We start from the raw sequence: 72,089 nt of genomic DNA on the forward strand, positions 1-72,089 counted from the left end.
CTCAAAGACATGAATTATTAATTCTGAGCTAGATCCATCCTTAAACTGGAGTCTTTGCTTTGATCCAACATAATCTAAAAGTCATTTAACAAAAGGAAAACCATCAAGAGTTATTTGAAAAGGATTTCTTTTTACACTGGAATGCTAACTTTACAGACAAAACATCTTAATTAAAAACAAAATTCATATATTCCTTAAACTAAATGTAGTATATATTCTATCTGCTCTCTATCCTATGAACGTTAAAAACCTATGAGGCTGAGGCTGGGGCTGGGGCTGGGGCTGGGGCTCAGAAGCAGAGTGCTCACCTAGCACATATGAGACACTGGGTTCAATCCTCAGCACCACATAAAAATAAATAAAATAAAGGTATTGTGTCCAACTACAACTAAAAAATAAAAATATAAAAAAAAACTATGAGGCTGGATGCGGTGGCACATGCCTGTAATCTCAGTAACTTAGAGAGTTGAGGCAAGAGGACTGCAAGTTAAAGGCCAGGGTCAGCAACTTAGCCATATTTGAAATACTATTCAAGATACATCTCCTTTTAGCCCTGAAGGTTAAATTCTTGCCAGATCCTAAGAAATGTGAACCTATAAGAATATTACTAGCCTCATAGTTTTAATCACTTCACCATATTATCAAGTGTATTCTAATCTCTAACTTTAAAATATTTTAGAAAATAATCTGTTCCAATGTTGAATAACCAAGTTAGTGATAATCAACATCTCTCAGTTCTAGATTTAATTTTCATGTTGGCATCCTAATCCCTTTATTTTCCTTTTGTTTGGATTTTTTGGTTTCTGTGACGTGGTAGAAAGAGAGTAAGTCGTATGAACAATCTTAAGTAAATTACATTCTATTTTTATAAGGCAACAGATTCATGTCTTTTAAAATAGATTTTATTAAATAACTACTTGGATAATAATTACAAAGGCTTTAAATAGAAATTCCAAGTAGTGAAAGACAATTTCCTTAAAAAAAAAAAAGACAAAATATCCATATTGTTTTGCTGCTTTATACACAGGAATGATTTATTTTACACATTAGTCACAACATTTAGCCTGTAAAAATTAAAAACATTTCTTAATATGTCTCAAAGGCAGAATGAATTCCATAATGATGTTTTCACATTAACCAGTATGACAAAGCAGAAGAAATTTAAGACTATGATAACAATTCAAAATAAAATTTACAAAACAGGCACTTGGAAGTCAGCTACTGTGTAATTTTCACAGTTGATGTTATCTGTACACATTTCATCAAAGGTTATCAATCAGTGAAGCCAATGTTCCTTTGATGCAGACTCACAAACAGGTTTAGGTTCCAAACACTGTGTTCTGGTTGTGATACATGCAAGACAGACCCTAAATAAGAAAAGTCTTCTGAAAGAAAAAGAAGAAAAACAAAAAGCAGCCAGGAATGAAAGCATTTACAAGCATTTGAATAAGGCCTTTAAATATTAAGTCAGTGTTTTAAACCCCTTCATTCTCAGGTAAGGGATTAAGAGGCCGAGAGAGAGATCGTCTGCGAGGGTGAGGATACTGGAGGTTGGCAGTGTCAGCATCGCAAGAGGGCTCTAGCAGAGGAGGAGGAGGAGGAGGAGGAGGAAGGAGCTGGGCATAACTGGACCATCTCGATCCAGCCCGTGGGGAATCCAGAGGGGGAAAGAAATACCTGAAACAACGGAGACAGGAACAAAACACCAAAACAAAACAAAACAAAACAGGAAAAAAAAAAAGAAAAGAAAAAACAAAACAGAAGAAAAAGAGAAAAGTAGTAAATACAAAGAGAACCAAAGAGGAGAAAACACATGCTGGAAAAAAAAGCTTTAGTATATTCATGCCAAACTAACAGAACATAATAGCACAAACCAAGACCCTTACTCAAATCAAGACTGCTTAAGCAATTATAGAAACTTGAAGGAAAGAAATACAATCTGTTAAAATATCAAAGAAATTATCAGTATGAATGTTACAAAGACATTAATTTTCTAAATTTAAAACGTTGTCTAACCTCTCAGAAATATGTCTGATGCCATTCTGTAAACTGGCAATCTAATGTGCTTTCTCGCTGAGAGCAGTGCTCCATCTGTAGCAGCAGCAGGCACACGTTTTTTTAGTGCATACATGATACTGAAAACCAATTTGAATACACTTTCACATTGTATTTCTGGCTATTGCAACATACTTTTGAAGAAATACAATCATTAAATATACTTATTTTTCTGCAAAAACCTTAAAATAGCTACAGAATTTTGATATGTAAAAGGACTCAAAGAATTATTATGCCCTATTATCATTATTGCGCCACTGTATAACTTACCCGTAATACTTATGCATTTTAGCAAATGTAAAGATTTATAGCTATGTCATCAAGATCAGAGCCTTAGAGGACATGAACAAACTGAAACAGCAAACTAAAGGAAGTCCTGAGACATGGGATTTGTAAGTTAATTTGCATGCACACTTTTAGCAAAACTGTAACTGATTATATTTCCAAATTGTGTCTTGAAGGAAACTTTAAGCCATGAAATCACATCACAAAAATATACATGCACATATCAGAAACATTTAAGTCTTTAGTGAATATGAATTGGAAACATATAAAGCTGTTTCCATTTCCCACCAAATTATGAATGAAACAATACCAAACACTCCACTTGGCTACAAACTGTACAGTCAAATTACTTTCATCTTACTAATACTACTTTGCTAATTTCCTCATTTACTACTACTTTTTAAATATTACAAAGGAATGACAGTTGTATGAAATAATATCATTTATAAAACAATTCTACAAAAGGTAAACAAATTAGCACTCAAAACAATCTTTATGAAAAATATTTATTCAATCTTCGAATTAAAATTATAAAAATTCATCATGTTTAGCTTATTTAGAAAACAAAAGAAATATATCTATATTCTCCAAATGGAATAAAATGGTATCTTCCCTCCTCCCAACCAGTTATAAGGATTTAACAATCCTTTTAATTTTCAAATCCAACTGAGTTTCAGCAACATTTCAAAAAATTGTTTTGGTGACAATGTCTCAACAAAAAGCCTCTCCATTTAAATCTCAAGAGTTTCAAATAGTGTCAATAAACTGACTATACAAAAAAAAATGATATCAACTGCATTTCTAAAGGCCTTTGGGGCTGCGTTTAGTAGTAAGCAGGCTGCTGGTGTGTCCTGGGAGAGGTCAAACGGCGCTGGGGAAGGGGGAAAGGAGCTGGCGTCCCATTCCTGTGTGCATGCAACAAGCAGCAAAACAGCAGAGTTACTCCAGTTAGCTTGTACTCAGCTGTGCTTTCTGTTAAAGGACATAATGCAAATGGAGAAGGGAAAATGCATCACAGATCTAACACAGATGGGTATTGGCACAATAAGAACACAGATCAAACACGTCAAATCTATGTACGAAAGAAAACGGGCAGTACAGGCAGCCTCCTAAAGCCAGATTTAAAATATACACTCTAGTATTCTTTGCTTCATGAACTCATCTTTATAATCTGCCATCTTATGTGGCAACCTAAAATTGTTTTAATAGATGTAAAACTAAAAATCTCAGAATGAAGTAGCAAGACTTTCTTTTTCCTGTTTTTTATTTGTTTGTTTTGTTGTTGTTTTGTTTTGTTTCCTTTTTCTTCTGCAGTGCTGGGGATCAAACCAGGGCCTCATACTCATGACTTTTTTATAAAAATATAACAACATAATAATACTTGAAGAAACTTTAAATACACTTTTCTTCTTTTATTTAGGATCTAGGATGACAATAAGGGTAATGTGCAGAACCAAGATACAGCACAATGACAGCACAAATCAGTTTGTGAAGACGTAGTTTTGACATTTCCTAAACTCCATTTCAAATTATCCAAAAGGGTATATTTAAAATAACTTTCTTATAAAGTCACATATTTGAAATTTGAATATGAAAACAAAATGATTCTTAGGGTTACATCAAGTTTTCTTTTGTTCTAAAGGTTCTTTATTACAAGAAGCAAGAATCTAATAATATGCTAAATATTCTAAAAACTCAAGACCTGGGGTGTTATCATTTCCTCTTATAATCTACTTTAAAGTTTTAAACACAAAAGCCAAATCATTTAACTCACTCTCTTTTACAAAGCCTTAATGCATTTTATTCAAAATTTGTTTGACCTAATGCGAAAGCAGAAACTATATGCTCTAAGCACTAAAAAAACAGTGCTTATCCAGAACTAAAACCCTCACTATTAAACTATTTATTCTTCCTCTCACTGCTGCAGAGGCAAGGTAGAATATGAAAGCTGCAAACATTTCTCCTAACAGACCATTCAATTCAGAATATAGTTTAGTTCAATGGCCTCCCAACCTACCTATAAAAATTATGACCAAGTAAGCCAAATTCAGAGCTAACAACGTCAATTTTTAAATTCTAACACTAATAATTTGTACATTTTCTCATTCATCCTAAAATTCATAAAACAGCATGCCTTTAGTATGATGACCAGAATGATTTAAAAAAGAAGACAACTTCTGTTTTTCCCACAGAATAGCCTACCTGCTAGCAGAAGATCCATTTAATGAGTTTTGAAGACTTGGAATATTTGAACCTAGGGAAGGGTTTGAGTTTCCTTGCTGAGAACTCCCATTGACTGGGCTCCCATTACCTTTCAAGATGCCAGTGCACTTCCAGTTGTCCATATAATTAGCTAAAAGAAAAACGGTCAAAGACATCAACATGAGTGATACCTGTGCACAGTAGCATAAATCCAGATTCATGTCCTCAAACGGTAATTAAAGAAATGAGACAGAAACTGTGGGCTACATTTCTTTCCAGGAAAGTATTAAAGACCTTTTGTTTTAGGTTCTGGGAATGGAACCCAGGGCCTCAAGCATGCCAAGCAAGTGCTCTACCACTGAGTTACACCCCAGCCCATTTTCTATTTTGTTTTGTTTTTTTTTTTTACCACATTATCATGTTATGAAGTTAATATTACAATAAAATCTCCATCTCTGCTATAACGAATCTGCATAAGGTAATGAAGATATCTTCTTGGTTATGTGGGGACCTGCTTTCTTCACAGATGGATGTGAGCAGCAAAACCTTTGTAGGTTGGACTGGCTTATCCAACATGGCCCTATAGTCAAAGAGCCCAGAAAATTCAAGTGAGGCTGCAGAGTCCTGACTGAGGCCCAGAGGAAAAATGACAGCACAGTTCTTTTAAAATCAAATGACACTGAGGAAAGGAAAATCTGGGCTATTTCTGCCACGGGAGGCCCAAGGTTTAGCCAGACTGCACTTCGAGAAATAATAGCCACTCAGTGTAGTGACACAATATGGCTATGCCAAGTACAGCATGCTGCCCACCATCGTGGTGTACAAACCACAGACTTTCCTCCTGCTGGATAAACAATCGTGGAAAAGTGCAGAACCAAGCTACAGAGACAAGTCTTGTCAACCACCCAGACCTAGCTCCCTCTCAGAATGCTACATGTAAGAAACTAAGAATCAGAGCCCTAGGACTGGGGTTGTAGCTCAGTGGTAGAGTGCTTGCCTAGCATGAGTGTTAGGCACTGGGTTGGATTCTCAGCACTACATATAAATAAATAAAAGTCCATTGACAACGAAAAAAAAAAAATCAGAGTCCCAAGAAGTCCCAAGAAAGGAGGTGGAGAGGACACTAGATTTAAGGACTGGTTGTCTAATGTAATTATGCAGTAAGATATGACTTCAGTCCTATCCCAAGTTTGTAGAAGAGCCACACAAGTTACATATGTAGTAAATGGTATCTGTTTATTGATGATACTACATACTGTTACCATTATTTTTAAAAGTTGCCATGTTATATAAAGAAACAATTCCATCAGTCATTAAGTACTGTGAACTAAGTAATAAGATACTGATTTTAAAGTTGCTATAAAAGGTAATTCTTTTCAAAATATTTCAGAATTTACATTCCTCAATGAAAATTCTAAAAGCAAAATATAAAGCAATAATTACCCCTCCATGGAACTCTTCCTACCTTTCCACAGTCTTACACAGCCATCATCTCCTGAAGAGGCCAGCACTGTTCCAGTTATATTCCAACTCACTCGCCAGACCTGAGAATTATGATTATCAAACTGAGCCACTATATGGATTTCAAATTTTGTTGGCCCACCAGAGGAAGTAAGTTCTTTCCTGTTAATTAGGGGAAAAAATTTTTTTCTGAGGAATTCTGAAGGAAATTTTTAAATTTAATGATAAATTATATGTACTGTCCTAAATAAGAAAGACAAATGATCTCATGTACTTTATTTACCACATAATTTTATAGTAATTTGCCTATCTGTATACTCCCCTACCCCAAGCCCTTGAGCTGGTCAAGTGTGGCCATCTTTTTTTTGGTACTTGGATTGAATCCATGACACTTTATTACTGAGCCACAGCCCGAAGCCCTTGTTATTTCCTGTTTTGAGAAAGGGACTCACTAAGATGCTTGGGGCCTCACTAAGTTACTAAGGCTAGCAGCAAACTTTCAATCATCTTGCCTCAGTCTCCCAATTTCTGGAATTATATACCACACTCACTGTACCAGGCTGCTAGTGCCATTTTCATTTGATTCCCCCACAGGACCCAGAGTGATCCCAGCCCATAAATATTACTCAGAAACAAATAAGGATATTATTACCCCAAATAAGGCTGAGGAATCAAATGCTTGATAATAATTAGCTGAAAAAGGAAGAAAAGCAAGAAGGGAAGAATGAAAAGAAAAAGAACTAAAACTCACATTTCAAAATTAAAACTAGAGAGATTATTTGCAAAATGTCTCAATCTCAATGCTAATTTAGTTTTTCCTAAGTAAATGGCCACTTCTCATCTTTGGAACATTTTGTAGAGTACCAATTATATTTAGAGTACCAATTCATTGTACCAATTCATTGTTAGTATTAGCCTAAATAAAACAGTTAAGAGAATGTAAGTCTCCTCTCTTTACTCAATTCCCCATCCCAACGAGTGACATAGTTACATATACAATGTTCATTAAAGAACCATTCTTCAGATCATAGTTACCAATTCTCTCTTCCAAAGACAATTAGGGGGTAAGAGTATTTTCAAATGCATAATTGTTTCTAAAACTCACCTCACAGGCTTTAATGTAAAAATTCTGACATCTTTGGTTGCTATTGCTAGAATATGAAAAGATCTTCCCAAGTTTGGAGCAAACGCAATATCATGTACAGGATCAGTGACTGTCATGAGAGTTTCGGCTTTTGCATATTTCCTAATGAAAAAAACAATTTACATTAAAATTTCTGAAAATAAAATTTGCAAAACTCCACATCAAAGTACCTCAATTTTTTTCATTCTGCTCATAATCAAGGCATGTTCACCTCTGCAGTGGGCTGAATAGTGGTCCCCAAAAAGGGACCAAATCCTAACCCCCCAAACCTGTGAACTGGCCTTATTCAGAAAAAGGGTCTGTGTCTAAAGATCTCAGGATGAGTTCATCCTGAATTTAAGGTGGACCCTGAATCCAGTATTCACTGTCCTTTCCTAAGACAAGAGAAGAAACAGAGATGCAAAGAAGGCTCTAGTGAACAGAGGCAGAAACTGGAGTTACACCACCACAAGCCAAGAACTCCTGGAGCCGCAAGAAATGCCAAGGAGAACAGATTTCAGGCAACGTACAGCCCTGCCAATGGCTTGATTTCAGATGTCTGGCCTCCAAAACTATAAGCAAACAATTCTGCTGGGCTGTTACTCAGTTTGGGGTAATTTGTTATGGCAGCCCCAGGAAACCAATGTAACCTCCCAGGTTTACTCCTTTGATAATTTAACTTAAAACAGTTTAATAAAAATTTAACTAAAGGGGCTGGGGATGTGGCTCAAGCGGTAGTGCGCTCGCCTGGCATGCGTGCGGCCCGGGTTCGATCCTCAGCACCACATACAAACAAAGATGTTGTGTCCGCTGATAACTGAAAAATAAATATTAAAAAAATTCTCTCCCCCCCCCTCTATCTCCCTCTCTCCCTTTCCCTCTCCCTCTCTCTCTCTCTCTCTCTCTCTCTCCCTCCCTCCCTCTCTCTCTCCCCCTCTCTCCCCCTCAAAAAAAAAAAAATTAACTAAAATTAAGTCTTGATTTAGGAACCATTGATATAGTTTTTAAGAAACAGGCCAGGAATTAGCTACATGCGTAAGTGTAAATTTAAAAAAAATAATAATAAAGCTGGGAGCAATGGGAATTTTTCACAAGGTGACTAAAGGAAACTGCCCAAGTCTAGTTCACTCTTACAAATCTATTTATCTACAGATAAAGGAGAACAGTGAGGAGCTGGCAGGTCAGTTTTCTACATACCCTCCGAAACAGCGGTGCTTCCCTGCCTTCTATACTTAAACCTTCTCACCCTGACACCTTTCAGAATACCTACCAAGCTAAAAAAACTCTAGTTCCTCTCTTTGAGCTCCTCTTTTTATAGTCACAATCCCCTAAGCAGTCTCCACCATATGCTTGCCTCTACTGTGTGAGCCAATCATCAGCTGGCAGCTGGAAGTTTGCTGGGGCCCCTTCGGCTGTGGCTCTCAACAATCACCTAAGCAGTCTTCCACCATATGCTTGCCTCTACTGTGTGGTCTGCAGCTGCCTGGAAGCTTCTGAGAGATGTACACTCAGCACCACCACAAGCCCAAGCAATCAAGAACATGCATTTTAACAATATCCACAGATGACCTACCTGGACAGCAAAGTTTCTATGCTCATAGCTTCACTACCTATATACCAATCAATTCCCATATACACATATATGTGAATGAACATATGTGTGTATACATGTTTTCATATTCAAATTTACACACACACACACACACACACACACACACACACACACACACGTGCATCTCACCTCCAATCCAGTCCCTTCTCCCAAAGACCAGATAAGAGGGAAGGATAGCACTAAAGAGCACACACATTAAGTCAAGAGTGCCCATGTCCAAATCCCTGCCTGTTCAATCATGGCTATACTGTGACCTTTAGTAAGTCCTAAGGTAGGAGTGACACCAGCTTTGTGGCAGATTCTAAGGAGCCCAGGACCCCACTTTCAGGTGGTCTGGCTTTTGGAGCCTCCTCCCGACAAGTGCAGGCAAAACCAGCCCATGACTTGTGTTTAACCAAGGGAAGGAATGTGGAAAATTAACAGGATTACACTTGTGTGATCACATACACAAGCTAACAGTGCCCGTCTTGTGAGAAGACTCCCCTTGCCGCCTTGAAGAAGCATCTGCCATGCTGTGAGCTACCCCAGAAATGGTCCATGAGGGAGAAACAGTGACACTGTCAACAGCAAGTGAGCTCCCAAGTGTAGCCTCCCTGAACTGGGCCAAAGCAACCATGAGCTCATAAACACTACTAAGAGTGTGAAATTGCTGTGTAGCAACAGGTAACTATCTTAGCTTTCATGCCCATTTGTTCTTTAGATACTCCCACCTGGATGTCCCAAAGACACCTCAAACTAAGTACTTCCAAAGTGAATGGCCTCTCCCCTCATGTCGCATCCCATAGGCCCATCTCAGCAGGTGGCACTACTATCAGCCACATCAGAAGAACTCATTGGAGCTCAAAGGGACTCAGTAATATCACTACACATCTTGGATGGGTCTCCTTAGGCCCTCCTCTCCACCACTGCCTTGGTACACACTCTCATGCTTTAACACAATGGAGCTATTTCATTAATTCCTCAATTTCCCTGGCTCCTGGTCTCTCTTCTAAACAGCTCCCAAGATCATCTTCCTAAAAGGTAAACACATGTGACTCTTCAGGACCCTTCAGAACTGAAAGGAAAGAGGCCAAGCTTGCCCTGGCCTGCTGGCATGCCTCTTCCACCCTGAACTTGCAGTATAATCTCTCACCGTGTTGTGCCATGCTCCTGATCTTTGCTCCTACTTCCCTTCCTTCTCTGTCTGCAGATCACCTTCCATCTTTCAAAACTGAGGCTTCAACATCAATTCCTCCCACTTTACCTCTCTCAGGCTCACAAGACCTTCTTTTCTGCTCTCCCTGGCACATGCTTCAACCATCACAGCATCTTCAGCACTACACTATGTTCATCTGTATGCTAAAGGCTCTGAGCCCCACACATACAGGACTGTACTGTATTTTCTTTGGCTTAGTACAGTCCCTGGTACTTGTAAAATGTTCTTGCAAAAATCTGACTTTTGATGATTCTGTTGTTGTTTAATGGACCTGAAATAAGCTATACTTCATTAATGGTTATCTAATATTTTTCCTATCTAAAGAAACCAAATGAGGGGCTGAGATTGTGGCTCAGCAGTAGAACACTTGCCTAGCACAAGCAGGACCCGAGTTTGATCCTCAGCACCATATAAAAATAAAGACATTGTGTTGTGTCTACTCCTAAAAAATAAATGTTAATTAAAAAAAAAAAAAGAAAGAAAGAAACCAAATGAGTCTCAGTGGGAGTGAACAAAGTAATGAACAAAAAAAGACCTTGTTTCTGGTCTGACTCCCTATAAACTGGTTGTTTTACACTGTTGGTCTCTGTTTCTTCATTTGCAAAACAGTGCTAATAGAAAAGATGCCAACACTACTCATAGTATTCAAATTTCATAATGTACATTAAAGTATCCTGATCCTTTCCCCTTCTCCCTGACTACATTCAATCAGCCACCTGATCCTCTTGATACCACTAATCTCACACAGGCCATTTCTTTCTGTCCCAGGGCCACTACTGTACTACAAAGCCACTATAAATCCCCGCCCTGGACTACTGAATCCATTCATATTGCCCTCACCTATGCAGAGGTACACCACACTCCAATGCTGATACTCCCATTCACATGACCACAAGATTCTGGAAACCTAGACAGCAGGTCCTACAGACCTGTGTCCTGCCTCCTCCTCCTCCTTACCACCTCTCCCTTGTGCCTTTGTGATATGTTGGCTCATATGTTGGTTCCTGGGCCTTCCTACCTGCACTCTTCTCCACATGGAGGGATTCTGCCCTTCTTTACGGTTTTGTTTTTTTTTTTAAGAGAGAGGGAGGGAGAGAGAGAGAGAGAGAGAGAGAGAGAATTTTTTTTTTAATATTTATTTTTTAGTTATCGGCAGACACAACATCTTTGTTGGTATGTGGTGCTGAGGATCGAACCCGGGCCGCACGCATGCCAGGCGAGCACGCTACCACTGAGCCACATCCCCAGTCCGGGATTCTGCCCTTCTTGTCTGACAGACTATACTCAGCCTGCAGATGACCCTTCCTGGACTCCAAACTGGATTAGGGCTCCCCAGGTATAAACTGCTCAAACTCTAATTCTCTTAGGTCATAAAATTCGCCCTCTTTCTCAGTATTATTTCTGTTTTCCCTGCAAGATGCTAAATACTGAGAGAACAATTATCTTCCCCTCATGAACCCCAGATCATCAAATCCTGGACAGAAGTTGACCTAATTCAGTTAATGAATAAAGGAAACATACTCTTAAATATTAAAGGCAACTCTGAACAGTAATTAACATCAAAGCAGTACTGACCTGGTGTTTTCGTTGTACTCAAAAATCTGAACCTTGGCCATTGCATTTGGACTACTGTCATCGCTGCCTACAGCAATCATTGGGGAATGAGCACGGGAGCTGAAATGAAGAGTAAAAACACTTCACATCATCATCAGGACAGTGGATTCAAGAATCACAAACTCAAGACCAGCTGAGCATCTGCACCTCAGTCTGGCCCTACTGACTTCCAGCTCCCTGCCACTCACCTCACAGCCACACCTTGCAATATGTGTGTTTAAAGATGTCACACAGGGGACTGATGGGTCAAGCTGTACTGAATTATTTCTAAAAACACATTTTCTATGGCTTAGAAAGGAGCTTTTTTCCCCAAAAGAGAAAGTTTCAAACATTCAACAGATTAAAAAAAGATAGCTGAGATGCCTCAGCAGTCTGTCCTCCTGCAGACATGCAATGAAGAGGTACCTACTGTGGAGAACCTGACAACACAAAGTTCCAAATGCTTTGTACAAAAGGAAGAAACTCAGGCAGAAGGAGGAAGAGTAGGAAAGACTACCTCCTGGAAATCATGCTCCCATATCAGGCTCCCCTCAAAATTTGTGTGTAGGCAACTTCATTTTAAAAAAAAGCAGATGATGAGTAATCAGAATGGCTCTACTAAACTGAACTATAAACACTCTTCATTTTTATACCAAATTATAGTAAGGTATCAATTTCTTTTGCCTCCCTCAACCAAATTAAACAATATCTCAGTAATACTCTTGCTTAACCTCTAGCCTCACTATTGTGATGGTTAACCTCTTCAAGCCAAAAGCAAAATGTGGTCATTAGGGGAAAAAAAAACAAAAAACATAGTTCTTCATTACTAAAGCTTCAGGTAATTAGATCAAGTCTTCTAATGTAAGAAAATTAACAGTATACTACAAAGTGTTATGGTAGGAATTTAGAGTATTCCTGAGAACCTAACATGAGATTATTTTGCATAAACAACAAAGTTTTCAAGAAACAGATTATTACATCTGTATCTATACTGAATATATTACATTTGCATCTACAATGAATATTTACATAACCTAACGAAGAAAATCTAGCTACTACTTAATTTTTAGAATCAACTAGTAGTCCAAGAAAAAAATAATCATACATATATTAAATGTTTACATAATATGTTAGAATATCATAAATCTTGTCAGTTATAAATAATATAATAAATATTAGAAAATAAACGATCATGTGAGGTAGAAGCAAAATAAACTAACTTCTTTTTTAAGAAAAAAACCAATAATGTATATCTAAAAAGAACAAATAATCTGGGCATGGTAGCACACGCCTGTAATCTCAACGGCTCAGGGGGGTAAGCTGAGACAGGAGGATCAGGAGTTCAAAGCCAGCCTCAGCAATGGCCAGGCACTAATCAACTCAGTGAGGCCCTGTCTCTAAATAAAATACAAAATAGGGATGGGGATATGGCTCAGTAGTTGAGTGTCCCTGAGTTCAATCCCTGGTACCAAAAAAAAAAAAAAAGAACAAATTTTTAAAAAGTGAAAACAATATATAACCTAAAAACTCACGTATCAGTAAGGAAAGACACAAATTTGAGATAATAATTACCAATATAACTAAAACAACTACCAACGTTACCACAAATAAAACATCTAATATTTACTAGTCTTATCGTGGGAGGTAGAAGGTTTTATGAAGGTGCTACATTCATCTTTCACAAGTGAGCATGAATACTGTCGCAAGACTACAGAGCAGGAGCCTGGGTAGAAGTAAATCATTTATAATGTAATATGACCACCAAGATTAAAGTCTAAAAACATAACTTCAACAATTTATTTTTAGAGGCCAAAGGAACTTTTGTACTCCTCTACATTACTAAAAATTTTTTTACCAAGTGATTCTTACAATTTTTTAAAAGGTTACACACTACATAGCAGTTAAAAAGAAATAATATAAAAGAGCTTAATATACTTGTAGATGGGAAAATGCCCATGATGTATTTATCGTGTTGTGTGCCTACTACATCAGTGCATCTGGATGCATCTGCACATCTGTGTGTTTATCAATACACCAAATATTTAAATGCCCAGAAAGTTCAGAATATTTACAATGGCTAGCATCCTCTGTGGGGTAAAAACACAGGGATGAAAGACATGGCAGGGAAGAAAAGGGAAAATTTTAATTCAAGATCACATAGTTAAAAAAAGCATTTTTGAAAAAAATAAATCATCAAATCATTAGCTTAAAAATTATTAGCCTGGGCTGAGGCTGTGGCTCACTGGTAGAGCATGTGCCTAGCACATGTGAGCTGGGTTCACTCCTCAGAACCACATAAAAATGAAGAAATATAAATAAGTAAAAAGGTATTGTATCCATCTACAACTAAAAAATATTTTTTAAAAATTACTATCCTGTTTTACTAGGATTATATTATCAGAGGTTTGATGGAGAAGCTTACCTTGAAGGGTTCCAAGAAATACAACTACAGCTTAGCTTACATGAGATCTCATGCTGCAGCGACCACTGGCTGAGATTCATAACGTCTGGTGCCTCGTATATTCTTACTATACCATCTGCTGAACAGGTCGCTAACATAAGACCCATATGTTTAGGAGCAAACTTCACATCAGTAACCGATGTTCTGCTGTCCACTAGAGTTGTCCTCTTCACCTGAAAAACAGTAATTATCAACCTAAATTATACACAAAAACAAAACATGGTACAGTGGAAAGAACATAGGCTTTAGAATCACATACAAAGTCCTTTGCAATTTACTAGCAATATAAACTTGAATAAGTTAGTAAAAGCTACCTGGGCCTCAATTTCCTACAAAGCACTTTGCAAAATACAACACACAAAAATCACTAACAAATTAATTACTACCTTTAAGGCAAAAGAAAGTCTGCCTTAGAAAGCCTAATTTTAGCCAAGGACACTAATGTATGCCTGTCACCCCAGCTATTCTAGAGGCTGAGGCAGGAGGATCACAAGTCAGAGGAAGAGCAGCCCGAGCAACTTAGCAAGATCAATTTTAAATAAAACTTAAATGAGGGACGTAGTTCAACACCAGAGCACGTACCACACTCTGGGTTAACTGACCCAGTGCCACAAAAAGACAAAAAATGCCTAACTTTATTATGTAAGCAATCTCTCTTAAGCACATTGTTCACAAAACTAGAAACTGTTAGAATTTACTATAGGTCATTTTTTCATGCAAAGCATGCTGCAAACAGTAATTAAATGAATTAATATCCTTAAACTATAGTAAATAGAAGGTTACAACGTCTCTCAAGCATAAAGGGCAGGTAACCCCACTGGACCAACCTCATCTACTTTTAAGTGAAAGTATTTAAAAAACTAAGAAAATGAAGATGACATCATGATAATTACAGAATTCCAACATCACATTTTAAAAGCTATTTTCTGGAACCTAGATTACACAATATTTGCCCAAAACCATCAATAAAATTTAGAAAACAGTTTATTGTCTGTGATTATCAAAATACTTCTTAAAGACTCCCAATACTAAAAATTTCTAAAAAACAGTATCACATAGAAATCAAAGATAACCTCTTAGCAAATTCTTGTCTACATATTACTAAATAATTCATATTGAGACAAATAAAAAAAACTAAGTATACTAATTATAGTTACTTTAAATACAAATAAATACTCTGAAATTAAAAGAAAAATCCTTCATATGCTAAAACTCCTAAAATTCCTTCTCTCCTCCTCAGTAGGCAGTCATTTGCCTTAGGAAGGCCCTAGTGCAAAAGCAATCAGAACAACCCCTGTCCCTATAGGAACAGTTGTAAAAAGAATATTGTTCAAGCAACAAAGTGACAGTAATTAAAATAGAGTGGTAAGAGCATAAGGAGACATACAAACCAAGAAAACAAAATATAGTTCAAAAACAAATCGTCCTTATAGGGTCAACTGATTTTACAAGAAAACTGCCAAGACAATGTAAAAAGAAGAAAGGCCAGTCTGTTTAAAAAATGGTGTTGGGGAAACTGAATATTCACATCCAAAAGAATGAATGTGGACCCTATCTTATACCGTATTCAAAAATTAACTCAGCTGAGTGTGGTGGTGTACATGTATAGTTCCAACTATGCAGGAGGCTGAGGCAGTAGATTGCTTGAGCACAAAAATTAGAGAACAGCTTCAGCAATAGTAAAAACCTGCCTCAAAAATAATTAACACAAAATGGATCAAAGACCTAAATATAGTTCTAGAACTATAAAACTGTTAAAACAAATTATTGGGGAAAGTCTTCATGACAATGATTTCTTGCATCTAACAAAAAAGCACAGGAAACAGAAGAAAAATAAATTCGATTTCAACAAAATTTTTAAATTTTGTGCATCAAAGAATACTATCAAGAGTGAAAAAGCTAGCAGGGCGCAGTGGTACATGCCTGGAATCCCAGCAGCTCCAGAGGCTGAGACAGGAGAATTGTGAGTTCAAAGCCAGCCTCAGCAACAACAACATGCTAAGCAACTCAGTGAGACCCTGTCTCTAATAAAATACAAAATAGGGCTGGGGATGTGGATCAATGGTTGAGGACCCTGATCTTAATCCCTGGTTAAAAAAAAAAAAAAAAAAGAGAGAGTGAAAAAGCAACCCACAAATGAAGAAAAATATTTACATATATCTTATAAGGGATTAATACCTAAAATATATAAATAACTACAACTCAGTAACAACAAAACATATTATTCAATTAAAAAATGGGCAAAGGATTTGACAAATATTTCCCTCTGTAAGATATACAATTAGCCAACAAGTGCATGAAAAGATTATCAACATCACTAATCATTAGGAAAATGAAAAAAAAAAACATAATTAGATACCACTTCATATTCTCTAAGACAGCTCCAACACTTATTTTCTATTTTTTTGTTGTTGTTGTTCAACTCTCTAACAGACTGAGGAACTTATTAAGCAGCCCACAGATTATGTTCTTGTCCAAAATCAATTGTCCAATCAAGGCAGAGTTAGAATTTAATTGATGCACATAAAAGAGAGTATATTTTGTAGAGCGAAAACAACCACAAAAGAGAGAGGACCTCGGGGTGTGGCTTAGTGGTAAAGCACACGCTTATCACAAGTAAGGACCTAGATTCAATCCCCAGCATCAAACACACAACAACACACACACACACACACACACACACACGTAACCACAAAATAGAAAAAAAATTTTTTTCAAAGATTTTAGAGTGTGGGAAAAGTTATATACTAATTACCATATGAAGTGCAAAATCAAACATAAATCAAGTACTCTGGCTTCATCATCATAATTATAATTAATGCCAAAAGTGCTCCTAAGTATCATTTCAGGCCTAAGACAAAATTAAATAAACAAGTAGGAGAAAAACACAGAAGAAAAGACAGTGGAACTGGTAAATATAGAGGAAGGGGTGGGGTTTTATCAAGTACCCGAGATATTCTTAAAAGGTGGTCTTGTATGTCCCCACCCCAGGAACACCACCAGGAGTCTTACCCAGTGACTCTGTCCTCGCAGTTTGTCATTGGATTCTCCTACTATTTCTTCCCATACAGCAGCTGTTCGGTCAAAAGAACAGGAAGCCAAAACCTGTCCAAATTCAGGATGGGCCCATGTCACACGCCACACTGATCCACTATGTGTCTGGGGTATAGAAAAAAAAAACAACATAGTTAATTCATATTTCATATAAAGTTTGACAAGGCTTTACTTGAGAAAACAATAGATATTTTTACTTTAGTAAGAGGAAAAAAGCTAGTTTATTTAACATTTTAATAAAAAGTTAAGCTCTATAATTTTTTAACCTTTAGAAGATATTCTCTACTTGGAACAGTGGCCCCTAAAGTTGTTTTCCTAATATTTTACTAATAAAGACAAACCCAACTGGACAAAGTTCACTGTTTCCTGTGTCCATAGCAGCAGTCTTGCTTCAGAGGTTGGCTTTATGAAGCTTAGAAACAGATTCTACCAGTCCACAATTTTTTACTTGCCAATTCTTTCTACAGGACACATCAGCCTAATAAATAAAATGGGATTAACCAAAATTATCTGCTACACAATCCACAGAAACAGAAAGTAGATCAGCAGTTACCAAGGGCTGGGAAAGGGCAGAATAGGAAGTGGCTACTACACAGGGTTTCTTGAGATGATGAAGATGGACTGGAATTATCAAGTGGTGACAGGTGCAGAATTCTGACTATCTCTAAATTTACACTTGACACAGGCTTTTTTCCTTCTTCTTTGTGGTAATGAGGAGAACCCAAAGCCTATTTCATGCTAGCCAAATGCTCTGCCACTAAGCTATACCCTCAGCCTCCCGGAATTGTATACTTTTTAAATGGGTGAATATTATGGCATACAGATTATAACAATAAAGAAAACCACTATTCTGGTTTAAAAAGAATTATTTGAGGCTGGCTGTGTAGCTTAGTGGTAAAGTGCTTGCCTAGCATGTGCGAAAGAAAGGACTTCGGGTGTGACTTAGAAAAGCCAGGTTCAATCCCCAGTACAATAATAATAATAGCAATGATAATAAACTTGATTCAAAAGCCTAACAGTATATAAAGACTGTAACAACAAAATGTTTAAATGATTCTAACTGATATCTGGTTAAATATGAGAAATCAAAATCCTTGGACCCTGAGAAAATACAGATGTTCATCAACTACAGTGGTTCAAACTGATACTTCAAACTGTGAGGTTTGATCTTTTCCCGAAAAAACAACACATTAACATCAGCCTCTTAAGACAATACAGTTACCAGTCAGCCACACCACCCAGAAAGGAGATAACAGACAGCGAGGATGTCAGGTAGGCTGGGTCTATTCATGCACTTTCTACAGTCAGTAGCAGAAGAACAGCTACGTGGTAACAGCAATTGTACACTCTGCACCCTTCTCATCCAGCTTGCTCTAGTCCTTTATGCTTCACCTTCAATTCTCATTCAGAGTTATTATGGAAAAAATGCATTAACACAGAGGATTTTATTAAATGTTAGGTTCCTAATAAACACATCTAACTAAAGAATAAAGTGTGTACAAAAATATTCACAATAAAAAAAATTCATCAGTTAAGCAAAACAGGTAATATTTATTATTTATACAGCCTTTAAAAACATAGGGAAGTATTTTTAAAATATATTGTTAGACTAAAATCCCAGAGACTCAGGAGGTAAGGCAGGAGAATGACAAATTCAAGATCAGTCTGGACAACTTAGTAAGACCCTGTCTCAAAATAAATTAAGAAAAGGTCTGAGGATGTACCTTGGTGGTAGAGCACTTGCCTAGCATGCTCAAGCCCGTGGGTTCAATCCCCAGCACCACATTAAAGTGTGTGTGTGTGTGTGTGTGTGTGTGTGTCTTCAATGAGACAGCACTTCATGCCCACTAAAAAAGCTAATAATAAAAGAGAAAATGGGTACTGCAGTACCTGCCTGTAATCTCAGATACTGGGAGGCTGAGGCAGAAGGACTGACAATTTGAGGCCAGCCTAAGGCAATTTAATGAGACCCCATTCCCCCCAAAACAAGTAATAATAATAATAATAATAATAATAACAACAACAATAATAATATCAACTGTAGGAAACAATGTAGAAACTATAACCCTCATATATCATTTGTGGGAATATAAAATGACACAGTCACTTTGGAAGATTTGGCAGCTAAAGTTAAACATATACAGCCTAGCATCTGCTCAAGAAAAATAAACCCTAAACATCTACTCAGGAGAAATGAAAACATATGTCCACACAAAGGCCTGCATGGCACATTCTTAACAACACTATGGTAGTCTGGATCTCAAACATCCCCAAAAGCCCATGTGCTGGAAGCCTGTTCCCTCAGAGGTGCTACTAGGAAGCAGTGGAACTTTAGGCCTGGTGTGTGGCCCTTCTGTCACTGAAGGTGTGCCCTGGAGGACAACCTCTTCTCTCTCAATTTGCTCCCTGGCCACAAGATGGGTGGCTGTGCTCCAATACATTTCCGTGCCTCCCACAGGCCCAAAAACAATGGACCAACCAACCAGTTACTTTTCTCTTTTTTGTTCTAACTAGTTATACCTGACAGGAGAATGCATTTTGACACATTGTACACAAATGGAGCATAACTTCTCATTCCTCTGGCTGTACACAATAGTCACACCAGTTATGCAATTTTTCTCTTATTATTACCTTAGGTGTTTTGTTGTGTTGTGTTGAATAAACATAAATTATTCATGACAGACAAAAACTAAAAACAATTCAAATGTTCATCAGCTGATCATTAGATAAACAAAATGTAGCATATTTACACCATCGACTATTCAGCTTTAAAAGGAACCAATTACTGACACTACATAATGCAGATGAACCTCAACATGCTAAGGGAAAGCAGTTACCCACCAAAAACTAAATATTTAAAGATTCCATGTACACGAAATTTCTAGGAAAGATGAAACTATAGATCAGCAGTTGCTGGGAGTCTGGAATGGGACTAGGGACTAACTGTAAATGGGCAAAGGGAAATTTCTAAGCTAATGAAGTATCCTAAAGCTGGACTGTGATGATGGCTGCACATTCATTTAAATTTACTAAATCTCACTGAATGTACATTTAAAATTGATGACCCTTTAAGTTATGAAAAACTTAAGTAAAAGTGTTTTCATTTTTTTTTTTTTTTGAGAGAGAGAGAGAGAGAGAGAATTTTTTTTTTTTTTTTTTTTTTTTTTTTTTTTTTTTTAGTTTTCGGCAGACACAACATCTTTGTTTGTATGTGGTGCTGAAGATCAAACCCAGGCCACACGCATGCCAGGCAAGCATGCTACCGCTTGAGCCACATCCCCAGCCCCAAAGGTGTTTTCATTTTTATTGTTATTATTTTTTTTTACCGTACTGGAGATTGCACTTGGGACCTCAAGCATGCTAGGCAAGTCCTCTACCACTGAGCTGAACCTCCAGCCCTTTTTTAATTTTTGAGATAGGGTCTTGCTATGTTGCCCAGGCGGGCCTCAAACTTGCAATCCTACTGCTTGGCCTCCCAAGCAGCTGAGATTACAGAGATATTCCACCATCTCCAGCTAAAGATGTTTTAATTGAAAAATAAATTTTAAAAAAAAAAAATCAAGAAATAAAACTAAGCCAGGTACGATAGCTCACACCTATAATCTCAGTGACTCAGAGGCTGAAGCAGAAGGATCTCAAGTTCAAGGCCAGTCTCAGAAATTTAGCAAGACCCTAGCTATTTAGCAAGACCTCAACTATTTAGCAAGACCCCGTCTCAAAATAAAAAATAAAAAGAGCTGGGGACATACCTCAGTGGTAAAGCATCCCTGGGTTTAATTCTCAGTACCAAAATAAATAAATAAATGAAAACTACATATAAAACATCACAACTATTAAAAATATGTCAGGGGCTGGGGTTGTAGGCTCAGAGGTAGACTTCTGGCCTAACACATGTGAGGCACTGGGTTGGATCTTCAGTACCACATAAAACCAAATAAATATTGGGGTGGAGTTGTGGCTTAGTGGTAGAGCGCTCACCTAGCACATGTGAGGACCTGGGTTCGATCCTCAGCACCACATAAGTTAATAAAAATATTGTGCCCAACTACAACTAAAAAATAAATATTTAAAAAAATAAATAAATAAAATAAAGGTGTTATATCCATATACAACTAAAATATTTTTAAGAAAATATATGTCAGGGAGAAAGGTAAAGAAATATGCTGAAATGCTAATACTACTCATGTAGAATGAAACAGAATTATAGATTTTTCTTATTCCTAAATTCTCTGAGGGCTGGGGTTTTAACTCAGTGGTAGAGCCCTTGCCTAGCACGTGTAAGGCATTGGGTTCAATCCTCACTACCACATAAAAATAAAATAAAGATATCGTGTCCATCTATAACTTAAAAAAAAATTTCTCCAAAACATATTTCTAGTTTCTACCGCAGCTACTCAGAGCCTGCATTTTTAAAATGCCCACCTGTAAATGCTAACCAAAAATATCTTTTTCAGACAGAATTTCATTCCACGGGTTTCTACATTGCAGCCCTAAATTTAAGTTATTTTGTGAGTTGAATAACCTGACTTTTCTCTATAGAGTTGTGTCACTAGATAATGTTCTATTAATGAGAGATATCAAACATGCTTCGTTTGTATTTGACTTTTAATTCTAGAGGTTATGGGGATGCATTTGCTCGCCACAGGAACAAAAGCCAGCAATGTTCCTGTGATGAACAAAAAATCCTTACTCTCATTCCTGACTATGTAATTACAAAAAATAAATATGTATGCAAAACATATTTATATTACTTTAATAGTAAAAAATGAATAAAATATATTTCCAGGAAAAGAAATTTAAAAGAAATGTAAAATTTATGCATAGTTATGCAATTTTTCATTGGTATAACCAAACAGTAAATATTTCTTTTTCTTTTTCTTTTTCTTTTTCTTTTTTTTTTGGTACTAGGGATTGGACCCAGGGGCACTTAACCACTGAGCCATATTCCCAGCAATTTTCTGTTTTGGGGTGGGGGTTGCCAGAGACTGAACTCAGGGGCACTTGACCCTGAGCCACATCCTCAGCCTTATTTTGTATTTTATTTAGAGACAGGGTCTCACTCACTTGGGGCCTCACTAAGTTGCTGAGGCTGGCCTTGAACTTGAGATCCTTCTGCTTCATAATCCTCCTGCTTCAGCCTCCCAAGCTGCTGGGATTATAGGTATACACTACCGCGCTCAGCTATTTCATTTTTTTAATTGCTATATTTTCACAGTAATTAAATACTTACCTTCCAGCTAGCAGTACAATGCCAATCTCCACTTTCACTTTTATCCCACACCTATGAAAAACAAAAGGCAGATATTTTATGCAAAGAATTTCCACAAATAAGCTATATGACTGAATCAGTGTCTAGGCAAAGAGGGGAAAATAAACTTCACAAAAGAATAAAACCAGTAAGGAAATGTTCCTTCAATCAACTATTGATTGATTAAGAACCTTGAATGTGGGCTGGGGATGTGGCTCAAGCGGTAGTGCGCTCGCCTGGCATGCGTACGGCCCGGGTTCGATCCTCAGCACCACATACAAGCAAAGACGTTGTGTCCGCCGATAACTAAAAAATAAATGTTGAAATTCTCTCTCTCTCTCTCTCTCTTTCTCTCTCTCTCTCTTAAAAAAATATTAAAGTTAATAAACTTAAAAAAAAAAAAAAGAACTTTGAATGTGTCAGGCACTGGGCCAAGCAAGACTGAGGGATCCAGGAACCCAAGCTCTAACAGGTAACAGAAACAATTACCATTACAGTCAATTTTCTTTTTTTTTTCTTTTTGTTGATGTGCCAAAGATTGAACCCAGAGCCTTATGCACTCTAGGCCAGCACTCTGCCACTATGCTACACCCTGGGCCCTCTGTTCTCATTAGGAACAGTAGTTCTATTCTGTAAAGTTGCCTTGACTTCTGCATCACTGCTCCTAAGGGAAATGCAGGGTCAGGCTTCTGCTTGCCTCTAGTCTAACATTTTCATCAACTAATCAAAATACATTGTTGATTCATCACATTGCTCTTGCCGGCAAAAACACTGCAATGTGGGCCTGAGGGAGGCTTTTCTTGGTAAGGTTTGTCACAGCCTGCCTGCGCTTAGGAACAGTAAGCAGCACTTCAACACTACACCATTTCAGGCTATAAGATCACTAATAAAGAACAAGACACACAAAAATCATGGCACTAAAGGAACATACTAAGAATTTGTTCACAGTGTGAGTCAAAACACAAACAAAGTGTCTGTCACCTTGTTCTACCTCAGCTGAAACAGTATGTCTAGGAATTTAAACATTTTACCATTCTCCAAGTCTGTAAATGACTGGAAAAGCACAAGTGGGTACAAATAAATTTTAGTTAATAAGAAAATTCACAAATAAAGACTCCATAAATAACATGGATCAACTGTTTATATAACAAAAGTTAAAGTAAAATATTGAATTATATTATACCCTAAAGTTATAGATTAGTTTGAAAAAAAAAAAAGTGCCAATTTAACCTGTGGAAAAAAAAAATGTAATAGGAGGCTGAGGTTGTAAACTCAGTGGTAGAGCACTTGCCTAGCATGTGTGAAGAAGCACAGGGTTCAATCCTCAGCACCACATAAAAATAAATAATAAAAATAAATAATACAAAATGTCCATCTACAACTAAAAAATATATATTAAAAAAAAAGAAATTTAATGGTAATACTCAACACGGGCAATGATTCTATCAAATCAATACTCACCCTAGAAATGTAATGTGGGTTGGGAATGTAGCTTAGGGTTTACCTAGCATGTGCCAGGCACTAGATCTGAGCTCCAGCACTACAGGGGGAGAAAAAAATGAGGTGCAAAAAGGCAATTTTCCAGTAATTTTTAAAAACTTTTAAAATATTTGCTAACTTCTTTTAAAATATTTGCTAACTTCTCTTCTGGAATTAAACTAAAGAAATAATTCAAAATATATAATATGCTAAGTTAATGAAGTTTTTATTGACATCTGACAGACAACCTACAAACTGAAGGATCAACTAAAAGATCCAGTACTAAGCAGATGATGAAAAAACTGTATGGTCTGTTCAGTTAACAGATATTACTTAGGCCATTAGGAATGGTAATTGTTGAAACAGTGCAGCAATAATGGAACAAAATTTTTTTTACATTAATTTTTTAAAATATCAAAAGAACAGAGACTACCAATAAATATTAACAAGTGTTGAGATAGCAATGAAACTATAAGTAACACTTCTTTTTTTTTTTTTTGTGCCAAGAATTGAATCCATAAATGCTAACCACTGGACCCTTTTTATATTTTGAGACAGGGTCTAACTAAGTTGCTTAGGGCCTAAGTTACTGAAGCTGACTTTGAACTTGTGATCCTCCTGATTCAGAGTCCTGAGCAGCTGGGATCACAGGCATGTGCCACACTGCACGTAGCTATACGTGACATTTCTAAAAGTGAAGTATATAATTTTCACAAATAAATTATGTGTGTATATTTATATGGCTCTTTAGTAGAAAAAAAGTACTCTGGAAAAAAATGGGTGTTAGGCCAGAAAATAATGAAAAGAAAAAAAAAAACTAAAAACTCATGAAATATAAACCCCTGTACTTTGTTGTTATTTTCAGTTAAGACTTTCTGTAAAAATAACACCCTTCCCACACAACCTTTTTATAAATCAATAAAACAAGGCTGTCTGTTTTATTCTGAGGCTGTCATACAGAGCATAAACTCTCTCCCCGATATATTTAATCGATATGCCTACATTATTCATATCATCCAATTTATGACAGCTATATACATGAGGATGTATACCCAAAACAGGAACTAGGAGATGGTTGCACATCAATATTCACAGCAGCCACATTCACAATAGACAAAAAGTGGATGGATGAAATGAATAAGGGAAATGTGATCAATACACACAACAAATTATTATTCATCTTTAAAAAGGAATGAAGTTCTGACATATGCTACAATATAGATGAACCTTGACAATACTATGTTATGAAATACATCAGACATAAAGACTATGATTCCATTTTTATGAGACACCCAGAATAGGCAAGTTCATGAAGCAGAAGGGAGGTTACCGGGGGTGCGGGCTGGGGAGGACAGGAGTTGCTGGGAGCCTAGCTCCTGTCAGGATGGTGGAGAGCTTCTGCAGCGACAGCGGCTGCACAACGGGAACGCTGCTTAATGTCACCAAACTGCACGCCTTGAAATGGCTATATTGTTAACCACATAGACACTTCTCCCAGTGATATTAGACCGTTCCAGGACTGCAACACTGGCTCCTCCATGGGTAACTGGGTGTTACAATTTGACCTTCAAGAGATCACTGGTATCAAACTTGAAGGCGAAAAAGGAGGAAAAGCTGTCCTTAGATTTCCAGGCACTCTGGAGCTGTCCAGAATGCAAATAACCCACGCTCCACATTTCATCTCCAGGACAGTACCCTTGATCTCCAAAGTCCCAAGTCCCAGAGCCCTGCGGACTCTGAGAACGCTGTTCAGGGAACGTGGAGAAACACTACAACTCTGGACCCCAGGAGGGACCGTGGCTGGGACTGCAAGTGGCTTTTCACGTTTCTTTCTTGGGAAACAAAGCGAGCACTGATCCGAAACTCGCTGAGGACCAGGTCCCCTGGTGAGGGCCACGGCGGTGGAGACTCTCCACGGGCGGACCTCGCTGAGGCGAGCGCCAGCCCAGGCCCGGCCTCCCCGCTCCCAGGCCGCCCCTTGACGCCGGAAGCGCGGCCCACGCCTGCGCCCCGGCGCCCTGCGGCGTGAGCGCGCACGTGGCGAGACACCGGCCTGCGCAGGCGCGCCGGAAGCCCAAGGACAGCGCAGGCCTACGGCGCGGCAGGGACCCCACAATACCGGGCGCGGAGGGCCTTCGCCGCGTCCGGACCCCCACGCAACCCGCCCGCCGCCCCGGGAGCGCCGGGCCTCGAGCTGGGTGGCGTGCCCTAGAGTTGGGACAAGTCCCCTTTCTCCACGCCGGTCTCCCTCCCTCTCCCGCCGGACGAGGCGCCGCGCGCACCTTGACGCTCTGGTCGCTGGAGCAGGTGGCCATCCGCCGTCCGTGGAAGTCGAAAGAGACATCGTGGATGAGATCCTTGTGGTCCGCCGCGATGCTGCGCGCCACAAACATGGCTTCCGACGACGCGCCTCCTCCGCCAGCCCCTCCCGCCTCCGAAGAGGGCGACGGCGGCGCGTGGCCCGCAGGCTCGGGGACCTAGCCGCCGAGGCGCCTCCTTCGGCCCGTTCACCCCGCCCCCCACCCGCTCGGTCGCCTCGAGCTCGGCTGGCTCACCTCGCCCCACGCCGGGCCGCCCCTCGCCACGCCCCCGTCGCGCTGGCCACGCCCCCGCTGGCCACGCCCCCGTGACGGACGCGAGACAGACCCTGCCTCTGGACGGTGCCTAGAGCCTGCGGTGAGAGCAGTGCGAAAGCTTGGATATTAGTGCGAATTTAGAAAATGAAAAGGTGAAAAATATAATCTACAGCCTTCAACTTATTTAGGTCAGCTATGGAAGTTTCTCCCCCAAACACGTAGAGACTCGGAGCTGCTGGATTTGGACAGGAAGGAAGGATAGAGGAGGGATGGAGTTGAAGGGAGAGGTGAGGAGCTGGGGAGATCCACCAGGAGGGCAGGGCTCCACATAGTGGGAAGAGTGTGCAAAGACCTCACAGGTGTGATGGGGCAGACATGCCAGTGGTGGGAACACGAGGTAAGGAAATAATTCTATAAATTCTATACTTTCTTTTTCAAGAAGCAATTTACCTGTACCCCTCCTTGGCTTAAGTGAACAGGATATGTTGGCTTACTGATCACTCTTCCGTTATCTGCAGGGAAATAAAGAATCAAAATAATGTTGGTAAGAGACCCTATTCATAGACCAAATCCCAAAACTCCCAGAGATAAGGATAATTCCTCCTAGCCATAAAATGTGTAAGAATTTATGACTCAGAATCCAGTTAGAACCTGTCAGCATGGGCCAAAGTGACCTAGAGTTGTCATGGCAGCAGGCCATGAAATGTGATGTTATCCTGATGTCAGTCAGAAGTCAAGAAGTGGACCTGGGTGAGACTATCTGGAAACTTCTCTGGGAATCCCCAATAAAACTGGAGTGCAGGAGAGGCACCTATTCCTCTCCTCTCTGAGAGGACCCACTCTGTCCCTTCACCATGTCCCCTTCTCCCCTTTCCCATCCTTTCTGATAAACTCATTCATTGCCTGAGCAACATGTCTGAAATCTGATTGCAAGAACAGGGGTGTGAAGGGGCCTTTGCACCGCCTCAGTTTCCTGGAAGTCCTCAACCCTGGAACAAGTGAACAGGGGATGAGGAAATAGAACAAGTGGAAGGTTCTCCTTATAGAAACATAAGACATCTGCGGGGATGGCAGGACCCCCAAATGAAACCTGAAGTCCCTCAATGGTGAGGTGATGTTAAGAACACTGGCAGAGACCTGTGAAGGGTAGTAGTCAGATCAAAAAGCAGAGGAACATTCTTCAGGGCGTTTAATGACTTTTTTTTGGGGGGGGGGGGGGTTTGGTCAGAAAAAGGGGCTAATGGTCAAGTTAGGGAGAATGGGAAAGAGCAGAAACCTGGGTCAAGGGAGAGAAAATATAGACAAAAATTCAAAAGTGAGCCTGCAGAAGGGGCTTGCTCTTCCTGTTGTGCCCAGGAATGGCAAGAATGTGGTACAGGGTAAATTAAACAAATTAGAAAGATTCCAAAACAGGTTGTCCCAGCTGTCCCCTAAAGGATTGCACAGAAACAGACACAGAGGGGTGGGGAAACAACCTGGCTTTTCTGGGTTTTGTTTTGTTTTGTTTTTGAGTGAGAGATCACACTGCCAGACAGGAAGCCAAAGAGAGAGTTATAAAAAGTCACTCTCCTGAGAACTGCCTCCAGGAGACCTGCTTTCCCTTTCAAGGGCACACTCCCAGTAACCTAAAGACCTCCCACTAACCCCTACCCTTTGAAGGTCCCACTCCAAGCTGAGGACCAAGGCTCCAGTAACCTTTGAGGACAAATCACATCCAAACCATAGCAGGTGTTTTATTTTTTAAAATTCAAACAAAATTTCTGCATACAAGACACACAAATTCTCTTTATATTACATAAAAGTACAAAGAAAAGTGCAGAGAGGTACAGAGTAACAATTTTTATCCTTTAACAGGAAGTTAGGGGCTGGGGATGTGGCTCAAGCGGTAGTGCGCTCGCCTGGCATGCGTGCGGCCCGGGTTCGAGCCTCAGCACCACATACCAACAAAGATGTTGTGTCCGCCGAGAACTAAAAAATAAATATTAAAAATTCTCTCTCTCTCTCCTCTCTCATTCTCTCTTTAAAAAAAAATAACAGGAGGTTAGATTGTGGGGGAAAGGCAACTTTAACTTTCCACCTTGTATGCACAGCCAAAAGGGCCTCGCCAGAGCTAAGCTAAGCCAGTGGCAGGGCCACGCCCTTGAACCTTGTCACTTCTTTGTCACTATGACAAAATAACTGAGAAATACAACCTAAGGGAAGAAAGATTCATCTGGGTTCATGGTGTTGGAGGTTTTAGTTTATGCTTGGCTGGCTCCATTCCCTGGGCCTGGAGTGAGGCACAGCATCATCCTGGACAGGCCCAGCCAAACAAAGCTGCCCACGACAAGGCTGAGAAGCAGAGAAAGCCGGGAATGAAGGGCCTGGGGCAAGATACACCACTCCAGGTCACATCCTCAGTGACCTATTTCCTCCGACCATGCTCTGCTGCCTGCAGTTCCTACCACCTCCCAATAGCCCATTAAATTATGATCTGACACTGGACTAATCCCTTGAATGAGATCAGAGCCCTCATGAGCCAGTTACATCCCAAAAGTAGCACACGTGAACAATGCTACATTGGGGTCCAAGCCTTTAGCACATGAACCCTTGAGACACACTCCAGGTCCAAACTCTAGCAAACTTTCAAAACTGTGAGCTAAATAAGCCTTTTCTTTATAAAAGTTACCCATCCTCAGGCATTTTGTTGTGATAATAGAAAACAGACTAATACAAAATCTATTGTTTTGATTATTTTAAAAAATCTACTAAATCATAAAGATATTTTTATGTGGGTCTCATTCATTTTTTATTCTAACCAAAATATTTTATTTCTAACCAAAATACAAACATTTTAGTTTATCCAGCTTCCCCCTGCTTATGCACTAACATACAAAGATCAACATAGGCCTGCTTCCTTTCTTTTATGCATATGGCTTTTATTGTATATGTTTCACAATATTTCTAAAGTTTTCCTTTATATAGTCATGCATATTTCTCATTAGGCTTTTTAAAAATGCTTTATTTTTTAATACACTTGTGAGTGAGGTTTTTTAATATTGTTTATAAAAAACTTTTTTTTTGATACTGAAATTGAACCCTGAGGCTTTTTGCCACTGAGCTATATCCCCAGTCCTTTCTATTTTTTATTTTGAGACAAGGCCTCACTACATTGCTTAGTCTGGTCTTTAGCTTGTGATCCTACTGCCTCAGCCTCCTGAGTTGTTGAGATTACAGGCATGCGCCACCACACAGTTGAAAGCTATTAATTTTGCTTATTTACTTTTTTTTTTCCTGTTCCTTACTGCACACTGATTCTTGTAGGTATATATATATTGTAAAAACATAATCTGCAAAATATTTGTATATATGCTTTGTATCAATCAACATCTAATCACAAATACAGTTTCCCCTTCAGTTATTTCAGATAATTTAACACACACATAAAAAAAATGGTTACAAATACATTGGAAGAGTTAACTATGAGCAAAATGGGAACATGTGAGATTACCCAAGATTAATAAGAAAACTGTTCCCTGTCTTCAAGTTGGAAGAATAAAAGAAAATATAGTTTTCCCCAGGGACCGCCATTTCTGACCCTCTGAGGTGGCTGTTGGGACTTTTGCTGTCATGAGACAGGAAGCTAGGAGCCAGTGCCCCGGCTGACTATGGATGTCTAAGGTTAGCAAAGGCCAGAGGAGCAAGGACCCACAAACTCTCAACAGCTGAGGTTCCTGGAGCTGCTGCTGCTGCTGGTACTGCTGCGGCAGCCAGAGCTGAGTGAAGCTGCAGTGGCCACTGGTCAGAATCCACTTCTGAGCAGGCAGCCAAACTCTCCCAGTGCCACTGGGACTGCAGTTGTCTGAGCTGCCTGTTCTGAGAGGCAAAGGTGCCTCTGTTTCTCCCACATTCCAAAATCCTACCACCACCTCTTGTAGGCAGAACCTAAGAGCTGGTAAGAGTCTGGGAAACGAGTTTGGAGACCTTCAGTTCTCTGTATTTCAGAAAGGAAGAGGGGTGGAGGATAAAGCCCAAACTAACCCTAGCACGTTGTGGAATAATAGCTGTGATCATAGTTGTCCTCTTTCTGATATTAATGAAAGTGCTTTTACTGGAGTGGAATTTCTTGCAAGGTTAAGTTTCTATTTCCAGCTTTTGAACAGCATTGTTAGGAAATACTGTTTTACTGTATCCCCTTTTTCCTGCCAGTACATTAATAACATTCCTAATGCTGAACCATTATTATTTTTATTTGTTTGTTTTGTTCTGTTTTAAAGACAGAGTCTCACCATATTGCTGAGGCTCTCCGTGAACTCCAGAACTCAAGTGATCCTCCTGACTCAGCCTTCTAAGTAGTTTGGACCACAAGTACACACCTCCACATTGCGCTGTTAGAATTCAGAATTCTGGAAGCCCCAAGACTGGCATCCAAATTGGATCTCTCTAAGCATGTTGCATCTAGCAATTAGTTCAGAGGACTGAGGGTCCCTGAGGGTCCCTGAGGGTGACTGAACCTGATTGACCAAATGAATTTTTAATTTCTCTCTCATTCTCTCTCTCTTTTCCACTACTGTTGCTCTACCACTGGTGGTTCGCTAATATTTCACTTAAGATTTTTGCTTATATTTATAAGGAATATAGGTAGATAATTTTTCCTTGTTTTTGTTTTACTTTTTTGTTCTTTTTTTTTCCCTTAAAATATGTGGTGGTTTGTGTATACTTTGCTTATGTGCTGTTCTTGTCCTTTTCTGATTTATGAAATATATTAACCTACAATGAGTTAAGAAGGGTTTTGTTGTTTTGTTTTGTTTTTGGCTGCTCTGGGCCAGTTTGAATCACATAAGAACTACTGTTTTGTGAATATTTGATAGATGGCATCCATAAAATTAAACAGGCCTGAGGCCTTTGGTAATAAGATGGTTGACTTTTAAGCACCTTTTAAAATTACTTTACTATTGGTCTCTTCATGTTTCTGCCTTTTGTCAAATCAGGGTTTTTTTTGGTTTTGTTTTTGTTTTTTTAAGCAGCAAAGAGGTGTTTATTGCGAGCTAGCTCAGTCCTCTGCGTGCACACAGCAACTGGTGACACTGAAAGGCCCCGAGACCAGGGTTTGCGGCAGTTTTATACATTGTGGGGGGAAGGCAGGGACTTCACATACATCATAGCATCTCTTAGCAAATCATCACACACCGCGGGAAAATCATAAAACAACTGTAAAACATGATTAGCACATTCACTGGCGGGAACAAGTTGGGTAGGGGTGATTGGTTAGTACAAGAGGGGGATTTGAACTGATTCGTTTAAGCCATGAGGGGTGTACGTGCTGAACTATATGGTTTCCCAACATGTTATCAACCACCATAAACTACTGGGAGGGTCATTTGGCATCCCAGGTATTTCCCTGTCTCATCTGGCACAGCAGATCTCTCCTGTTATTTGTAGATAAACAACTCAGCAGGGTGGGTATGTGCCTTGGAGTGCTCTGTGGGTCTTTCCAAGGACAAGGGTCATGCCCCCTTCCTTGGACAGGCTTTGCTCTGAGGTAGAGGCTGGTTTTTCATTCCCCCCTTTGTCTGGAAACTTGGGTTCCCTCGGTTTGGGATCTATTTGGGCAGGCTCTACATCTTGGTAAACAATAACCCTCAGGGGATAGTCTTCAACTTCCCAGACTCACTCAAAATTGGCCTTCTAGATCCAACCTGACTCGATTTACTTATCTACACTGTCTGTCTATTTCTGGCTTCATTCCCCCCTCTAATTTTAGGAACTCCTTATTGCTGTAAGGAGAAGGGGCGATGGCTCGTTCTGGCTACTTCAGAGCTGAAAGAGGGCGTCAAACTCGAGGGGGGCTCAACGATGTGGGGGACAACATGGGGGACGTGATTTCCCTTTTAGTAGTCAGTTCCATTTGAAGTCTGGTTGGGGAAAAACAGGTTGACATCTGGGGATGGGTGCTTCAGCTGGGTTTTCATCACCTCTCTATTGGGGTGTCTTGAATAGGCTTATAGGGGGGAATCCCGGATGAGCCCCCATATGTTATGCTCGAATTCAGGACCCCCAAAAGACCACCAGAGACCAAGATCGATGTAAGCAGCAAAGAGGTTTTATTGCGAGCTAGCTCAGTCCTTCGCACGCACACAGCAACTGGTGACACTGAGAGGCTCAAATCAGTTTTGATTATTCATATTTTCCTTAAAAAATCAATCATTTTACCAAGATACTTAAATATATATATCAATAAATAAATAGTGTATACAGACATAATATATACATTATATGTGTATATATATAAATAGTAATTTTTTATAATTAAAAATGACATCTAGAAAAGGGAACACTTATACTGTTGGTGAGACTGTAAATTAATAAAACTAATATAGAAATCAATATGGAGTTTCCTTGAAAGACTCAGCATGGAACCACCATATCATCCAGCTATTTAGCCTAAAGAATTAAAGTCATCTTACTACAGTGATACCTGAATACCCATTGTTTATAGCAGCAGAATTCACAACAGCCAAGTTATGGAACCTGTCTGTCAGGTGTCTTTCAACAGAAGAATGGATAAAGAGAATGCAGACACCATGGAGTTTTATTCAGCTGTAAAGAAAAATGGAATTATGTCGTTTGCAGAAATGGATGGAACTTGACAACATGATGTTATGCAAAATAAGCCAAACTCAGAAGGCCAAGGGTTGTGTTCTCTCATATGTGAAAGCTAGAGAGGAAGAAGAAAGGTGGGGGGATCTCATGAAAATCAAAGGGAGATCAGTAGAGGAAAGGGATCAATGTGGAGAAATTGAGGAGGGAGGGGAAGGTGCTGGGGGTGATACTGGCCAAACTATATTGTTATATTGTGTGCATGTATGAATATATAACAAATCCCCAACACTGGGTACAACTATAATGCACCAATAAAAATTAGAATTTTTACATATCTAATGTAATGTCTTTCTCTTGTTTCCATTGGTTTTTGTCTTATTACCTTTATCTTTACCATTTTAACCCTTTTTAATTACATATAATATGCATTCCAAAATGTACACATATCTTAAGTGTATTCACTGGATATTCACAAACAGAAACACCCATACAATCTTTATTCGATGGAGAAACAATTTCACCACAAATGAGAAATAAACAAGAGAGGGGAACCCTGCACCCACAAAGAGCTCTGGTAGATAAACCTCTGAGTGGGCAGGAAAAAATCCCATGAAAATATTTATGTCCCACATGAATGCTCACCTAAGGGTCACCTCAGCAGAGAAGGACTTCAATAATTGAGTGCATAGGATATACCCTTTCTGTGACTAATAATGAGTCTCCTTCTGCAGCCACCCTGGTCACCACCCACTGAGCTCATGAATAAAGTGGCCATGGTGGTAGTAATGAAGGTTGTACAGAGGCTCAGCAACATGGACTTTCACTCACTGAGGCTGACCTGGCCATGACCACCATCGAATGCCTCTGTCAACAGCAGAGATTGACACCGAGTCCTTGGTACAGCATTGTTCCCCAGTGTACTGGACTGTTTCCATCATAGAATTTTATCCTTCTTAGAATTGACACATTCCATATGTGGATGTGCCTTCACCCTCCCTGTATGCCATGCTTCTGCCAAAACTACCACCTGTGGACTTGCAGATTGCCTGGTCCACCATGATGGTGGATTTCACATAGCTGTGCTTCTGAACAAGGAACTCGCTGCTCTGTGTGCCCACACGCATGGAATCCGTGGATTTAACAATGTTTCCCTCCTTTGAATGAAGGGTGAAATGGCCTTTTGAAGACTCAGATGTAGCACAGTGACGGGCTATATCTTGCAAGGCTGGGACAAGGTTCTCCAGAATGCTGTATATTCTCTGAATCAGCATGCAACATATGGGCTGCTTCTCCTGCAGCCAGCAAATGCAGGTCCAGGAACCAAAGGGTGGAAACGGGAGTGGCACCAGCCACAATTACCCCTGGTGACCTACTAGCAAAATTTTTGCTTCTTGAACGGTGACCTCATGCTCTGCTGACCTAGAAGTCTTAGTTTCAAAAGGAGGCTTGCCTCTACCAGGAGACACAGCATCCCCAATGAACTGGAACTTCAGATGCCACCAGGTGCTTTGCTCAGGCCTCTGAACCAACAGATGCTGTGGGAGGACTGATCCTGGCTGCTCAGGGCAGACTGGGCAGCCACTCTACAGTGGAAGCAGGGGATAGTACATCTGGAGTGCAAGAGCTCCTGTGGGGCATCTCTTACTGTTACCATGGCTAAGGTCCATGGAAAACCACAACAGTCTAATGCAGATGGGAACAATAATGGCCCAGACCTTTCAGGGATGAAGATGTCATCATCTCACCAGGTGAAGAACCACAATTATCTGAAGTGCTTGCTGAGGGCCAAGGGAATGTGGAATGACAGTGGAAGAGAGTGATTATCACAAATACCAGCTAGGATACTAGCTACAAATCCCAGCCACATGGCTGGTTACAGAAATTAAGCCTGTCATGAATATTTCTTTTTTGGTTACAAATGTAATCCTTATACATAATATCTTTGCTTCCCTTCCCTCTCTTATTCCTTTATATAACCTAAGATGTACTAACTTTCCATGGTAGTATTTAAATTTCAGGATGTCAAAGAGAAGAGGGCTGGAATTGTGGCTCAGTGGTAGAGCACTTGCCTGGCATGTGTGAGGCACTGGGTTTGATACTCAGCACTACATATAAATACATAAATAAAATAAAAGATCCATTTACGGGGCTGGGGATGTGGCTCAGCAGTAGCGCGCTCGCCTGGCATGCGTGCGGCCCGGGTTCAATCCTCAGCACCACATACAAACAAAGATGTTGTGTCCGCCGATAACTAAAAAATAAAATATTAAAAAAAAATTCTCTCTCTCTCTCTCTCCCTCTCTAAAAAAAAAAAAAAAAGATCCATTTACAACTAAAAAAATAATAAAAACAAAAACAAAAAAGGGAAGATAAGCATTGCCCAAGGATTTGCCTCCTCTTCTGGGAAGGAGTGAAGTTTCGTACTCAGGATAGCTGTATCAGGTTAGGTGGAAATTTGATGTTGTTATTGTCTTTATTTGGAGGAGATTAAGTGTGACTTAAGAAGTTAGGTACAGCCAGGCATGGTGGCACACGCCTATAAACCCAGTGGCTCAGGAGGCTGAGACAGGAGGATCTCAAGTTCAAAACCAGCCTCAGGATTTCCAACATGGCGGCGGGCGCGGAGAGATCAAGTCTCTGACCTCTTCAGCTGTGCAGGCATAGGGAGTCGTAAACAACCTAAATCTGTTTGCTCAGGATCACTACGTGGATCTGGGGCGAACAGTCTGGGCCTCTCAGAACACACACTGAGCCCGGATCGGTTGAATTCAAGCTCCCGTTCGCCTGCTTCCTACAGACAAACAGCTGTGACTCAGCACTAATCCATCCGGCTGAAACAACTGGTCAGCCCTTCTGATCCTACAGAGGTAAATGCCAACCGAGCCTTCATAGGTAGTGGCCACAGGTTTGAAACGGGGCTTGGGAGAGACAGTAAGGACCCACCTGTTGCATTGGTCACCCGGCAAAGGGAAACGAACCGTCGCCATTTGCAAGAGATACCACCATGGCAGAGAACTGACGTCATCAGACTGCGGCAGAGGAGATAACTTCATTGAAACCTGCGGCTACAGGTGTGTAATTCCCTAGCCTTCCCTCTCCACACATCGGGGAAACCCTAAGGGCCCCTCCCAGCTCTCCCGTGAGCGCGATAGCCAGACCGAGGGAATCAGAGGTGGATCCGGACCCGTGGCGCGGAACTACCGCTCCCACCAGTGCTGACAGCTGAGGTCTCTTGCACCAGCTACTGGGGGCGTGGCTACCGGAGGGCAAGTAAAATTTGCTGAGGATTCTCAGCCCCAAGCTCTACAAACTTAGGGTCTGAGGGAATGGCAAACTGGAAGAGTGTGCCCAGTCGTTCATGAAAACAGGGCTCCCGGGAGCAGCAGACCTGGCGTGTAGCCAGTATTGTGGCACCCGTGAGAGGGGCCTGGCTAGAGGAAAAGTGGGGAAGTGACTAGACACAAGAGGAGGCCCTAGGCACTCAGGATTGGAGACTCGCCCAGTCTGGGAGGAGGAGCTGCTGCACAGTGATTGGTTCCCACGTATTGACAGGAGAAACTTGGCCTGGTGGGGACAGCGCCACCTACTGGAAGAGAAGTTAATCAAACTCTAAGACTGCATTTATTAGTTTTTTTTTCTTTTTTCTTTTCTCTTTTTTTTTAATTTGGGTTTTTCTTTCATTTTCATTTTTCTTTCTTGTTGTTTTTTTAAATTTTTTTTCTTCTAATTTTAATTTTAATTTTTTTATTATTTTTTTTAATTTTTTTTCTTTTTTTATTTCCTATTTTTTTCTTCTTTTGTCTTTTCATTCCTTTCAATTATCTTATCCCCCCTTCCTTGAATTCTACCTGCTTACTCTCATTCTCTTTAGTGACTTCTTCCCTTCCCTTCTAATACCTTTCCTCCCAAGCATCAAATAAATTTATAGGAGTAAACAGTAACTCAGCAGTCAAACAGAACAAGAAGTAACATGAGCAGCTTCAAAAAGCAAGGAAGAAAAGGAGTACAAACAATGCAGGACAGCCTAAATATTCAGGAGGACCTAGAGTCATCAGAAAAATGGTCATATAAAGAACTCAAGGAACACCTTAGACAGATGGAATGGAACCTTAAAGAGGATACAAGACAGCAAATTCAAGCAGCGAAAGAACACATTGAGAATGAATTACATAAACAGATAAAAGAAGAAGTTAAGCATCTTTATCAGGAGATAGAGATTATAAAAAATAAACAATAATTCTAGAAATGAAGGAAACAATAAACCAAATTAAAAACTCAATTGAGAGTATCACTAACAGAGTGGAGCAAGTAGAAGCCAGAACATCAGATAATGAAGACAAAATATATCATCTTGAAAAGAGTCTAGCCAACTCAGAAAGGCTGGTAAAAAATCACGAGAAAAACATCCAAGAGTTATGGGATAACATAAAAAAACCAAACTTACGAGTCATCGGGATAGAAGAAGGTACAGAGATTCAAACCAAGGGAATGAGTAACTTGCTGAATGAAATAATTACAGAAAACTTTCCAGAAATAAAAAAGGAAACAGATATACAAATTGAAGATGCATACAGGACACCGAGCACACAAAATCACAGTAGACCAATGCCAAGACACATTGTTATGAAGATATCCAATATACAGAACAAAAGAAAATATTAAAAGCTACAAGAGAAAGGAGACAGATTACATTCAGGGGTAAACCAATAAGGTTAACAACGGATTTTTCATCACAGACACTGAAAGCAAGAAGGTCATGGAACAATGTATTTCAAACACTGAAAGACAATGGATGCCAACCAAGAATTCTGTATCCAGCAAAATTAAGCTTCAGGTATGACAACGAAATAAAAATCTTTCATGATAAACAAAAGTTAAAAGAATTTGCAACCAGAAAACCAGCATTGCAAAGCATTTTGAGCAAAACACTACACGAGGAAGAAATGAAAAACAATAACCAAAACCATCAGTGGGAAGTGCCTCGGTAAAGACAGAGGGCGAGGGGAAAGATAATCATGGAGAAACAAACTAAATTTTTTTATAAAAGGATAAGTAATCAAACATGGATGGAAGTACAAACCATATATCAATAATAACTCTGAATGTTAATGGCTTAAACTCTCCAATAAAGCGACATAGGCTGGTATCATGGATTAAAAAAACAAATCCAACAATATGCTGCCTCCAGGAGACACATCTGATTGGAAAAGACATACACAGGCTGAAGGTGAAAGGATGGGAAAAAATATACCATGCACACGGTCCTCGTAAGCAAGCAGGGGTGGCCATCCTCATATCGAATAAAATCGACTTCAAGACTAAGTTAATCAAAAGGGATAAAGAAGGACATTATATACTGTTAAAATGAACCATTCACCAACAAGACATAACAATTATCAATATTTATGCACCAAATAATGGTGCTGCGACATTCATAAAACAAATTCTCCTCAAGTTCAAGAATCAAATAGACCACAACACAATAATTATGGGTGACTTCAACACACCTCTCTCACCATTAGACAGATCCTCCAAACAAAAGTTGAATAAAGAAACTATAGAACTCAATACCACAATCAATAACCTAGACTTAACTGACATATATAGAATATATCAACCATCATCAAATGGATATACTTTTTTCTCAGCAGCACATGGATCCTTCTCAAAAATAGACCATATATTATGCCATAGGGCAACCCTCAGTAAATATAAAGGGGTGGAGATAATACCATGCATTTTATCTGATCATAATGGAATGAAACTGGAAATCAATGATAAAAGAAGGAAGGAAAAATCCTACATCACATGGAAAATGAAAAATATGTTACTGAATGATCAATGGGTTACAGAAGACATAAAGGAGGAAATCAAAAAATTCTTAGAGATAAATGAAAATACAGACACAACATGTCGGAATCTATGGGACACAATGAAAGCAGTTTTAAGAGGAAAATTCATCACCTGGTGGTCATTCCTCAAAAAAAGAAAAAAACAACAAATAAATGAGCTCACACTTCATCTCAAAGCCCTAGAAAAGGAAGAGCAAAGCAACAGCAAATGTAGCAGAAGGCAAGAAATAATTAAAATCAGAGCGGAAATCAATGAAATTGAAACAAAAGAAACTATTGAAAAAATTAACGAAACTAAAAGTTGGTTCTTTGAAAAAATAAATAAGATCGACAGACCTTTAGCCATGCTAATGAAGAGAAGAAGAGAGAGAACTCAAATTACTAACATACGGGATGAAAAAGGCAATATCACAACAGATGCTACAGAAATACAGAAGACAATTAGAAATTATTTTGAAAACCTATATTCCAATAAAATAGAAGATAGTGAAGACATCGATAAATTTCTTAAGTCATATGATTTGCCCAGACTGAGTCAGGAGGATACACACAATTTGAACAGACCAATATCAATGGATGAAATTGAAGAAGCCATCAAAAGACTACCAACCAAGAAAAGCCCAGGACTGGATGGGTATACAGTGGAGTTTTACAAAACCTTTAAAGAAGAATTAATACCAATACTTTTCAAGTTATTTCAGGAAATAGAAAAAGAGGGAGCTCTTCCAAATTCATTCTATGAGGCCAACATCACCCTGATTCCGAAACCAGACAAAGACACCTCAAAGAAAGAAAACTACAGACCAATATCTCTAATGAACCTAGATGCAAAAATCCTCAATAAAATTCTGGTGAATCGAATACAAAAACACATCAAAAAAATTGTGCACCATGATCAAGTAGGATTCATCCCTGGGATGCAAGGATGGTTCAATATACGGAAATCAATAAATGTTATTCACCACATCAATAGACTTAAAGATAAGAACCATATGATCATCTCGATAGATGCAGAGAAAGCATTCGACAAAGTACAGCATCCCTTCATGTTCAAAACTCTTGAAAAACTAGGGATAACAGGAACATACCTCAACATTGTAAAAGCAATCTATGCTAAGCCTCAGGCTAGCATCATTCTGAACGGAGAAAAATTGAAGGCATTCCCTCTAAAATCCGGAACAAGACAGGGATGCCCTCTATCACCACTTCTATTCAATATAGTTCTTGAAACACTGGCCGGAGCAATTAGACAGACGAAAGAAATTAAAGGCATAAAAATAGGAAAAGAAGAACTTAAATTATCACTATTTGCAGATGACATGATTCTATACCTAGAAGACCTAAAAGGGTCTACAAAGAAACTACTAGAACTAATAAATGAATTCAGCAAAGTGGCAGGATATAAAATCAACACGCATAAATCAAAGGCATTTCTGTATATCAGCGACAAAACTTTTGAAACGGAAATGAGGAAAAAACACTCCATTCACAATATCCTCAAAAAAAAAAAATACTTGGGAATCAACCTAACAAAAGAGGTGAAAGATTTATACAATGAAAACTACAGAACCCTAAAGAGAGAAGTAGAAGAAGATCTTAGAAGATGGAAAAATATACCCTGTTCATGGATAGGCAGAACTAACATCATCAAAATGGTGACATTACCAAAAGTTCTCTATAGGTTTAATGCAATGCCAATCAAAATCCCAACGGCATTTCTTGTAGAAATAGATAAAGCAATCATGAAATTCATATGGAAAAATAAAAGACCCAGAATAGCAAAAGCAATTCTAAGCAGGAAGTGTGAATCAGGCGGTATAGCGATACCAGATTTCAAACTATATTACAGAGCAATAGTGACAAAAACAGCATGGTACTGGTACCAAAACAGGCGGGTGGACCAATGGTATAGAATAGAGGACACAGAGACTAATCCACAAAGTTACAACTATCTTATATTTGATAAAGGGGCTAAAAGCATGCAATGGAGGAAGGATAGCATCTTCAACAAATGGTGTTGGGAAAACTGGAAATCCATATGCAACAAAATGAAACTGAATCCCTTTCTCTCGCCATGCACAAAAGTTAACTCAAAATGGATCAAGGAGCTTGATATCAAATCAGAGACTCTGCATCTGATAGAAGAAAAAGTTGGCTCCGATCTACATATTGTGGGGTCGGGCTCCAAATTCCTTAATAGGACACCCATAGCACAAGAGTTGAATAACAAGAATCAACAAATGGGACTTACTTAAACTAAAAAGTTTTTTCTCAGCAAGAGAAACAATAAGAGAGGTAAATAGGGAGCCTACATCCTGGGAACAAATTTTTACTCCTCACACTTCAGATAGAGCCCTAATATCCAGAGTATACAAAGAACTCAAAAAATTAGACAATAAGATAACAAATAACCCAATCAACAAATGGGCCAAGGACCTGAACAGACACTTCTCAGAGGAGGATATACAATCAATCAACAAGTACATGAAAAAATGCTCACCATCTCTAGCAGTCAGAGAAATGCAAATCAAAACCACCCTAAGATACCATCTCACTCCAGTAAGATTGGCAGCCACTATAAAGTCAAACAACAACAAGTGCTGGCGAGGATGTGGAGAAAAGGGTACTCTTGTACATTGCTGGTGGGACTGAAAATTGGTGCGGCCAATTTGGAAAGCAGTTTGGAGATTCCTGGGAAAGATGGGAATGGAACCACCATTTGACCCTGCTATTGCCCTTCTCGGACTATTCCCTGAAGACCTTAAAAGAGCATGCTACAGGGATACTGCCACATCGATGTTCATAGCAGCATAATTCATAATAGCTAGACTGTGGAACCAACCCAGATGCCCTTCAATAGATGAATGGATAAAAAAATGTGGCATCTATACACCATGGAGTACTAAGTAGCAATAAAAAATGACAAAATCATAGAATTTTCAGGGAAATGGATGGCACTAGAGCAGATTATGCTTAGTGAAGCTAGCCAATCCCTAAAAAACAAATACCAAATGTCTTCTTTGATATAATGAGAGCAACTATGAACAGAGCAGGGAGGAAGAGCAGGAAGAAAAGATTAACATTAAACAGAGACATGAGATGGGAGGGAAAGGGAGAGAAAAGGGAAATTGCATGGAAATGAAGGGAGACCCTCATTGCTATACAAAATTACATATAAGAGGTTGTGAGGGGAATGGGAAAATAAACAAGGAGAGAAATGAATTACAGTAGATGGGGTAGAGAGAGAAGATGGGAGGGGAGGGGAGGGGGTATAGTAGGGGATAGGAAAGGTAGCAGAATACAACAATTACTAATAGGGCATTATGTAAAATTGTGGATGTGTAACCGACGTGATTCTGCAATCTGCATTTGGGGTAAAATTGGGAGTTCATAACCCACTTCAATCTAATGTATGAAATATGATATGTCAAGAGCTTTGTAATGTTGTGACCAACCAATAAAAAAAATAATAAAATTTAAAAAAAAAAAGCCAGCCTCAGCAATGGCGAGGCACTAAGCAACTCAGTGAGACCCTGTCTCTAAATAAAATTCAAAATAGGGGCTGGGGCTATAGCTCAGCAGCAGAGCGCTTGCCTACCATGTGTGAGGCTTTGGGTTCAATCCTCAGCACCACATAAAAATAAAATAAAGGCATGCTGTCCATCTACAACTGCAAAAAAAATTTAATAAAAATAAAATACAAAATAGGGCTGGAGATATGGCTCAGTGGTTGAGTGCCCCTGAGTTCAATCCCCAGAACCTAAAAAAAAGAAGTCAGGTACAGTAATGCCAAATCAATAAGGATTGCCTGTAATGGTTCACTTTATGTGTTACCCTGACTAGGCAGTGGTGCCCGGCTGTTTGCTCAAACACTAGAGTAAGTGTTGCTGCAGATGTAATCAGCATCTACAGAAAATTGCCTTTGATAAGATTAGCCTTGGGGCTGGAGTCATGGCTCAGTGGTAGAGCACTCGCCTAGCATGTATGAGGCACTGAGTTAGATTCTCAGCACCACATATAAAGAAATAATTTTTTTAAAAAAATATTATCCTTGATAATGTAGATGTGTCTCATCCATTCAATGGAAGGCCTTAAGACTAAAGTTTTACAGGGAAGGGGAAGGAATTTCACCTCTAAACTGACCCAGAAATTCTACCAGAATTCCTAGCTTGCCAGACCCCACAATCATATGAGCCAATTCCTTTAAGTCCCTTAAAAAATATATCTGTGGGGGCTTGGATTGTGGCTCAGCAGTAGAGCGCTCGCCTAGCATGCACGGGGCCCTGGGTTCGATCCTCAGCACCACATAAAAATAAATGAATGGAATAAAGGTATTGTGTCCAACTACAACTAAAAAAATATATATCTGTATCTATCTCCTGTTAGATCTGTGTGAGTGGAAAACTGCTTCAATTAGTTTCTCTTGTTTTTTGTAGTTTCACACTTAGAAATACAAAGGATATTTCCCTTAGGAGCAAAATATCCCTTACCAAATATTCCTTATCAAATATTCCTTCCCTTGCCCCTCTCCGGTTATATTTGAGAGATTCACCTCTATTTTGCCCAGGTGTAGCCATTCAGCTACTGATGGACTTTAGAATAGGTCGGCCCATGTGCCCATCTGAAGGTCCTTATCAGACATCACCAGTAGGTGGCGCTAAAACAGCTCCTATAAAGCTTTGAAGGGCTCTAACTTCAAAAGTCCCAGGTATAGGCAACCTCTGAAATTTTCAGTGGACTGCAACAGCAGCAGTGTCTTGTCGAATTGGAAATGAAATCTTTACATTTTAAATCTGACACTATTTGACTCAATCAACTTGGCCTGTTTATTGAGGACACAGGAGGTCTGGATGTGTTGCTTTGCACTGAGTCTAGCACTAGAGAGCATAGACGCCTTAGAAGGGCCTGAGGCTTCACCCTGTTTGCTAGCTAGTGAGTTGGGCTGTCAGTTCCTTGGGTACTGGAAGAAGCTGTGCAATTCTTCCCAACAGTAGTAGTAGCCAGAGTATTTGTATTTCTTGCCCCTGAGCGCAGGCAAAATGAAGCTGGACAACACCAGCATACTCAGGGTCTTATAATACAGGAGGATCTCTGAGTTTGGAGACCCTGAATATTTGGTAAGAGATATTTTGCTCCTGAGGGAAATATCCTTTGTATTTTCTAAGTGTGAAAGCAAACTGCCTTTTAGTTGGAGAAAGACACCATTGTTTGTCTTCCAAGACTTGACTTTACGTCCTTGAAAAGATAATCCAGAACCAGGGAAAACCAGTTCCTTGCTTGCAAGACATGCAGAACTGCAGGACATCCACCCACTGAGAGTTATCTCACAACCAAAGGAGTGTGGAAGGCAAGGGAAAGTTGGGAGGGCCAGGAAGAGCTCTAAACTGGGAAGCCACTCTTATGGACAAGCAGTAACTTTGGGCTGGGGATGGAGGACTTGATGTCTTTCCTTTAAAGGGGTCAGATGTGGCTGCAGAATGACATCTGTAGCCTCTTGAGCACTGATCTTGATCCTCCAAGCCAGGAAGCTGCAATCTGGGCAGTAGTGGATGCCTGAGGTCTGCAGTCTTGGGGGTGCTCCTGTCTGAACCTATGGGGAGCAACATTCTCCCTCTTCTCCAACAGGCTGTCACACAGACACCCTTGGGCTCTCACTCTTGAGCTTAGAGGGGAGAACCTATCTCACCAGGAGCAGCCCTGGGGCATGTTTTCCTTTCTGAATGAAGCAGAAGAAGAGGGAGAAGGTGGTGCTACAGCTCTGACAAAGTCCGAGTTTCCACACGGAGGCGTGAGGAAGCAGCCCTTGAATAGGATGAGGGGTGAGCCTCATCCCATTCAACCACTTTGAAGCAAAGTGGTTGTCTTCAAGCTACTTCAAGACTGGCCAGTCTCAGCCATAACCTGCAGGAAAGACAGGCCCTCAGTGACATTTATGACAAGAATTTAGTGCTCAAGCAACACAACAGAAGACAGTTTTGTGTCCCTCCTTAGATTGGTTGGGCTGGAGTGTGAGGTTCAGATGATGGATCCTGGCCAAGGATGCAATACAGACAAGACCGGGGACCTTTGTGTTCACCCTGCAGGCCGAGGGGAGCAAGTCCACACGTGGGGAAGCAGTTGACTGCAGGAACGTCCTGGAAGAAACCAGAAGACTGAGAGTGCAGGGAAGAATTAACAGCCCCTTTCCTGTGTTCTTTACCATGTAAGCTCTTGGAGACAGAGAGTGCAGGCATAGGAGGGCTGTGGTGGGTCCTCCAGCACACGTTGTTCCAAGTCCGCTGGTGCCCACTTCTCATCCTCACATACTAGGAGAGCTGAGAACACGAGCCTCTAAAGTCTTGCTCCCTGTCCTCCACCTCCTGTCCCATTAGTAGCAAAGGACAGTGGCTGTTCTCAAGTTCTCACACTGTAACGGGGCTTGCTGTCCTGGGACCTGAGAAGGGAAATTGAGTTCTCTGTTAATGCGATAACCACCCCTGGGCCTGGTTATCTGGGACAGCTGATGTAATGCTGTCATCTGGGGAGATGACAAGCATTTTGTAGGTCACTTTTAAAAAATCGTTTGAGACAAAAGAGGAAACTTTCTAAGTCCTTTGGGTTCCAGTGTTTGGCGTAAGGATTTTGTTCTCTTTTTGACATCTGAAAAAGTACATTTCCCAAAAGGACAGTGAAGTAAGCTGAAAAACCATCCTCTCAAATACATCCCCATCCGAATTCCCAGGACTGGTGAATGGGTCACCTTATGTGATGAAGGAACTCTGCAGGTGGGATTAGGACAAAGATCCTGAGATGGGGATGGAGGAGGATCAGAGTCAGAGAAGAAGGTGATGTCATGAGAAGCAGAGAGTATAGAGAAGTGACCATGAGCCAAGAGATGTGGCCAGTCTCTAGAAACTGGAAGAGGCAAGGGAGATACTGTGGTCCAAGTGATTGTATCCTCCAAATTTGTGTGTTCCATTTGAACCCCCCAAAGTGATGGCATGACAAAATGGAGCTTTAGGGACGTCAGGAGGGTGGAACCTCATGGTTGAGATTAGCATCCTGATAAAAGACAGCCAGCCCTCTTGTCTACCATTGAAGTTACAGGGAGAAGACGGACCCCTGCCAGACATCAAATTTACATTGATCTTGGACTTTCCAAGCTCTGGAACTATGAGAAATACATTTCTGTTGCATATAAGCCGCCCAATTGATGGCATTTTGCTGTAGCTGCCCCAACAGATTATGAAGGAAAGATGTTCTCCTGGAACTTCTAGAGGAACACAATACTAACAGCATTTTGGTTTTTAGCCCCTTAAGACTAACTTTGAACCTCTGATGTTCAGAATGTAAAAGCATAAATTGAGGTTGTTCCAAGCTACATGTGTGAGAGCTTGTCACAAGGCGAGCACTGGGTTGTAGTGAAGGGGGCTCCGGAGTCCTTCCCACCTTAGGACCTTGTGCCGCCTGAGCCCTGCTCCTCAGCTGCACTGCTCACTGGACATGCGTGGGGAAGTCGTGAAAGTCCTCTTGCCCACGATCTGCCCAGGTCACCCTGCATTGTCATCATGGATGAGTTTTTTCTGTTCTCGGACTTGATGTAAATGGTATCACAAGGCATTTCTGGTTTTGGTGGGTCTGCTTCTTTTGCTTGAAATTAGGTTTTTGAGATTCTTCCATGTGGTTGTATATCTATTTTTACTGCTGAGTAATGTTTGATATATGAATATATCACAACTTGCTTATCCATATCAATATTGATGTATTTGGGAGTTGTTAGCAGTTTGGGGCTGCTATAAATAGAACTTAGAGGGACTCTCCTTATTTACTTATTTTTACAGAGTTGAGGATCCCCTCCAGGGTCTTGCTCTACCACTAGACTCCATCCCAGGCCCTGCGTCCTGATTTTAAAGCATGGCTACACTGTCTTTGACATGCCTGCATCAGACGTGGTCTTTATGTCCCCTCCTGCCGTAGCCCACAGGCTTGTGATTGCTTCAGTTCACAGAGAATAGCGGCAGGGACAACATTCTGGACTGAATCCTGCCCCCCCACACACACACACACCATTCCTATGTTGAAGCTCTACCCCTCAGTATTACTGTATTTGCAAGGAGAGCCTTTAGGAAAGTAATTAAGGATTAACAAGTTCATAGAACAGGACCTAATTCAATAGGCCTCATATTGCATAAAAGGAAAAAAAAAACAAATATAGCACATTCTCACTCATTTGTGGAAGCTAAAGAAATTTGGCCACTTACAAGTAGAGAGTAGAATAGAGGTGACTAGAAGCTAGGAAGGGGAGTGGGAGGGCCCAGTGACAGGAGGATCATGGGTACCACTGCAGTTAGGGTGGAAGTAGTTCTAATGGAATAGGGTAACTAGGGCTACAACGTTACCCATTTCAACCTAACTAGAGGAGAGCGGTGTGAAGGGTCCCAACGGGCAGAAATGTTACCATCCCAGGAAATGGCTGTGCTAATTACCTGATTATACATGTACTGAATTACAATACGTATCCTATATGTACAAATATTATATACCAATTAAAAATTAGAAACAAAAAGAGAGCTCTCTCCCTCTCCCTCCACATGGAGGGAAAGACAAAAGTGGACATCCATTAGCTGCCACCCCACCCTGGTGGCACCTTGACCTTGGACTGCCCAGCCTTGAGAACTGTGAGAGAGCAAGTACCTGTGGCTCACTCCCAGCCTGTGGCACAGCAGGATAACCACACAGACTAGCATGGACAGTGTGGCTCTTCAGGGGATACAATCCATAAGGCCATGTAAACAAAAGAGCCAGGCGGCTCTTCGAGCTGCGACTGAGCAGCCATGGGAAAAGTCTGGGACCCTGAGACCACCACAGGGATGGACACTGGTTGAAAGTCCTGGCGCAGCCTGAGGCCAGATGGGTGAATGAGCCATCTGGGGACCAGCCATGGCAGACGCTGGCCATCCTGGGGCAGATAAAGACTGCTGCACTGTGGCCCTTCTCTGTTCTGACCACAAGATCTGTGAGCAGGAGAAATATTGGCCGTCGCCCCTGACTTTGGGAGGGTGTCAGTCTTTGGGAAACTGTACAGTAACTTCCATGCCCGCTCAGTAGGTGGGAGTGCAATCCTTCAGGCGACATGTTGACCTATGTGGTCTGGCCACAGCTCCCTGGCACAGCCCACTACCTGACACCCTCCACAGCTGCGAGTGACAGTTTCAGTTGCTCTGCATCTTTGCCGACCCTGGGGGTGCTGGCCTCTTCAATGTTAACCCTCCTGGTGAGTATGAAAGGACATCTCTTTGTTATTTTATTTTCAGACTTGATGACAAGGACATCTTTTGGGGGGCATCTTTTCAGGTATTTATTGGACATTTGTGTATTTTTTTTGTATGAAGCATTTGTTCAGGCCCTCACCTATTTTTAGACTCTAGGTGAAATGTCTTATTAATGTTCATTCCTGGGGATTCTTTTCTTGTTTTTTATTTTTAGTTGTAGATAGACACAACACCTTTATTATATTTATTTGTTTTTATGTGGTGCTGAGAATGGAACCCAGTACCTCACACATGCTAGGCAAACACTCTATAATTGAGCCACATCCCCAGCCCCCCTCCTGGGGATTCTTTATAGATTCTTGACATAGGACATGTCAAATAAATAAACTGTGGATTTTCTTTTTACTGTAATATGTATTTTATTTATTTTTCCTCTTTTTCTTTTTTCACACATTTTTATTGGTGCATTTTTAGATGTACATAAAGGTGGTATTTGCAGTTACATATGGAGACATGCACTCAATATAACAATATAATTAACTGTGAATGCTTTGTCCCAGTCTGTGGGATATGAGTGTTTTCTAGAGTGCCCATGGTGATTCCAATGTGTGGCCAAGGTCAAGACCCCCAGCCTAGGACTCATTTTCTTTTTCTCCTAGGATGACAAGGTGGGTTCAGTGCACAGGTCTGGAGTCAGACTGCCTGGCTTTGGCTGGCCTTCAACACTTGTCTGCCATGTGATCTTTGGCAAGTCACTTAATAATTTCTTAGGAGGCCAAGGCAGGAGAAGCCCTTGAGCCCAGGGGCTCAAGATCAGCCTGTGCAACATAGCAAGAACCCGTCTCAAAAAATAAGCAGGGTCTTGTATTTCTGATACACTTCCAGGAGGTGCTGACACTGATTGCATGGAGTATATTTTAAGCAACAAGCACGTACCCTCCATTTTAATGAATCAACTAGCCACATGTCTCATTCTTCAATAGTCATTATTTTATTCACAGATATCTGAGCAGAGAAGTTGGCTGATACCACCAGATACCACCACCCAAGGGTAAGTCCCCCTGATCTGCCAAATTACAGCCCATTTTGCCTGAGATGCGGTCCTCTTTTCCTAGGAATAATTAGGGGGGGTAGAGCTAAAGAACACAGGTGAGAAAAACGTCCTTGCACCAGAAGAGGTCTTCTCCTAACAGCCTCCAAGACAGGCAGCTAGAGAGGTGGTGGGGAGTTGGCCTCAGGTTCACCAGGACTTCTGTCTTGGAGGAAAGAAGAAAGTGTGACAATGTAGAAAGTGTGACTTGCAGCCTGGGAGCAGGGCTCCACTGTGGCCTGGAGATTGCCTCTCATTCTGGACCTATCTACAAATGTGTCGGTGTGTGTTGGTGCCATGGTAGGGAGTGACTGAGATGCAAAAGGTGCACTGGCATCAGGATGTTCCACAGGCAGCAGGGCTGAGGGACCTGTCCACACTGAGACATTTGCCCACAGGAGGAAGTGGTGTGGCACCTTCCAGCTGGGCAGGAAGGTTCCGGATTCCCCAAATCCTCCCTGGAACTGAGCTGTCAGTGAAACTCCCTGAAGAAGCAGGTATTATCAGGCAGGAGAAGCACACCAAGTGGACATGCTTAGGGGCTGTCCTCTCTCTGGACCACTCCTGCTTTCTCCCATGGGACTGTGCTCCAGACACAGGTGTGTGCAAGAGCAGCTGTCTCTGACTGCTCCCAGCCGGCCAACTGCAGAGATCAACTCCCAGCCGCCCATCAGGAGACAGAGCAGCTCCCAGGAGTTGGGAGAGCTAGTCCCCTAGCACATGTCAGTGGGGCATGAGTCTGTCTTTTTTCTATTTTACTTTCTTTGGTACTGTTCTCATCTCCTGTCATCTTGAGGCTCATTCTACTCCATCATTTGTCCAGATGAGAGCCCAGTTCCCACATTTCTTGCCCTAGACCAAGTCTCCTGAAGTGTTCTGGTTGCTCTTTGGTATCTAGAATCACTCCCAAGGAGCAGGGGCGTGCGGAGGTAAGGAGGCAGGTTAGGGGTCCAAGCAGGCTGACCTTGAGCTGGGAAGTACCAGATCAGACCCCTGACAAGTAGTTGTTCCAATCATCTGTGCCCCGTGGCCTGACCTTTGTGTATTGGATTGTCTCTCCTAGGTTTGAGCCCCCAGAAGAAGTGCAAACAGTTCCCTATTGAACTAGGAAGAGCTGCACTGAGCAGAGACCTGGCAGAGGCTACCAACGCCCCAGGTTTCCTGCTGCTGGGTGCCCTGTCTCCCCCTTAGCCTCATGTCTGTTATTCTGCTGCACAAAAGGTGGCACCTTTGGCCTGAGCACAACAGAGAGATGGGAGTAAACCAAGCTATCACAGACAAGGTGAGGACGGTGAAAGTTAACTCATTTAAGGTCCAAGTTTTGGGAGAGAGACTGGAATCTAGGCCCACTTTTGGAACATAGAGAAAATTTCTATTCAATCTCCTGAGGTTTTCCTGCATCAGGACCCTCCTGACGACGATGAGAATAGCACAAGAGGATAATCTGCCAGGCAATTATTAAGTGTTTTCCGAAAGTGATGCTGCTTTGCAAAATGTTTTAAAATAAATTGAATGTGCTCTTCCATTTAGAGATGAGGAGAAGCGTATCATTTGGCTTCATTTAATAATGACTTAGATGATGGTAAGAAGAGCAAGTAAATTCAAATCAGATTATTGATTTTCAAGACCATAACATAGAACTCCATCCAGAGGAAAAAAAATGACACATATTTGTCTCTCTGAAGAAATTTTTATTCTTAGAAAGTTGCATGAAAAACACACATCAGCCACTGCTCGTGATGAATGAAGAAGTCGACTTTGTTATTCATGAAGTCCTCCTGGAGTCAGGACCTTCACAATGAATTACCAGGCAGCCATTTTTCTCCAGTGACGCTGGAGGGTGACGTAATGTGCTTTTATGCACAGCTCCTGTTCCTGCCCGTTAATGCTGCACCACCTCGTGACAGATGTTTTCCAGGCAACTTATAAAACTTGCTAATAATAACTCAATATCCATTATGTGACCTGCGGCAATGATGACATTAGATTCAAAAGTGAACCTCAGTCTACAGATATTTTTGTGATTCACCCATTTTGAGACTGATTCCATTCCTCATGTCAAATTAAGGGTGTTTTACAAGTGATGAGAAGGGATAGCTACCATCTTTTGAGCAGCATGAAGGCAATTGCTTCCTGGCTGCACCTACACCACAGTTTTGTCCATTTTAATATGCTATTATTAAAATGTATTATATACATGTATGTTACGTGGAAAGTCCTACATTAATACTATAAATACTCCCAGGATTCTCATAACTACCTCCTCCTTTACCTTTGCAGACGTAATGGAAGACCCGGAACCCGTCGCAGATCCAGCTAACCAGCACCATGTCAGACACTTCCCAGGCCCCACTTTCTGTCTGCCCTCCTTCCATGTTTCAGGTTCCAGCTGCTCTGCAGGAAGCAGCTCTGTATGGCTTCAGCTGGCCTCAGGCAGGAGCAGCCAAGCAGTGCTTTGTCTCTGTGTGCCCTCTGCCTGGGGTTCTCAGTCGGCTGAGGCAGGTTGAGATTTAGTCCTCTCAGTGCCAGAAGGATGGAGCATTGCTTCCTGGGAGGTAAACTTCCATCTGGTAGGACACAGGGTGGCCGGCTGGAGGCCCACTGTGTCACCTTAGCTCTTCCTCTTTTCAGTCTTGTGTCCTTGGATTGCACTCCCTGTCAGACGGGACCCGCTGGCTCTGCTCAGGCTCTGCCTTCTGGGTCTTCCAAACGAAAACAAGTGCACACCACTGGTGGATATTCCATCTCCCTGCTTTCATCTCCTCGTGAGGGTGCTTGGAAGAATAAGCACAGATCGTGTAGGGGACAGCATTTGTGGAGGGCAGCGTCGCTGCATTATCCTGTTCCCCATCAGGGCTCAACTTCAGGTTCCATACTTTGTTGGGTTTCCTACCACCTATTATGTGCCATGCCCTACAGCAAAGCACCGCTACCTGCTAGCCTTGACTCCTTGCAGTTCTTTGGTATTTTTTCTTCATTGTCGTACTTGGCTGGTCCTCCTTGCAACTAAGTCAATATGCACTTTGTGCATCTCACTAACTCTCACTGGTGTGCCCTTATTCATTTTGTGCACACTTGGGACATGTCTCTGTCAGTTGAAGCTTATCGTCTCTGAGAAGTCTTCTTAATTACCAGTGCTCCATTCCAATACCCAAGTGACGAGATCTCACTTTATTTTCAAACCATTTATGGGCTGAAGTGGGATTTGGTATATGAGCAAGTGACCAAAGTAATTCAAAAGGTATACCTTTATAATTATATTGGAACTGAAATGTTTGCTATAGAATTTGGTATTTGTCACATTTGATGCATGTGTCACTTGGGTTTTTTTGGTTGCCATCTTAAGCATAGGCAGAATTTATTGGAAAGTTATTGAGACTCAGAATCAACAAGAAGCTAGATATCTGACTTGGAAAATGGGTGGGAAGCAAGGGAGTGTTCTAGGCAATGGAAACTGTACCATTCATTTGCTCAATCAATAAACATTTAGTGAGCATTTACTACATGCCAGGAATTTTTACTAGTTTCCTGTTGGTGGTCATTTGGATTTCAATCTGTTGCTGTTATAAACAATACAATAACAAAATAAGAAATTTAAAAATTCATTTTCTAAATTGTATTTCTTTAATGAAATCTTCTTGACTAAGCTTACTGCAATTAAGCTCTTCATTTGAGAGGTATATATTTTCAGTACAGGTTTTCTGAACAGTATATAATCCTGCACTGTATAATGCCCACCTTCTTCCTTTGAATGATGTATTGACTTTTGAAAATGTGTCATTAAAGCAAGATATTTATGATTCGTGGAAATGTCTCAAGGTTCACTTTATCATAAGCAGTTAAAATGTAATCTCGGATGCTTAGAGAAGCTTTTTGGTAAATATCTGCCTATTTCACAGTTAAAATAGCTAAAAGGTTTTTCTAAAAGTGGAAGTTTGAGGGTACAAATAAGATCTTTTCCTGCTTTCCTAATCAATGTGATTTATTTGGGAAATAATAAAACTGTTAGGTACCAGGTGCCTTGTGAGAAAGGCTTGGGCACAATTGATTGTGTAGATGGCTACTTTGGGTCATTTTCCTTGACAACATAAAGACCTCTGAAGCCATCAGGGAGACTTCTGTGTGTGCCAAGGTGGAGAGGAGAGTCCACATAAGATCACTGGGTGCAGCCAGCAGGCACACTGCCCGCCCAGCATCCTCTGTGGTCCCACATACAAGGGGTGAGAGGCGTGGCGTGGACCCCATGTGGCACCTCCCGGGCAGTCCTGGGTGTGACGGTGAGGCCTGTGGGGGGCGGTGTGTGCTTTTCTAAGGCCTGTGGTTCATGCTGCTTGGCGAAGTCTTGGCGTGTTTATTTTGTTTGACTTCTCACTTTGCTGTTTTGCACTTTCAGATCAGCTTGTGGTTTGGCCGGGAAGCCTTTCTTCAGCATTCTCCTTGACATGTAGTTTGGCATGCTGTTGTAAGTGGTATGAGGGACACAAGGCCCCTTTCTTTATGAAGCAGTCTACGTGATCTCTGGGTCTTTGATGAAAAGCCATTAAGTTTCTAAAAGTTTAATTTCTAAAATTCCTTAATTTCAAAAATTCCTAAAAATTTAATTTCTAAAAATCACAGTTCATTGTAACTGTCCTTCTTTTAGTAGTAAATTTGAAAACTAAAGAGCAACCTTTAATTTATTTGTACTAGCTCTAATAAATTTTACAAATTCAGTATCATTGGTTGGGCCCAGGCTTTTGATCAAACAAATATCCTGCTTGAATTCATTAATATCAGCCTCTCCTGAAAGAGCCAAATAACTCTATTTCACTTTAAGGGCAACTCTGAATTCAAACAAGAAGTTCAAACATAAAAAGCACCTTGTGAGAAAGAGCTTTCTCAAAGAAAGAAAAGGTGTGATTTCCAAGAAGAAGGAAAAATATCACTTTTTTTCTGGTTATTACCTGGCACACCATGAAAAAGAAAAAAAAAATTGGGAATAATTGTTCCATTATCAGCATGCTGCAAAAAAAGTTGAGGAGAAAGGAGACGAGACAGCTTGAGAAAAAGCCGTGACATACCTTAAGATACAAAGATAGACATGGAAAGTCCAGGCAAATACCTGGGGGTAGGAAACAATCCATATGATTTTCTTTTGAATTTTTTTTCCTACTACCCTGAGAAATTAAAGCTTTTTGAGAAGAAAATATGACCTTCTAGGCTAATAGGCTAGTAGAATCAGAAGGCACCTTCAGAACGACATCACACCTTCCTGCCTTGAACTGTGGTGAAATTTCAGAGACAGGAAACCTGTTGCTCTAAGCCAAAATTTAAGAACACAGCATTACAGAAATCCATCCCATGTGGGACGAGTCTCACTTCTTTTTATCTTAGGCTATGAAAGTCTGATTATAGCCTTGTATAATCAACACTTTTTAAAACCGAGCACAGTTGGTGTATGCTTACAAGTTATATTTAAAACAACAGAATAGAAACGTGTGATCTGGGAGAAATTACTCTCTCTGAGCCTCAGTTTTTTTTTTTTGTTGTTTGTTTGCAAATGGGTGTAATCATTCTTACCACAGAGTTTCAGGGCAAGATTTGGTGAGATCAAACACGTAAGGTGTCAAGTACAGCTTTGTCACATAGTGAAATCTTAGTAGCAATTCTTGTTAAATACGTCAATGACAAATACTCAAACAAAGTTTACTAAGAAGCCTATGTGAACATGTGTATAATCACAAGTTATGTATCATAGTGGTTGTTAAGCTGGCAATTTCTCTAAATTGTTGAAAGAAAGAAAGAAAGGAAGGAAGGAAGAAAACACAAGCTCCAGTTACAAGATATATTTACAAAATCAATAGTTTTCTTGTATATCAACATACCCAGTTAGAAAATGCAAGGGAAATCATCCCATTCACCCTGGTGATAAAAAAAACATCAATTATTCAGGAATAATGTTATTCTGCCTATCTATAGGGTTATTGCATGGATTAAATTATGTTAATATACTCATAGTATTTTTTTAAAAGAGAGAGAGAGAATTTTTTAATATTTATTTTTTTAGTTTAGCAGACACAACATCTTTGTTTGTATGTGGTGCTGAGGATCGAACCCAGGTGCACGCATGCCAGGCAAGCGCGCTACCGCTCGAGCCACACCCCCAGCCCCATACTCACAGTATTTTTAAAAATTCCTGACACATAATAGCAGCTCATACGTATTAGCTATTATTATTAATAAGAAAAATTATGTAGGGTTTATGTGAGGAGAACTCTAAAACTGTACTGAAATACTGCACAATACACACATGACTTGAACAAATTGAAAGAAACACTAATTATCACAGGGCGATTCAATGTTGTAAAATCAGTTTCCCCCAAATTAATCTATATATTCCACCAAAATGCCAACAAGATTTTGGCATTTTGAATGGCATTTTGGCATTTGGCATTTTGACCTCTAGAATGTATTCTAAAGTACATTAGAGCAATAAAAATTGTATATATATGTTAGATTTTAAAAATAACACTGAAATGTCATCATGTAGGAACATGTCATACTGAACCCCACTATTATGTATAATTATAGTGCATCAATAAAAAATAAGTTAAAAATTTAAAAATACTGAAGGAAGAATTTAATCCATCAACTATTATAAACATGCAATAATTATATTATAAACATGCAATGTATTATAAACATGCAATAATTAAATTGATGTATTATTTGCATCTTTCTTATTTGAATAAATATTTGAACAGTTAAACAGGATAGAAAGCTTGATGACAGATACAAACATGTGAAAGGATTTAGTATGTGAGGAAGGGATTGGTGCAAACAATGTGGGAGGAGCAATTTTTCAATAAATGGGTTTAAGCCAGTGGCTATTTAATTTAAAAAATCTACACCTATCTTTTACATTATATAAAACATATTTTGATGGATTAAAATGTTGATAAGAGTTTAAAATCACATAGAAAAAAACTTTCATTTGATCCATATGTATTTGTTGAGGTGTTACTAAGTTGGAGATATCTCATTCTCAGCGTGAGATGACAGCCCCCAACAGGACTCTCTTGAAGCCTGGGTTCTTTCGGGAGAAGAGGGCCAATGAGGTGAAGTGAGTGCGAAATGTCCAGTCACTGGGAGGCCACTGTGGCCAGGACGGTCAGTGCTACAGTTTGATCTTGAGTATCTCCCCAGGTCCATATGGTAAAGGCTGGTGGTCCCCACTTTTGCTGGGAAGAGGGAGAAGCTTTAGGAGGTGGACCCAGCGGCGTCTGTGGGCCACACGGGCATGCCTTCCAAAGGGAACCGTGTGGCCCTGGGCTCTTCCTTTTCTCCTGTGTCCCATCTGCGAGGTGCGCGTTTTTGTGAACACTTCTGCCCTGATGTGCTGCCTCTCCACAGGCCCAAAGCAATGGGGTCAATTGATCAGGAACTGAAGTCTCCAAAACTGCAAGCCCGTGATCTCAGGTAGTTGTTACAGTAACACGAGGCTGACTAACAAAATCAGGGGTGTTTTTCTGAAGAGAGGTGAGTGAGCTCAGTCTAGGATGTTGACACACTGCCCAGGGCAGGAGCCAAATTCCCTCAGGAAAAAAGAACTCGTGCCAGGTAGTTAAACAGAGGTGTCAGGAGAGCCCTCACGTCAAATAGGGTGTGGTCCAGCATCCCAGAGATGAGCAGGAAGGAAATCACTCCTAACCACAAGAGAGACAAAGGAGGTGCTCTTACGAGAGCCCAGGCAGGGCCTTGGTGAGAAATGGAACCACAGAGAAGATGCAGGTTCCGGTGAAGAGCCCTCCTGCAGCAGAGGGGAGGGACGCCCTCCCTCCTCACTAACCCCTCACAAGTGCCTCTCCTTGGCTGAAGCCAGCCAACCTCTGGTGGGCGAGGGAGCCTCAGGAAGAACACTTGCAGGTTTCATGCAACACAGAGAGGATGGAGGGGGGGTCTGAAGAACAGAGCGCCAACACCTTCCCGGCAACTAGGAGCAATGCCAAGGCCAGCAGGTGGGGAACCAAAGGAAACACCTGGGCACCTGGTAGCAAAGTTAGCAAGCCAGTGCAGGTGGCAGTCTCTGAGTAACAGGAAGAGGCTCCTGAGACGGGATAGAGGTGCAAGAGGGGCCAGATGTGTGGAGAGCTGTGGCTGATTTGTTAGCTCTGTATTTATTTGTTTGTTTTTACTTATTTCATGTGGTACTGTGGATGGAAGTCAGGGGTGCTTTACCACTGCTTCCCCAGCCTTATTTTTTTGGGGGGGTACTGGGGATTCAACTCAAGAGAACTTAACCACTGAGCTACATCTCTGGCCCTTTTTATTTTTTTATTTTGAGACAGGGTCTCGATAAGTTGCTGGGGCTGGCCTTCAACTTAAGAGCCTCCTGCCCCAGGGTCTAGAGTAGCTGGGATTGCCCTAGGCCTGCGCCACCACCCCCAGTTTCTGATTTTTATTTAAGTGAGCATTCTGACTTCTCTATGGACAGTGGATTAGAAAGAGGTCCAGAAGACAAACATGGAGATGAGTTAGTAGGCAAGTGATGAGTGACAGGTGCTGCTCTCTGAGGAGGAAGCCCGGGAGGCAGAGACTAGGGGGTGTAGATGTGGTAGTCAGAGTTTGCAGAGAAATTGGATGGGAGAAGTGAAGGAAAAAATAATCAAGAAAATTTAAAACACACCGTCTGATTCCTGTCAGGATGTAGAGGGACATGAAAACGCTTCCTTCCCATAGTAACAGGACAAACAAAATACTTTTCTGTGTAATTGCTCTGCACAGGCAGTACACCTCAGTGAACTGAACTTAGGGGAAGGTCTTCAGAGGTGGCCTGAGAGCTGCACCAGCTTTCCTGTCTGGAGGCAGCGACCCAGTTGGCACAGGGCAGGAGAAACGAGCCTGTCTAGATGAGGAACTTGAAGAGGAGACACTAGCTAAGCCTCAGATGACAGGGGCTGGAAGGATCAGTTGGAATCTGTAAGAGTTCCCAAGCCCAAATACATACAACTTGGCTAATAATTTCCCACCATATCTGCCCCACCTCCATTTTCAAACTCACCTAGGGGTGCTGAATGAATAGGCAGCAGTGGAGGAAGGGTTGGTGGGCAGGGGTAAAGTAACTGCATAGTCCCAGGCAGCCCTCAAAGCTTTTGGGGCCTGGGGTCCTGCTGCAGTTAAGCCAAAGTTCAGTAAAAAATATCTAAACTGTAGTCCAACTCTCTTCAATATCAAACTGTGAGAGGACCAAGAAAGTGCTTGCTACAGGGGAGCTTAGGGGCAGGCTAGTCACACACGAACTCAGTCTAACTGAAGTGGTGGCCTGATGCCAACTCAACAACTGCACAAGGACCCCAGTGGTCAGCCTCCACCATCACCACTGGACAAAGTTAAGGAATTGCACTGGCCAGAAAACAACACACACTACAAAGTTATGTGCAGACTCCACTGACCTTTTAAGCACCCTGTGATGTATGTGATAGAAAGATAATGATACACGTGAAGAAGAAGAAAAATGAGACCCACAACCAAGGAAAACCGTCAGTAGAAACAGATCCACAGACAACTGGCTATTGGAATTAGCAAACAGGAATTTTAAAAATTCATTATAAACATGATAAGAGTTTTGCAAAAAACATATACAGGTAGAGAGGGGTATTTCAAGAGAGAAGTAAATCTTTAGGAAAAAAACAAATGGAAATTTTAGAACTAAAAATATATACATACATATCTATCTATCTATCTATCTATATATATATATATATATATATATATATAGATAGATAGATATACACAAACACACACACATATATGTGTCTGTATACACAGATACATACATACATATATATAAATTTAAAAATTCACAGAATAGGTTTAACAGCAGATTGGACACTAAATGAAGATATAGGGAACTTGAAGAGAGTTCATTGGAAATTATCCAGGCTGAAATTGGAAAAAAAAAAAACCAAGACTGAAAATAAATAAATACAGCACCAGTAACTTCTGACACCAAGCAATCCAGTATCTGTGTAATAGGTGTGGCACAAAGAAGGGGACAACGGGTGGGGCAGAGAAAGTCATGAAGAAAGTGGCCATAGATTCCCAATTTTTCTTTTTCTTTCTTTCTTTTTTTTTTTCTTTTTCTTTTTTTGGCACTGGGCATTGAACTCAGGGGCACTCGACCACTGAGCCACATCCCCAGCCCTATTTTGTATTTTATTTAGAGACAGGGTCTCACTGAGTTGCTTAGCCCCTTGCTTTTGCTGAGGCTGGCTTTGAACTTCAATCCTCCTGCTCAGCCTCCCAAGCTGTTGGGAAGATTCCCAATTTTTTTTTCCCCCTGGTGCTGGGGATTGAATCCAGGGCCTTGTGCATGTGAAGCAAGCATTTTATCAACTGAGCTATATCTCCATCCCTAAGGTTGCCAATTTTAATGAGAAATGTTAACTGTAGATTCAAAAAAGTCAACAAGCTCAGCAGGAAAAAATACAAATAAAGTTACCTTTATGTGCATTATCAATTCCTAAAAGCCAAAAAGAGAGAAAATGCTTAAAAGCAGCCAGAGGAGAAAGAAAAAACACAACAGGACAATGATTAAAAAGTGATAATTGACTTCTCATTAGAAATAACGCAAGCCAGGGCTCAAGTCGGCAGCACATATTCTAAATTTGGAACCATACAGAGCAGATTAGTGTGGCCCCTGCACAAGGATGACACACAAATTCATGAAGCATTCCATATTAAAAAGAAATAAGAAAAATAAAGCAAGAAGACTGTGAGATGACATTTTTAAAGTACAAAAAGAGAAAAAACTAGCCACCTGTCACCCTCTATCCAAAAGTAAAATAAGACATTTCTAGTTCAGCAGTAGCTGAAGGAAAATCATACCATATGGAAACCCAGATCTACAGGGAGGGATGAGGAATACGAAAAAGTACAAAGAAATTAGTGAATATAATATTTTTTCTCTTAATTTCTTTCATACCCTATGTAAGGCGACAATAGTAACAACATAATATTATGGGTGTTAGGAGACATATTAAGTCAGCAATAGTACAGGGCTCCTGGGGGTTGGTCCTGGACAGCCGGGAATGGCAGTGCCATTCCCCAGAAGGCAGCTATGCTTGCCACTAGACCTATGTACTCAAGCCACTACCATTTACTAAAAGAGAACTAGGAAGGAATAACTTGGAGGGAGGGAAATAACAAACAAACAAACACAACTCTTGGGTGGTCTGTAGGCACTGAGGACTGCCTACCCAGCATCCCTTTCAGTTGGCCTGATGCACTCTGATTTCATTCATGAATTTACCAGTTTCTCATATACCACAAGTGACTCAGGAAGGCTGACCGCATCTTCTCAAGAGTGGGCCAAATGGGCCTGAAGGTAATTGGATCTCTCCTTTCTATGGAATAATTCAGGAATCCTGGCCTAAGTCAATCAACGTCAGGCATCCCCTTGGCAAGAGGAAAGTTCAGAAATGAGAATAATGTTTATGAGAATATAAGAATGAGTTATGAGAATAATGTTTTTCTTCTTTGAAAGGAACCCTCCAAAAACCAATGCGCCTCTTCCTCTGAACACTGTGGTGTGAAGAAGCCCACTGGTGCTCTCACAATCACGTGGAGTCCAACTGGAGGTCAAAGCAAACCTCACAGAGGGGTGGCAGTAAGAGCCTGGAGCTTACTGAACTGCTGCTGATCCACAAGCTACTTCAGGACTTCTTCATTTACCTACGTCAACGGTTACCTGAGTTTAAACTGGATTTTATATGACGTTGTTGTGGTTTGGGTCTGGAATGTTCCCTGAAGGCTGGTGTGTTGAAAGCTTGGTCCCAGTGCAGCAATACTCAGAGGTGGGGCTTTGGGTCGTGACTGGATCACGAGGGCTCTGACATCATCAGTGGATTAACCCATTTGATCGATGAATGAGCTACCAGGAAGTGATGGAAACTGTAGTTGATGGGCCTGTTGGAGGAAGCAGGTCATCGGGGCAAGCTCTGGAAGGGTATTTCTTATCCCAGCCCCTTCCTGTCTCTGTTTCCTGGCTCTCATGAGCTGAGCAGCTTCCTCTGCCATGCTCTTCCTCCACCAGTTTCTGTCTTGACTCAGATCCACAGCAATGGAGTCAGCCAACCATGGACTGGAACCCCTGAAACCATGCGCCATAAATATTGTTTTTCTCAAGAATTTATCACAGCAACAAAGAGGTGGCTGACACATACCCAGAGCCAAAAGAGTCCTAATGACATAGGCATGTTACATTTGAGATGGCTTTTGGATATCAATACGGAAACATGTGCAATTGAGCCTGGAGTTCAGAGGAGAGGGCATCTGTAGAAGACAGAAATTTGAATATCAATTTGAGATCAGAAGTATATAAAGCCACGCAGTCAAATGGCTTTACTAAAGGGGTAAGTGTTCAAAAGAGGCTCCAAAACTAACACTGCGGGCATTTAGTGTAACTGGAAGAAAAATCTACAGAGTACAATATAGAAATTACAGAATAAAAATATTATGCAATCTTGGTATGAGATTACTTGGCATGAGATTTTCTTTGTGCATTTTTTGGTATGAGATTTTCTTTCTTTCTCTCTCCCCTCCTCTCCCCCCACCCCCTCCCTTTCTCCCCCACCCCCTTCCCTCTCTCCACTCCCCCGTCTCATGCTGGGGATGGAAAACCCAGGGCCTTATGCATGCTAGGCAAGTGCTCTACCACCAGACTACACCTCCCCATCCAACTCTTTAACTATGCAATTTTAATTAGTAATACATTTTCATATTTTAAAAATCAGATTGTGAAAAGTTGTCTTAAAATGAAAGGCAAATCTCCCTGTTCCTTGGGCCCTTTCTTGGGAGGCAACCATGTTTACAAATTCTTGAGTCCCATTTGAGATGGAGATACATTATGTATAACAAAGACATATGTGTATAAAAGTACATTTTCACACCCATACAGAAATGGTGGCTCTGCATAGCGCAGCATGCACTCTTCCATTATTCTCCATAGACAAGGTATGCCTCTATAATATTTTACTACTACAAATACTGAATTTTCCTGCCCAGCATCTTCCCACACCTGGCTAGTGCATCTTCAAGACATATTCTTACAGCTGGGGAAGCCTGGGATGTACTAAGCGGAATGCCTATATCTGCAAGTAATGAACTCATTTGACTTAAAACACAAAGAAATGTGTGATCATGTTTCATTGAATCTAAGGTCCAGACTTTTTTTAAAATACATACATATGTATATATGTAAGTATATATTTTAGTTGCTGATGGACCTTTATTTTATTTATTTATATGCAGTGCTGAGAATTGAACCCAGTGCCTCACACATGCTAGGCAAGTGCTCTACCACTGAGTCACAATCCCAGCCCCAGACTTTTTTTTTTTTTTTGAGAGAGAGAGAGAGAGAGAGAGAGAGAATTTAATATTTATTTATTCATTTTTTTTTAGTTTTCAGTGGACACATCATCTTCTATTTGTATGTGGTGCTGAGGATCCAACCCAGCGCCGCGCACATGCCAGGCAAGCGCGCTACCGCTTGAGCCACATCCCCAGCCCCAAGACTTTTTTTTAATATCTGATATGAGATATTCTGATTTTTAAAAAATTTTTACATGTTAAAGTCCCTGAAGTTAGGACAAGCCCATCAAGTCACACCATCTGATAGTTAATTGGCAGCAATTTCTTTTCTTTGTTGCACAAAAATATAGTATTGCATCTTATGATCAATGGTGCTTTAAATTAAATGAAATGTGGCATTTTCTTTTTTTTTTTTAAAGAGAGAGTGATAGAGGAGAGAGAGAGAGAGAGAGAGAGAGAGAATTTTTAATATTTATTTTTTAGTTCTCGGCGGACACAACATCTTTGTTAGTATGTGGTGCTGAGGATCGAACCCGGGCCGCACGCATGCCAGGCGAGCGCGCTACCGCTTGAGCCACATCCCCAGCCCGTAATGTGGCATTTTCTATAATAACCAAGCAGAAAACTGTCACAGAAATTGAAACATGAAAAGCAGCTAATATTGTGAAGATATGCTTCCCTCACTAATCACTTCACCAAGAGGCAATATATCCGAAGTAAGTATGTTCCACAACTTTCCTTCTTCCTTGCTGATGTTTGCATGGGATTCCAGTACATGTTTTCCCATAATGCATTTAAACAGTTCCCTGTTGACAGACATCTCCGTTAGTCAATGTTTTGCTGTTACAAACACTGTTTTATTAAATGGATGTAGAAGTACATATCTGCTCTTTTTACCTAGGAGATCAAAAACAAGAAGGTTGATAACATCTACTGAGGGACATGAGTTCTTTTATTCCCATTTGGCAAAGGAAATGTAATTTGGTTTAGTGGTTTTTTTCTTCTTCATCTAGCATTTCTAAAGGATAGTTAGTATCAAAGTTTTAAATGTACCCATTGATCCAGAAATTCCTCCTGGTAATCTATTCCATAGAAATGCTCATATAAGACACAGAAGTACTTGTATAGTCGTGACTATTGCTGTAATGCTTATTATTATTATTACTATTATTATTGTATTGAGGATTGAACCCAGGGGTCCTCTACCACTGAGCTACATCCCCCACCTCTTTATTTTTTGAGACAGAGTCTTGCTAAGTTTCTGAGGCTGGCTTCAAAGTTGCAATTCTCCTGCCTCAGTCTCCTGTGCTAGCTTGCCGTATTGTTGATGATATTAAAAGCAGCCTATACGGGGTAAAAATGGGAGTTCATAACCCACTTGAATCAAAGTGTGAAATATGATATGTCAAGAACTATGTAATGTTTTGAACAACCAACAATAAAAAAAAAAAAAAGCAGCCTAGCTGTGCGTGGTGGAGCATCCTATAATCCCAGAGGCTCAGGAGGCTGAGGCTGGGGGATCACAAGTTCAAAGCCAGCCTCAGAAACTTGGTGAATCCCTAAACAACTTAATGAGACCCTGTCTCAAAATAAAAAATAAAAAGGGATGGGCATGTGACTCAGTGGTTAAGTATCCCTGGGTTCAATCCCTGGTACTAAAAGCAAACAAACAAAAAAGCAAACTGAATAGCCTAAATGTTTATCAATGGGTTAGCCATTACATAAGCACAAGGCATATGCATATTATGTATTTTTTAAAATGAAGTATATGTTTATTACTGACTTGGGAAGTTGTCTATAATATATTCTAGTATGTAATTAAAAAAATAAGTTGTAGAATAATATAATGATCTCATTTTTGTTTTCAAAAACTCCAAATGAATATGTCTATCTTTGTTTAGAAAATGGTAAGATAGGGGCTGGGGATATGGCTCAAGTGGTAAAGTGCTCGCCTGGCAAGCACGGGGCACTGTGTTTGATCCTCAGCACCACATAAAAATAAAAAAATAAAGATGTTATGTCCATTGAAAACTAAAAATAATAAATAAATATTTTAAAAAAAGAAAATGGTAAGATACATATCAGACGTCTGCTGACATTTACCTCTGGGACAAGGTTTAGATGGGGATTTCACAATTTTTAAACAAATGTACTTTTTTATTGTTTTGGTTTTTTGATAATCAGTTTATTTCCCTAGTTTAAAAATGAATGGGGGATTATAAAACTTCTATGTCAAAACACAAGATTTTTAAAAAAGCAAGCAAGCAACCCAAAAAATGTTCAAGCTATGATGACAGATCATTTGAAAATATCTTACAAACCAGTAAAAAAGAAGTTAACCATAGCTATAGCAAATAAATTCATAAACTCCAAATATGCATAAACAAATGTGTACCAACATTTGGGGAAAGTTTCAATCAATAAGATACAAATTAACAAAGAAGTACTTGTTTTCAACCTAATATACTGGCATGGAAAAGAAAATAAGAATTAAGATATTTAGAAGTCAGGTTGAAATAGGGTTGCCATATACCCTGTTTTGAGTAGAAACTAGTCAAACCAAAAGCAATAAGCAATACACATCAAAATATCCATTCAGTCCAGCACCTTGAACTGCATCTCTAGAAAAAAATGGACACACAGATATAAAATAAAAAGATGCTTATAATGCAAAATGTTGAAAATAATAGGGGAATTATTCAATAAGCCACAGATTAATTCATAAGTGGGGTATGTTGCCCTCATTATGAACTATTGACTATTTAAGAGTGTTTAGAAGAATTTGGTTGTTCTAAGCCAGCATAACCAAAAGATAGAAGAGCTATAACTCTCTAATAAATAAGGACTTAAGGAGTGACACTGGCCACTGTGGGATTCAAAGATTCTGTAGAGGCCATCTCTCTGTGTTTCTGGGGGTCTCAGGGTCATTCTACAGGCTCTGATCTATCCTCTCTCAAGATCAGCCTCCTCGTGGCTCCTTGCTTTCTCTTACATATGGCTGTCACTGGCTGGTGGCAGCTCTGCTGGACCTTAGAGCTCCAGGGTCTTACCCTGTGTGATGAGCTCTCTGGTAGCAATGTTCAATTTCTTGAGAATGACTAGCTTAGCCGAGCTTGGGGATTGGTTTTTCTGGGTGAAATGTGTCAGTGCTGTCCTTCTTGGCTATAACCTGGGGTAGGGTCAATTCACTGGGCTCCAGTATCACAGGCTCTCTGCTTCTGATAGTCCTTGATGTCCCTAGTGGGTGCCTCGAACCCTGACCACACCTCTGAAAATAGTCCTGCCCTAACTCCTCTTCGCAATTCCAGGGGCAGCAGTCTTCTGCCGTAGGGCTGGTAGGAATGTGGATGCGATGCTTTCTGGAAGCCGAGTATCTGGAAAGGCACGGGCACTCCTCACCCTCGGAATGGCAGTGCACCTTCCAAGCTTGGCTACTCACCCCCTGTTATACCCACTGTTCTTACAATGTAATGCAAGATCTTGTTGGTAGTGAAGATCTTTCTTGGAAACTGTGTTAGCTTCCTGTTCCTGGGAAAAATAACTAAGATAAGGCAACTTAAAAGGAGGAAAAATTTATGTTGGCTCACTGTCTGGGAGGCCTCGCCCGTGAACTGTTGACCCATTGCTTTGGGGCCTATGGTAAGCCATCATGGTGGAGCCCATGGCACGGAAGCTGCTTACCTGGCGGTGGCTGGAAAACAAAAAAAGAAAGCCCGAGGAGAGGCCAGGGTGCCCATACCCCCTTCACAGACACCCCCAATGACCTAAGGTCCTTTAATGAGGCCCCGCCTACTAAAGACTTTACTCCCTCCCCAAAACAGCACAGGTTGGGAACCAAGGCACCAACCCAAGAACTATGGGACATTAAAGATCCAAACTATAGCACTCTAAATTCCTTCCTTTGTCCCAAGCATAAATTCTTCTCTTCTTCTTTTTTTTTTTTTTTAAAGAGAGAGTGAGAGAGGAGGGAGGGAGGGAGAGAGAGAGAGAGAGAGAGAGAGAGAGAGAATTTTTAATATTTATTTTTTAGTTCTCGGCGGACACAACATCTTTGTTGGTATGTGGTGCTGAGGATCGAACCCGGGCCGCACGCATGCCAGGCGAGTGCGATACCGCTTGAGCCACATCCCCAGCCCAATTCTTCTCTTCTTTGGTGAAATAGTGAGTTATTAGAATGATAAAGCTATTATAAGGGACCTTAGAATACACAAATGCCATCATATATGCAAAACATATTGAAACTTAGGACCAGACTTACAGAGGGACTAGATATCTTTTTTTTTTAAAAGATAATCTTTCTGATACCAATACTCTTGATTTTTTTCCACATTCTTAATTAACATATTCCTGAGACAAAGGTGTGGCAAATATACAAAACCACAACTGCATATCTTTTCTAACCCTGATTCTATATGATGTTAGAATAGAGAGAGGATCATCAGGCTTAATCATTCGAAATGAATGCAAATTTTCTAGTTGTAGTTAAAATCTCAAACCTGAAATAAATCAAATATTGATTAGCAAAAAAGTGTAACTTATTGGAAATTACAATGAGGGGAAAGTGGCATTCCCGGGTGGTCAGAAGCCTTCTTAAGTGTGGCATGACTCTGGCAGTCCTCCTGGTTGTGGGCTGTTGACACAAGAGCGTGTTTAACTGGGGAATTAAGCAGCTCAGCAGTGCGGGAATTACTTCTGTGATATCATCTGTGTTATGCTGCCAGGAAATGTTCTGAAAATACTTTGCTCTGGAAAAGCTATATCTGAATGAGAGAAGTCAGTGTTCTGAAATCATTCTCACCAACTCCTGTACCCATGACAGCCATGCACAGCAGCTGGCCATGTCCTTTAAATGGATGTGTGCTATTTCCCTTCCATAACTACAGTGAAATACCTGAGATAGTCGGTGCGGTGGTGCATGCCTATAATCCCAGCAGTTTGGGAGGCTGAGGCAGGAGGATCACCAGTTCAAAGCCAACCTCACTCATTTAGCGAGGCCCTAAGCAACTCAGCGAGATCCCGTCTCTAAATATTTTTTTTTTTTTTAAAAAGAAAGAACTGAGATAATTAACTTAAAAGGGAAGAGGTTTGGGGCTGGGGATGTGGCTCAAGCGGTAGCGCACTTGCCTGGCAAGCGTGCGGCCCGGGTTCGATCCTCAGCACCACATACAAACAAAGATGTTGTGTCCGCCGAAAACTAAAAAATAAATAAATATTTAAAAAAAAGGGAAGAGGTTTATTTGGGCCCAAAGTTTTAGAGGGTGTAGTCCATGGTCAAGCAGACCCATTGCTTTGAGTCTCTGACAGACATACTGGCTAGCCATGGCGGGGAGTGCATGACCAGGAAGCAAGGGACGAGAAGGTGGCCAGGGCTCTACAGGGCACTTTGGGAGCACATGCCCAGTGACTAAGGCCTCCCACTTGGCTTCATCTTCTACAGGTCCCACCACCTCCCAGTGGTGCCAGTCTGGGGACCAAGTCTTTAACATGTGGGCTTTTTGTGGACATTCAACATGATTAGACAGAGGATTCATAACTATGAATCCAGAAACTTCTATTTTCTTTCTCTCCTTTTCTCCATCTTCCCTTCCATCCTGCTTTCTTTTATTTATCACTTTATTATTTATTTACTTTTAAATGGTGCTGAGGGTCAAACCCAGTGCCTCACATGAGCTAGGCAAGCGCTCTACCACTGGGCCCCAACCTCAGCCCTTCCATACCCCTTTCTTCTTTTCTCTCTTCCTTGGCAGAAAGTTAGAAGGGCAGAACTGCTTACATCAAGTTTTCATCTGAAAGCTGGTGCCAGAACCTTAAAAACCCAGGATGATTGAAAACTTCACATTTTATCGAGTTTAAAATCTATGTAATGAAGGCAGATGACTGTTGTTCACCCTCGTAATATAAGGGAAATTTTGACCAGCCCATAAAAAGATTTTTTAAAATCAGCTTAAAAATTCCAACAACCCACACACAATCCTTTAAACCATGTCTTTTGGTTCATTAAACCATTCTTTTTGCTTTAAAAGCTTCCCAAAAATGTTATAGCTAGCATCAGGACAGCATTTTTCACAAATCCACATTCTAAATTCTTTGTTTAAAAAAAGTCATTCCATGTTTCCTGGAACTGTTATAAAAAAAGAGCTCATCCCTATCTATTTTGGCAAGGCTTAGGAAAACATTAGCCTTCCTTTCTACAACATTTAACAAAAGTTAGTCTCAGAGCTCAGCGAAGGAGAAAAGCATCCAAAACCCTATGAAGCAAATTTATAGCTGGAAGAGTATTACTAAAAAAATAAGCACTGAGGGTTATTTTTAGTTGACGAGAACTGTGTGTTCCCTACTTCCCCTCCTTTCTTCTATAAGCCGTTACTGTACCTTTGCCAACAATCTGGCTAACAGAGGGCTGAGGTACCCCTGGTTGGAAAGCACAAGATTTTCCGCATTTGCTTCCTACCAGTCTTAGACTCACCACCAACCCTGAGAACAAAAATAGTTCCACTTTCGGTGAAGATTCTGTGGAAGTTGTCAGCCGGTGACTGCTGTGGGTGGGGGTCACCACTCTGCCTTGGCATCTAGGTGCTTTGTCTCAGAAGCCCACCCTGTCATTTCCCAAGTCTCCCACCTGGATCGGAGCACCTAACAGGCCCCTCGGGCTCAGGCCAGACTCCCCTAGAGGTATCAGTACCTTTTCTCTCCTTCACACTCTGCCCTCCACTTCCCACCCTAAGCACAGCTCCTCATCCAAACATCTGGCCAGCAGTGCAGAGGTGGCCAGAGGCGAGGGAAGGCTACCCGTCTCTGGAGTACTTCCAGGGCCTCGTGGCCACTGCAGTTCCAGCAGATGAATAGATTACACACCCTCACTACGACAGCATTTCTTTCCCAGAATCTTGAGAGACTGGGTCATCGGAGTGATGCTAAAATCCTGGTTTGGGTGGTCCTCAATCACTTCAGACACATGACAAGCTTGGAGCTCCCAGTTACTACATGTGGACCAACCTAGCCCACTTGGGTTGAATGCTGTATGGTTGATAGCACTCGAGGGCAGCAGGGTCCTTTACCCTGTGCCCCCACCTTTGGCACCTGAAGTGGCAACTTTACTGCCCCTTCAGACCACCTGCTGTCTCCTCAGCGGACTTGCCTGGCCTCTACCATCCAGTGCTCATGGGACCTGCAATCTCTTCTCTTGCTTCCAATTAGTGTGACCGTGTCTTGTTTTCCCAGGATGAGCTTCTTGCTCAGCCCATGGGCTCCATGTCTACCTTTCTACCCCACCTTGGCAAGGTGTGGAAGGCAGGGAGGGGTCAACAGTGACAGATCATATTCTAAGGTGCAGTGATTATGCCTTAGGGTTCAGAAAAAGACATGGATGGAAGATTGTTACTTTCCCTTAGTGCTAAAAAGTCCCAAAACTAAAGCTGCTGTCCTGTAGCACTCATTATTCTGTTGCAGTCCTGTTCATGCATCTCCGAGGTGGAAAGCAACAATCTTCCAAACAGTTTTTTTCTTGAATTCTAAGCCATAATCGCTGCAGTGATGAATTTACTAAGATCAGAACATGAGTCATCCTTTGTGATTTCCGGCATACTCCTGCATCTGTGACGTCATCAGTGATGCACAGCAACAAAGTGGAGTCACAGTGTCCAGCCTTCACGGCAGCAGGTGGACATTGTGAGCTCACAAGTGCGGCTCCCGGGGAGCTGCAGAGGCAGGAAGGTCCACGTTGTTCCAGCACAAGTGGCTCTAAGAGCCAGGCCTGGCAAGCTATGACAGTGTTGCTGCCTTTTTTCTCAGAATGGGAGAGAGAAACCTACACAGGAAGGAGCACTCAGAAAAGAGCATGAGCAGATGGAGCGCAGATGGAGCCTGGGCTCCGCCAGGCTCCCTTGTGTCCACACACTGGAGGACAAGGAGATGCAGAACTGCAGCCTCTGTCCGTTATCCTAAATCTTTATCAGTCAATTGACAAGTCATGGGGCCAACAATTTTGTTACACAATCTTAAAACAAATTGTGTGCGTTTTTGCTTTAGAACAAGTTATGTTTGTTGGTCTGGGACACTGTGCACACCAGGACAGTCTGGGCATCAGATTTATGTATCCAGCTCACTTGCTCCAGTCAAGCAAAGAGTTTGCCTTGGGGATTATATATTTTGTCCCTGGCTCCTTGTATGCTTCTCCAACCCCTCTCTGCTTCCTGAACTGAGTATCAGGAACTGAGTAGCTTTCCCCCACCACACCCTTCTGCCTCACCTTGGGCCCAGAGCTATGGAGTCAGCTGAACACGGACTGAAGCTATTAAACTGAGCCAAAATAATTTTCTCCTCATTTAAGTTGTTTTTGTCACCAGGCACAGTGGTACTGACTGTAATCCCAGCGGCTCAGTTACCTAAAGCAGGAGCTCGAGAGTTCAAAGCCAGCCTCAGCAACTTAGCAAGGCCCTAAGCAACTTAGTAAGACCCTGTCTCTAAATAAAATATTAAAAAGGGTTTGGGGATGTGGCTCAGTGCTTAAGTACCCCTGAGTTCAATCCCTGGTACCAAAAAACAAGCAAACAAAAACATTGGGCCGGGGTTGTGACTCAGTGGTAGAGCACTTACTTAGCATGTGTGAGGCACTGGGTTCAATCCCCAGCACCATGTACAAAATAAACAAATAAAATAAAGGCATTGTGTCCATATATAACTAAAAACATTTTTTTAAAGTTTTTGTCAGTTATTTTGGTGGCATAGTAAGAAATCAACAACTAGAGATAATTAAATAGAGCAATTATAATAATATGCTGCATTAGACATTATTTAAAACTTGTGAATTTTTAAAAAATTTTTATTCTAATTTGTTATATATGAAATCAGAATTTATTATAATTCATGCTATACATATAGAACACAATTTTTCATATCTCTGGTTGTATACAAAGTATATTCAAACCATTTGTGTTTTCATACATGTACTTTGGATAATGATGTCCATTTCATTCCACCATCATTTCGAACTCCCTGATCTCTCTCTTCCCCTCCCACCCCTTTGCCCTATCTAGAGTTCATCTAATCCTCCCATGCTCCCCCTCCCTACCCCACTATGAATCAGCCTTCTTATATCAGAGAAAACATTTGGCATTTGGTATTTTGGGATTGGCTAACTTCACTTAGCATCTTCTCCAGTGCCATCCATTTACCTACCTGTAAATGCCATGATTCTATTCTCTTTTATTGCTGAGTGAAATTCCATTGTGTATATATCCCACATTTTTTCATCCGTTCATCTACTGAAGGACACCTAGTTTGGTTCCACAACTTAGCTATTGTGAATTGTGCTGCTATAAACATTGATGTGGCTGTGTTTCTGTAGCATGCTGTTTTTAAGCCCTTTGGGTATAGACTGAGGAGTGGGATAGCTGGGTAAAATGGTGGTTCCATTCCCAGTTTTCCAAGGAATCTCCATACTACTTTTCAAATTGGCTGCACCAATTTGCAGTCCCACCAGCAGTGTATGAGTGTGCCTTTTTCCCCACATCCTCACCAACACTTGTTGTTATTTATATTCTTAATAGCTGCCATTCTGACTGGAATGAGATGAAATCTTAGAGTAGTCTTGATTTGCATTTCTCTAATTGCTAGAGATG

At 40.8% G+C, this 72,089-nt stretch overlaps 1 protein-coding gene across 2 annotated transcripts; it reads right to left on the bottom strand.

Annotated features, from left to right (window-relative positions):
* Positions 1-889: 889 nt before the first annotated feature.
* On the bottom strand, positions 890-27,453 carry SEH1L (SEH1 like nucleoporin). 2 transcript variants are annotated; one of them, XM_081262878.1, is made up of 9 exons: positions 26,051-27,260; positions 22,272-22,322; positions 17,000-17,146; positions 13,949-14,160; positions 11,509-11,607; positions 7,109-7,249; positions 6,008-6,165; positions 4,543-4,693; positions 890-1,677 (listed from the first exon to the last, which is right to left on the bottom strand). In XM_081262878.1, the coding sequence occupies exons 1-9, from the start codon at positions 26,159-26,161 to the stop codon at positions 1,476-1,478; spliced, it is 1,272 nt and encodes a 423-aa protein (XP_081119004.1). In that variant the 5' UTR covers positions 26,162-27,260; the 3' UTR covers positions 890-1,475. The 2 variants fall into 2 exon arrangements, with proteins under 2 accessions (XP_081119004.1, XP_081119005.1); XM_081262879.1 differs by lacking the exon at positions 890-1,677 and adding an exon at positions 1,686-3,312 and having other exon boundaries at positions 26,051-27,453.
* Positions 27,454-72,089: the final 44,636 nt, after the last annotated feature.

Source organism: Spermophilus citellus (assembly GCF_964194105.1).
Source record: "Spermophilus citellus genome assembly, chromosome: 12".
NCBI lineage: Eukaryota > Metazoa > Chordata > Mammalia > Rodentia > Sciuridae > Spermophilus > Spermophilus citellus.

Bases quoted from the DNA above. Each gene is read 5' to 3' on its own strand.
- SEH1L (XM_081262878.1), bottom strand. From the start codon at position 26,161: ATGTTTGTGGCGCGCAGCATCGCGGCGGACCACAAGGATCTCATCCAC. The intron at 14,161-16,999 runs GTAAGACTCCTG...ACTGTTTTTCAG, and splicing joins TGCGAGGACAGAGTCACTGG to GTGAAGAGGACAACTCTAGT. The intron at 7,250-11,508 runs GTCAGTACTGCT...TTTTTTCATTAG, and splicing joins GAGTACAACGAAAACACCAG to GAAATATGCAAAAGCCGAAA.